This window comes from Bos taurus, chromosome 5, assembly GCF_002263795.3.
Source record: "Bos taurus isolate L1 Dominette 01449 registration number 42190680 breed Hereford chromosome 5, ARS-UCD2.0, whole genome shotgun sequence".
Taxonomy (NCBI): Eukaryota; Metazoa; Chordata; class Mammalia; order Artiodactyla; family Bovidae; genus Bos; species Bos taurus.
In genome coordinates, this window is record NC_037332.1 from 27,340,225 (window position 1) to 27,411,538 (window position 71,314).

The 71,314-nt window shown below is 46.6% G+C and overlaps 3 protein-coding genes across 3 annotated transcripts; all 3 read left to right on the plus strand.

Annotated features, from left to right (window-relative positions):
- Positions 1 to 26,853: 26,853 nt before the first annotated feature.
- KRT5 (keratin 5) lies at positions 26,854 to 32,705 on the plus strand (the record flags this gene model as incomplete). Its single annotated transcript, NM_001008663.1, is given in 9 exon segments — positions 26,854 to 27,411; positions 27,974 to 28,188; positions 28,950 to 29,010; positions 29,121 to 29,216; positions 29,826 to 29,990; positions 30,339 to 30,464; positions 30,694 to 30,914; positions 31,841 to 31,875; positions 32,348 to 32,705. Coding segments are annotated over 9 exon segments (1,794 nt in total).
- An 11,622-nt stretch (positions 32,706 to 44,327) lies between these two features.
- Positions 44,328 to 49,581, plus strand: KRT6A (keratin 6A). The gene is given in 9 exon segments (NM_001083510.1): positions 44,328 to 44,901; positions 45,822 to 46,036; positions 46,376 to 46,436; positions 46,573 to 46,668; positions 46,796 to 46,960; positions 47,406 to 47,531; positions 48,325 to 48,545; positions 48,763 to 48,797; positions 48,909 to 49,581. Coding segments are annotated over 9 exon segments (1,716 nt in total). The 5' UTR covers positions 44,328 to 44,361; the 3' UTR covers positions 49,166 to 49,581.
- Positions 49,582 to 63,261: 13,680 nt separating this feature from the next.
- On the plus strand, positions 63,262 to 68,778 carry KRT6B (keratin 6B). The gene is made up of 9 exons (NM_001257404.2): positions 63,262 to 63,871; positions 64,730 to 64,944; positions 65,286 to 65,346; positions 65,487 to 65,582; positions 65,977 to 66,141; positions 66,588 to 66,713; positions 67,536 to 67,756; positions 67,974 to 68,008; positions 68,120 to 68,778. The coding sequence occupies exons 1-9, from the start codon at positions 63,332 to 63,334 to the stop codon at positions 68,374 to 68,376; spliced, it is 1,716 nt and encodes a 571-aa protein (NP_001244333.1). The 5' UTR covers positions 63,262 to 63,331; the 3' UTR covers positions 68,377 to 68,778.
- Positions 68,779 to 71,314: the final 2,536 nt, after the last annotated feature.

The following is a 71,314-nucleotide window of genomic DNA, read 5'->3' on the forward strand; positions in this document are numbered from 1 at the left end:
AGTCAATGCCACCTTTCAGCAGGTGTGGGTAGAGGAGGGGCAAGCAGATCAAGACTCAGAAGCAAGTTTTGCTTCCCTGGTTGACAAGGTGAGGCTGGTGTGTATGTGTGCTTCCAGAACTGGGTAGAGACATTGCCATTTCCTCAGTAAAGGAGTCACACACACCTGCTATCTCTGCCACTCTCCTCCCTTTGCAGCAGTAAGGACTGAGATGAGACAGCAGAAAGAACTTTCCGGTTGAGAAGTTTAGAAGAAATGCTAGATTCTCAAATATGGGGATAGAGACTGTCTCTCTAGATGCTGCTGTTTTATCAACCAGGTTGTGGGGAGGGAGCGAAGGCTCCCTCCCCAGGGCTCATGGAGGTCTTCTGAGTGGGCAGGGTGTTTCTGGGTTCTGGGTCCATTTTCTAGAACAGCAGATCACAGTGCTGGAGAGTGAGTGAAGCTTCTTGCAGCAGGCAATCAGGAGCCACGCACTGAGGCCCCTCATCAGGACTTAAGTTATCAGCTTGGCAGGTCTGAGAGTGGGATGGCTGGGCTGAATGTGCACTGCAGACTTGGTTTGGGGAGCATGAGAGGGCTCTGGGGAAGGACTAATGACAATGACTAGCAAGTAGGGTGGCCACTATGTTACATGAGTCTACAAGGTCATTGGATTGTGGTTACTGAGAGCAATGGTTCTTGACATTGGCTGAAAAATAACCTAGGAATTTCAAAACAAATACTGTTGCCTGAGCCTCTATTACAAATCAGTTAAGTCAGGCTACTGGGGTGGGGTCCAAGTTTCACCAGTATCTTTTGAAGTTAGTGAAGGAATTCTAGGGAGCTGCTTGAGCTGAGAACCGCTGGTCTAGGATGTGGTCTTAGGGATCCAGAAAGGAAGAATGCCGTGATCGATTAGTAATGCCTGCTGTGGTGGGAGGTGAAGGGAGTCGAGGCATAGGATGCCCTCTCTCACTGGTGCTCACCTGTGGCTTCATGGTTTGCCGAGTACTTTCACGTCCATCATCTGAACAGCATTGAAAGTGAGGGAATGCCACTCTTGTAATTTTACATGCAAAAAAACTGACGATCAGATCCTTGGTCTATCAACAACCATCCTAGGCTGGAGAAGACCTCAGAGGTACCCTGTCTCTTGCCTAAAGGACTGAATGGAGAGTGAGGGCAGGGCTCTAGCTTAATGCACGAGTCTGGACTGGAGTAGGTGCTTGACAGTGCTGCCACCTGCCTGCTCCCCCATCCTGGCAGGTTCCAGGGGAGATCAACCGCAGGGTCAGTGCAGAAGAGGGCTCAGGGTTGCCCTGACACATCACAGGCCCCAATATCCTAATGTGAGGGCCCTCTGTGCTGCATAGCAGGAGCTGCTTTCTTTTTTTCACCAGTGAAGGAACTGAGACCCAGGAAGGGGCAAGGGCCTCGTCTAAGATCACCTAGGTCATCAGGGGCAGAGCCAGGCTCAGACCCCAAAGTCCTATGATCTATCTGGTCAACACACCCATGGCAGGATGTCATCAGTCTGCAACAGGGGTGAAGGCACTGTGCCCGAAGGTGGGCAGGTTAGGGACCCGAGAAGCCTTGGGAGTATAGGGGATTCTGGACGGTCAGATAGGGGAGAGCACTTTACAGCCTTCAGTGGCATCGGTGGACAGAACAGTGGAGGTGGGCCTGTGGCAAATCAGGGAGGCCGGGGGAGGAGGCAGCAGAAGGGGCAGCAGGAAGAGGCTGCTTTGGGGAGCAGATGGTGCATCATGTGTAGCCTTTTGCTTCTGCTCCTGGAAGCCCAGGAGGGGCAGAGGGAAGAAACGGGGTCCCTGGAGACAGAGGAAAAGAGGGGTGGGCTCACTGTAACAGGGATGAGGTCCAGGGTCCTTCCTACCCTCGGGGTGTGGAGGGAACTTCAGTGGAGCTGAAGGCCAGGATGGAGGTGCTGTGTAGGGGTCCCATCGGGGCTGGCTCTGGGGGTCAGAGGGGTGACTGAGTCGGTTCTGGTCTCTCCAGGATGACACCAAGCTGAGTGTGCCCTTGGAGTTGCCATGGCCTGGGTTTCCTCTGCTGCTGAACTGTTTCCATCTTCCCCACCCCCAGGGTCGGGTTTCATGTCCACTTCCCACACACATACACCAAAACTGAACCTCAGGAAGGGAAAGTGATGGAGCCTGGGCCAGGTCGTTGACTCCAAACATTCCTTCTGGAGGGTTCCTGCCTGCCAAAACAGTTCATTCTGGACCCGCAGATCCAGCTGGTGTGAGGACAAAGGCCTGGTCACGTGCACTCAGAGTACAAAGTGTGTTTCTAAGTCAGGGAGTTCCTCAGGCTACAGTGTCATAAGAGCTGGCCTGCAGGCCTGGGGCTGAGCTTTTCACAGCCTTCCAGGAGGGAACCAACAGGCCTGGGCCTCAGACATGTCCATGTTTCTGTCCACAGGCAACAAGCAGCTCCTGGGCCAGGCTGCGTCATCCCAGTAGAAGAACATGATGGCCCTGCGGAGGGAAGCCCAAGTCCTGGAAGACCAGGAGCCCTGTAGTGCTCTCTAGCTGGGTTGCCTGACTAAAGGGCCAGGTCCAGGGCCCAGGACACTTTAAATGGGTGCCCAAAGTGGGAAGGGGATGACTAGGGGGCCCGCCTAACATCTCTAAGCCAGTCTCTGAGGCTGCAGGCAGGAACTGGAGGTTAATCACTGGGGGGTGATGGAGACGTTGGGGCAGCTCATAGTCTGGAGACTGGTTTAGAGACAGCCTAGAGACTACTGGCCAGCTGCACTGTGCAGGATGGCTTGTGTCAGAGGGAGCCTGGAGTGGAGCTGAGGGGCAAGGGCCGGGCTTGGATGGATCCTGAGAGTATAGAGGCTATGGTTGGCCATATCAATGGGAGAAGAGGAGAGAGAGGAGCCATCATGATTCCTTTCCTCAGATGCAGATAGTGAAGGCCTTTGATACTTGGCAAGTGCCCCTTGCTTTCTGAGACCCTGTCTCTGCTCCCCTGCCCACCTGACTCATTTCCTCCTCCCAGACCAACGACAGGGACTGAATCGTCTTCACCTGTGTACTCCTGTGCCTGGCACACCGTTTGTGCTCAGCACAAGTGGGTGAACTAAGCCCCCCAACACCCAGCACGCTCTGACTCCAGGCTGCCATGGAGGGTCCTGACAGGAGCTGGTCCTTGGTATAACCCACTAAAGGCCCTGCAGCAGGAAAGCCAGACATATCAGTGGCCCAGCTGGGGGACTGTCGGAGTGTGTGAGTCAGGCTGGCTGTAGATTTGGACATTGGCACCCTTGGGACATCTCTGGAGAGCAAGGAGAGCAAAGGGGGTTCCAGATGGCATCCAGGGATCCTTCCAAGGGGCTGCAGCCTCTTGACTCTGACCTCTGCCCTGTTCCCTCTCTTCATCTGTGGAGCCTCAGCCCTTAGCCCCTTTCCTATACTTCAGGTCCAGAGTAGCAGGTAGGGGTCCTAGGACAGGATTTGGAAACTGATGTTTATGGAGCCCTAGCCCTGGGCTGGCACCTCTCTGAGGCAGGTGGTGCTGTTCCTAAGACTGACATGCTAAATCCAAGGCCACTGAGCAGTACCTGGAGCCAGGATTCCATGAGCTCCGTCTCCCAGAGCCCACACTCTTTCCACATTGCCACCCTGCCTGGCGTGGGAACGGCCTGCCTCTGCCCACCCAGCTGCTGTGCATTTGTTCCCACCCTACCCTGACATCCCACGGGCTCCCTGCCCATTCTCTGTTGGAACTTTCATAGTGTTCTGTCATCGGAAGCCTGATGTCTCTGAGTCCTTGGCACTGGGCTGGGTTCCCTTTTCACCTCCTGATTGCCATTAGGCCATCTCAGTTTTACATACTGCCAGCTTCCTGCAGAAGCTGTGGCCCCACAGTCACTGGTCAGTCACAGGGGCCCATCCCCTCAATGTTGGGGGTCTTTAGGGCAGTACCTTGATCAAGCTTCTCTTGATCCTGGTCTCCCATGCTAGAGGCAGCCAGGGGTGGTGGCGGCCCTGGATCAGGAGCAGGTGGGGGTGATGAAGAGGTGGTGAGTGCTTAGTCGTTCAGTCTTGTCCAAATCTGTGCAACCCCATGGACTGTAGCCTGACAGGCTCCTCCGTCCATGGAATTCTCCAGGCAAGAATACTGAAATGGGTAGCCATTTCCTTCTCCAGAGGAACTTCCTGACCCGGGGATCAAATCTGTGTCTCCTGCATTGCAGTTGGATTCTTTACCATCTGAGCCACCAGGGAAGCCCTGAAGAGGTGGTGGAGGTGGGCTAAGTGGACAGGGGTGGAAGAGGTTTTGGAAGGAATGGAACTGAAGCAGACTAGAGTGGGCAGTTTATCTTGAGAAGCTGTCTGGGCTCTGGGAGCAGAAGCATCAAAATGAAATCCTAGATCAGCAAGAAGAATCTGGAGATACAAGAAGGAGACAGCCCGGCCATGCAAGTTAGTGCTTCTGGTCCCTGTCATTTGCCTAGACATCGGTATGGTGGCCAGTCCAGCCAGCTGAGGATGGCTGCCACCTCTGCCACCACTATGACAGGGGTATCTTTAGTTTTCCTGAGCATCTTCAGAGGAGACTCAGGAGACCTCATGTCTCACCACTTGACCTTGGAAAAGTTCTGCTTCCTCTCTGACCACCACCCCTCAAGCCATCCAGGACCCTGGCTCCCTATCATGCGTGTGTCATCTTGCCCGGCAGTGAAGACTGTTTCTCCTCTGGCTTACTCACCTGCTGCCTCTCAGGGCTGGAGATCCTTGGGGCCCATGGCCTAACCCCACTGGCCCAAATCTTATCAACTGAGGGCTGATCAACACCACTTGAGAAGATGGGACATTTTCAAGTCTGAGAGTCTCTCTGCCTTAGCTATTTCTGTCCCACCATTCTAGACTGAATACAATCACTGTGCACGGCCAGTGTTTGTGGAAGAGGGAGAAAAAGCCATCCAAAAATGAAGAATAGGCCACAGAGGAGGTAAATGAGAAGCACAGAGGAGCCAAGGAGTCTTTCCTTTAGGAGAAATAGAAAATAAATTTATGCTGTATGAACTAGCTCCTCTCACTTGGTCCTGACTCTTTTGTTTGTTTGAAGAGCTCATAGATAGCCTTGGAATCCAGCCAAATCAGGAAAGAGGGGCCTCCAGGTTGTCATAGAAAATCCTCGAAGCAAATAAGAGGTGGATGAATCATGGCTTTGACTGCCCAAAGGACGGATGGGACAGGGTAGATGGTGGGAAGATTCCTGTCTGACTCCCCACCCACCCCCCCACCTCCAGTCCCCACATTTCAAGTCAGCAAATAGAGAGTCAGGGCAAGGGGTCCCATGCAGGCTAAGGCAGGTTTGCAAAGGAGGATTGGTGGGGACACTGCACCCTCTGGAGCCAGAAAGATTGGGGTGTTCTCTCTGCACATCATCAGCTGGCAGGTCAGCCCAGGCCCAGCGTTCCCTCTGACTCCCTTTCCTCCACAGTCAGAGGTGGTGGGGGTTGGGTACCACCCTTTGAGGATCCTTTGTAGTTTCTCAGAGGCCCTAAGAGCACTTGATTAATTGCCCCCTGCTTGAAAGATGTAAGTGATGACAGTGTGAACAGTTCAGAGTCCACGATCCAGCAGGATTTCAAATAAGATGCTAAGGCTGCCAGCTTCTAATTGGGCCAAAATGGGATCAATGACCATTGACTGCCTTTATTGTTTCAAAAAAGAAAAGGACCATTTAACAGTAGGAGGCACATGCTCTCAGAACAAGATCAGCCCTTGAGTTTAAACAAAGTCAGCCACACAAGAAACTTATTGCACCATACTTATCTTTCTCCCTTAGCTCCAGACCAGTGAAAACTGCTTCAGCATTTATTGTACAACCTCTTCCTATCTGAGCCCCTCATCCAAATGATGAGCGTAAAAGCACTCTGTCAATGACACGACATTGAGAAAATCATCAAAAGGAACAATAATAAAAGGGAAGTCTGTAGAAAAGGAGCATGAGCTGCAGGATGAAAGGACTGATGACAATGACGATCCTGCACAAGGAATGTGGCGAGAGGGGAAGGGAGGAGTGGGCTGCTGGTCCACCCTGCAGGGCTGCGCCCACACCAAGAAACTTGTTCCCTATGCCTGCTTCCTCTTCTGCAAAAATGAAAATAATAACCACCTCCTGTTTTTGTAGTGGCTGAGACATAAAAATGCCAGGCCCATAATAAATGTTAGCTATTATTGTTATTGTTATTAGGAACAATGATAGCTAGGAAACCACCGATAACTTTTAGAGGTTCACTGGGACTCCGATCCTAATTTGACTTCCCAGCAGCGAGTCCCTTCTTTGGCATTTCCCTTCTTTGGCATTGATGTTAGTGGTAAAGAACCCACTTGCCAATGCAGGAGACATAAGAGATGCGGGTTTGATCCCTGGGTCAAGAAGATCCCCTGGAGGAGGGCATGGAAACCCACAGTATGCTTACCTAGAGAATCCCACGGACAGAGGAGCCTGGTGGGCTACAGTCCATAGGGTCTCAAAGAGTTGGACACAACTGAAGCGACTTAGCCATGCACACGTCAGACTGATATGTTTGAGCCTGTTTCTGAAACTGCCTCCTCCAGGGAACTAATCCAGGTCTACAGAGCCCATGGCTTCTTTCTCAGTCTCACCCCACCAGAATGGAGCTTTTGCCCCTGGACTTTTTCCTGAACCAAACCCCTGGAGTTTCCTCCTAAAACTTTGCCTTTCTCCTATCATGTAGATGTTGCTAAGTTTGTGGCTTACTTGAAACAGGATTGCTACATTTCCCCCAGGGCCTCCTGGTTATTTATTAGTAGTCTCAGTGCTGGAGGTATCTTCTCCAGGGTCCCTGGTGGGCAGAGCCTGGGAGGTCCATGTCTCCCTGTGCAGTGATCAGGACAGAACTGTCTCCAGGTGAACTTGCTGTTTTTGATGATGGTGGGAAGAAGACACCCGCAGAGTCATGCTTGCAGAACTCTGAAGGCTACTCCCCCGCACCACACCCCTTGCTGCAGCTCAGCCCACCTCTCTGCCTCCCTGAAGACCTGTCTTTGACTGGACTGGGAATGGCCACCTTTCATCCCGCAGGGCCAGGTGTGCCAGAAGTCACTGCCAAAGCTGACTTCCAGTGGCGAGGGTCTCAGGGCAAGAGCAGGCAGGCAGGGCTTGGGCTAAGAACCAAGCCTGGAAATGGAAACTCCATGACACCATGATTGACTATTCAGGGCCGGTGTCTGGAAACTGGGCTATGAGCCAGGATGGGTAAGAGGAGAATAGGCTGAAAAAAGACATCCTGAGAGGAACAAAGCCTGGTGGGAGAGAGGGAGGAGGGTTTGGAGATGGGAGGGGGAGGATCCACCAGTCACATTGCTGAAGTCTGCACATTTGGAAAGTGAAGGATAGGGGGGGACAATGGGCAGGATCTGGGTGCAGGAGGGTCAGAGACAGTGGTGTGCTGGTTAAAGCTTAATCAGCTCTTCGAGAAAAAATGTGTATACGTAAATACACACACACGAATATATACACACAAATGCATATATGTACATATGTATAACACATACATGTACATAAACATTTTTATGTTTTAGTGATACATAAAGTGTTTTTATGGGGCTTCCTGGGTGGCTCAGTGGTAAAGAATCCGCCTGCCAATGCAGGAGATGCTGGTCTATGGATAAGGAAGATCGCTTGGAGAAGGATATGGCAACCCACTCCAGTATCCTTGCCTGGAAAATCCCATGGACAGAGGAGACTGACAGCCTACAGGTCATGGGATCACAAAAGAGTCGGACACCACTTAGCAACTGAACAACAGCAACGAGGTGTATAACATGCAATTTATAAATAATAAAATATTCAATACTCTTCATTATAAACTATAAAACCTCCTGAATCTCATGAAATACTTTCAATTGATTTTGCCTAAGCTCTTGGCTAACCGCCAGTCTGTTAACCACAACTTACCAACAAGTACAGTTCCGACAGGAACATTAGTCAGTTCATATTTTCATGCTAATGATTAAGATTGAAGTGGAACAAGGAACATGGCTTTAGAGCTTTTCTTGCTACCCAGTGATGTGAATGGCTGAATCAGGGAAAAGGTTTTGAATACTGGAAGATTATTTGGTTGTTGTTTTTTTTTGCTATGCATAGTGTAATGGTTATGAACATGACACACTTTTAAGTTTCATCTGCATGACATTTTTACCATCACTTCATTAAACCTAGACCAGAGCCGTCCAACAGAAGTGCAATGCAAGCCAGATACATAGTGTAAAACTTTCTGGTAGCCACACTAGAAAAATAGCTGAAATTCTTTTTAATAATGTATTTACTTAACCTGATATATGCAAAATATTATCGTTTCAATGTATAACCAATATAAGAATGATTCATGGAATATTTGATATTCTTTTTTTCATACTAAGTCTTCAAAATCCAATGTGCATTTTACATATACAACATTTTGAAATGTGAACCACCCACATTTCAAGTGCTCAGTAGTCACATGGGGCTAGAGGCAACTGTGGTAGACAGTATGCTGCTAAGTAGCTTCAGTCGTGTCCGACTCTGTGCGATCCCATAGACGGCAGCCCACCAGGCTCCCCCGTCCCGGGGTTTCTCCAGGCAAGAACACTGGACTGGGTTGCCATTTCCTTCTCCAATGCATGAAAGTGAAAAGTGAAAGTGAAGTCACTCAGTCATGTTTGACTCTTAGCGACCTCATGGACTGCAGCCTACCAGGCTCCTCTGTCCACGGGATTTTCCAGGCAAGAGTACTGGAGTGGGGTGCCATTGCCTTCTCTGACAGTATAGTTCTAGACAATTAACAAAACAATCAATTTTGTACACACATGTATTGATACATATAGGTATGTGCATATATGCACACATATATATAGTGTGTATATATAGATATATAGTCATTTTTTGTACACCTAAAACAAATATAATGTTATATGTCACATATATTTCAACTTAAAATACAAAAAAAAAAAAAAATGAAAAACAGTAGACTAAGCTCTGGTTTGCAGTGTTTGATGATTCCTTTGGTGTGACTCCTCCCACAGTAGTGGTTTCAAGCTGCCAACATGATGTCCGTGATCTCAGAGCTGCAGAAATGTGCAACAGCTCATCATTGTACAGTATAGGATTGGCCAAAAAATTCCTTTGGTTTTTAAGTAAAAATAAAAGACACATCTTTCATTTTCACCAAGAACTTTATTGAACAACATATTCATCATTTTGTTCCACTACCTTCCACCATTTTTCATTCAACTTCATAATTCCATTTCCCCAAAACTTTTTATCTTTTTGAGCGAAGAATGGTTCTGTGCCTTTTACAATCTTCCAAGGAATTGAAAATTTTTTACATTAAGAGAATTTCATAAAGACAAAAATAAATGAAAATCTGAAGGTGTGATGTCTGGTGAATACAGTGAATGAATCAGGACTTCTCAGCCAACCTGTAACAGTTTATGTCTGGCCATCAAAGAAACATACAGTCTCGCATTACCCTGATGGAAGATAATGCATTTTCTGTTGGCTAATTCCTGATGTTTTTTGTAGAGTGCTGCCTTCAATTGGTCTAATTGGGAACAGTACTTGTTGGAATTACTCATTTGGTTTTCCAGAAGGAGCTCGTAATAGAGGATTCCCTTCCAACCACACCATATACACAACATCACCTTCATTGGATGAAGACCGGCCGTTGGTGTGGTTGGTGGTGGTTCAATAGATAACTGCATGCGGAAATATGGTCAAGAAGTTTTTTTTTTTTTTTTTACCTTATGTATGTGGAACCCAAACATCAAAGAGATTAACATTCAGTTTCAGTTCAGTTCAGTCGCTCAGTCGTGTCCGACTCTTTGCGACCCCATGAATCGCAGCATGCCAGGCTTCCCTGTCCATTACCAACTCCTGGAATTCACCCAGACTCACGTCCATTGAGTCAGTCATGCCATCCAGCCATCTCATCCTCTATCGTCCCCTTCTCCTCCTGCCCCCAATCCCTCCCAGCATCAGAGTCTTTTCCAATGAGTCAATTCTTCGCATGAGGTGGCCAAAGTACTGGAGTTTCAGCTTTAGCATCATTCCTTCCAAAGAAATCCCAGGGCTGATCTCCTTCAGAATGGACTGGTTGGATCTCCTTGCAGTCCAAGGGACTCTCAAGAGTCTTCTCCAACACCACAGTTCAAAAGCATCAATTCTTCGGCACTCAGCCTTCTTCACAGTCCAGTTCTCACATCCATACATGACCACAGGAAAAACCATAGCCTTTAGCTGGTGCAAATGATTTTCAACACTTGATTTGGATATTTTGAGTATATCAGCTATCTCCCGAGTGATATAATGTTGATTGTTCTCAGTTAATGTCTTGATTTGATTGCTGTCAATTTCAGCTGGTCTACTCGACAGTGGAGCATCATCCTGTGAGAAATCTCCAGCATGAAACTTCCCAAAATACTTTTGAAATGCCCAGTCACAGCACCTTCTTCATACACTGTACAAATGTGGGTTTTTTTGTGTTTCGGTTACATTTTTACCTTTCTTGAAATAATAAGGCATAATATGCCAAAAATGTTGCTTTTGTCTTCCATCTTCAAAATTAAAATGGCTATACAAAAAAATTCACCAAGTTTGATAATCCTTTTAAGTGCACCCTGATATGACAGCTGTCACAAAACAATCTAACAAAAGTATTTTGAAAGAAGTTAAGGACAACTAAGTGTTACTTAGAGCCGTTTTATGGAAAAATTCGAACAAAATTTTTGGCTAACCCAGTATTTCCACTCTACAGATTCCACAGATGTAAATAACCTCAAGAGCTTAGAGAGTAGTAAAATAGTTAGGAAGTTATCAGTTTTAAGCCTTTTTTACTTTTCCTTTTGATTTAATTTATTTAATTCTGAGTATATATAATTTAATTTGAATTACAGCTGTGTTTGAAAACCAACTCACGAAGCTCTTGAAAATTTATCAGTTGGCTGTTATAAGCCAGTAGAACTTGGTCCAGCATAACACTAGTCAAAGATCAGAACAAAGGGAGCTTTCAAATGGGACATGTGAGTTTTCAGCAGGGATCAAAATGAGATTTTTCTTTGTTAAACAAAACAGACATTTATTGATTATTTTTATGAATCACCCTGACTGGGTCACAAAGTCCCCAGACATTGGGTCAAACATTAGTGCTGGGTTGTTGTGAGGGTGTTTCTAGATGAGATTTACCTATGAATCTTTGGTAGGCAGAATAAAGCAGATGTTCTTCCCAATGTGGGTGGGCCTCATCCAATCAGCCGAAGACCCAAATAGAAGAAAAATGCTGACTAAGAAAAAACTTGGTTATATCAGCTGGAACACTGATCTTCTTTCTAGGACTGGAATTTACGCCATGAGTTTTGCTAGATCTTAGACCTTCAAACAGAACCTGGAACTATACCACTGGCTCTCCTCAATCTCCAGCTTGGCAACTGCAGATTTTGGGACTTGTCAGTCTCTGTATTCATGTGAGCTAATGCTATTCACATATACAGATAGCTGGTGCAGGGTGGGAATGGTGGTGAGGAATAGAATGAACACAATAGGACTCTGGCCCTCAGAAGTCTTGTGATGTAAGGGATGCGTAGAGACCTACAGAAACAATAACAAGTCAAGCTATAATGGTGGCTCCAAGGGTTGTGGACTCCAGAGGTGGAGAGTTAAAAGGACATTTGCTTCTTTCTCTAGGTTGCTGCCTCATTTTGCCCTCATTGGCCTTGTCTTTAAATCAGAGGATTGGGCTGAGTGAATGGTTCCATTCCAGCTTCCAGAATGAGTCTTCTTGCAAGATGAGTGGGAGTGGTGGCTCCCTGGATGAAGTGGCATTTGTGTTACCTTGAAAAATGCTTTTCTCAGTACATAGAGATGTGGAATAAGGAAATCCTAGGTATCAGGAACAGTGAAGGCAAAAGTAGAGGGGCAGGAACAGGAAGAACCCTTTGGAAGGAAGCAAGTGCCCTGGCGTGACGGCAGAATGAGGAAGGAAGACCAAAGAGGGTAAGTACCAGGGTGTTAGGGGTGGAAGGGTTCTTAGGGTTTATCCAGAGAGCTACTAGATGAGGAACCTAAGGCTTAGAGTGGGTAAGTAACTTGCCTAAGGTCACACAGCTAGCAGATGGGAAAATCAGATCCATGTGAAAGGATATAGATAAGGATATATGTAATTAATGCATTCATGTCCATACTCACCCATTTGTATAATTATCCCACTTAGCACTTATTTCCAGATGCTTGAGTGTAGGATAATCATTGACGAAAACAAACCTAAAATCTTTCTCTTTGTACAAACATGCTTGGGTGCAGAATTCTCAAAAAGGCATCTTCAATAAAGGCCATAGAAAATGGAGATAATACTATAAAACACTTATGAAGAAACAGTGAAAACACCTGACAGAATTACTAGCTTGCATTAGCCTCTGAGAGAGGGCCCAGGTGTTTGCACACATCAGTTTTGCATCTACTGTCATGGTAGGGAGATCCCAGAAACTTCTCTTCATGTCCTAGCCCATAGCCCAGAGACCCTGAAGGATCAAGCCAAATACAGTCAACAAGTTCCACCATCTGGAGATTTCTTGAGAGCTCCAGGCAGCCTCCCCAGGCACCCAGGTAGCACTGATCACTGAGCCAAAGACTAGGTTTCCAAAATGTCTCCAGGCTGGTGACCAAGGAGCTGGCAGAGACCACCTTGCTCCTGCAAAGATATCCAGACTTTGGTCTGCAACAAATGGCAGGCCAGGCTCAAATGGAGTATTCTTGGACTCCTCAGAGTCCCAGGTCAGAATGAGGCTGCAGACAGCACTACAGCTCCTGTCTATAGTCTGCCCCTTTCCCTTCCTACCTCTGGCTCTGTCCTTACTGTAAATCCCAGCCTACACTCCCAAGCTTCAGTTGGAGCTGCAAGCAACCCGGAGGAGTGCCCACCAGCAAAGCAGTCTGTGCTCTGAGGATGGTGCTGGGAAGAGGCCCACACAGGCTGGGGTTATGGGGCAGGGAATTCCAAGGTCTTGGTTACTTAAGCTGATCTAGAAGGGGAGTGTGACTTCAGATGAACTTGTCCCTGTGGGCATGCAGACTCCTTGCTCTGTGCGGAGAGGGTGGCTGGAAGGGGCCAGAGCAGGGCCCACCAAAGTGAGTCCAGAGCAGGAGCCCTTCATGTCCAAGTGTAAGGTGCTGGACATAGGACTCACATTTGTGACACTGACTGGAGCAGAACTAGGAACCTGGGCCAAGCTCTGGATGTCGAAGGCCAGGAGACTGGAGCAGACCAGGGGGTGATGCGGAGCCCATCAAGTAGATGGGAAATAAGTACAGAGAAAACATTGAAGGTAGGAATAATGATAAGAGCTCCTGGAGGAGGGCATGGCAACCCACTCCAGTATTCTTGCCTGGAGAATCCCATGGACAGAAGAGCCTGGTGGGCTACGGTCCATAGGGTTGCAAACAGTTGGATATGACTGGGGCGACTTAGCACACAGCACACAACAATAAGAACTATTGTCTATTGAGGGCTTCTTGTGTGCCAGATGATGGGCTAGGATCTTTTAAGGGCATTTCCTTATTCAGTCCTCAATAGCAGCACCATTATCACCCCTGTTGTATATAAATAAAGAAACATAGGGCTGGAGAGATGGCTTTTGGCCACCAGCTAGAAGCAACCCCCACACTCTCTCGTACCCCGATGAGGTACAGAGTGCTCGAGTGGGGACAAGAAATTCACTGTCCCCATCTTGAGTCTGCTGCAGGGCCTGAGTCTGTTTTCAGGAGCCAGGTCTGAGACCGTGGCACTGGAGAGGTGTTTCAGAGCAGTGGAGGACCCCATATGGGACCAATGATACGGGGCTGGGAGGGCAAAGGGTGAGGTGGCAGCCAGCCCTGTGGACTGGGCAGGGCCACCAGACACAGTCAAGGCCACGCAAGGCTCGTAATGCCCATGTGATTAGGGCCGCCCTGAGGGCTGGCCAGCATGGTCATGGTTATGAGCCTGGTGCCCTGGGGAGGTGGCAGATGCCTTAAGATGAGTAGCTTTTTAGGAATTTCTTCTGAGGCCGGGCAGAGTGCTTCTCAGCATCTTCTCATGTTCTCAGCATCTCTTGATAGGCGCTACCTGTCTCAGCTGGGGATGGGCTTTGGAGCCTCAGCTACCTCCATCTTCTCTGAAAAACACCTGGGCTGACCTGCCCACAGCCCGTTGTTTTGACTGCCCGGTCAGAAGCTGCCACTTGCTACACTCACCCTCTAAGGGCTGTAATTTGGCTTTCTAAGCGCTCATTTGTGGTTTCCAGACACTCAGTGGTGTAATTACAGAAATGGACTCTCCACCTCATTGACTCTGGGTCAGGTGTACCTGTTGGCCCGTGTTCACAGCTGGATGTTCTGAGAAGGTAAAGCAGCCCAGTTATGGCTCTGGCCCTGTCTCTCCTAACTGCCCCCCAGGGAGCTCCTCACTTGGTGAGAGTTGAGCCTCAAGAGCTGAGAGCAAGGCCTGGCTATATGGCTGGAGAATGGATATAGGAAGCCAGCAAGCAGGGGGTGGGGGTCTCTTCCTGTTCCAAAGCAGAGATGGCTGGCAGCTAGCGCTGCTGGCACAGAGTCATTTCAGGCCCTTTTGTGGTTCCGGTGCTGTTTTAATGTGTATTAAAAAAGATGTCACTCATTAGTCAACAAAGTTGCCTTAAAATATAAATATATTAAACAAGCTAATTTTTAAAAAAATATTAAAGAATATAACAGTTCAAGCAGTTTGGAAACATGGGCAAAATCCTGAGGGTGGCACTTGAATGACTATAGTTTGGGAAATTTTTAAGAAATTGTATCCGTACTGTGCTCAGGCACTCAGGCATATGTGACCCCATGAACTGTAGCTCACCAGACTCCTCTGTCCATGGAATTTTCCAGGCAAGAATACTGGAGTGGGTTACCATTTCCTTTATTGAGAGGAGCAAAGAGGCACAGGCAGAAAGGCCAGAAGTCTCAACCCAGGGCTGGCTTGGCCAAGGGCGCTGAGGCCAGCTCCTGAGGCGGTGAGAAGTGCAGTCTTGCACAGGCTGCTGCAGTGCAGATAGCTTGGGAGGTAACCAGGCAATTCTTCCCGGGAGTTGGTGTCCTCTGAGTCACAGAGAGGGTGACTGAGAAATGACCTCTAATATAAAAATATTTTGCCAAAGGGAGAGAAGAATTGATCTTCTTCAGTGTAGCTCCATAGAACAGAACAGGATGTTGGAGGGAGACTGATTTCAGCTCACAGTGAGGAACAACTCTCTTCTAGTGAGACCTGTCAGAAATGGGCTGGTGGATCTGGGGAGAGGACATCGCCCTCCCTGACCTCCAGTGGGGCTGGGGAAGGGCACCTCTCTGGTCTCTCCTGGCAAGTTCAAGATGACCCTCCAACAAGGGAGGTGAAAGATCACCAAGGTTCTCAGAAGCAGGCTGAAGACCCAGTGGGCAGGGTGGCTCCTTGGCCATCCTTCCCTGGTGCCCAAGGGGAGATGCTTGGAAGGCCGACTGAAGGTGAGTTCTGGTAGCTGGGAGTAGATGAAGGAGATCAGGAAGATAGAAACTCTGCAGCCTGATAGAAGGTGCTCTCTGCCTCAGCCCTCAGGAGATTCTTTTTTTTAAACTTTTAATTTTGTACTGGGGTATAGCTGGTTAACCACATGGTGATAGTTTCAGGTGAACAGCAAGGGGACTCAGCCATACATATACACGTATTTATTCTCCCCCAACCCCCCCGCCCAAGCCCTCAGGAGATTTTTGGATGCAGATCCTGCATCAGACTCGTCAGGATTTCTGTTCATGGAAAACAACCGCAGCCTGAATCTGAGTGTGTCAACTTGAAGCATGTGGCCAACGTGCTGCCAGCCTGAGGCCCTGCTGGAATCGGGTATCAGAGCGAGGCAGGTAATTGATGGAGCTGACTCACCAGGTAGGGCCCAATGGTACCATGAACCCAAAGCATGGGAGTGAGGATATGCATACTGCGTTGGCTTCTTCAGGGAGCAAACCCAAGACAACACCTACTGTCCTGTCCACTGCTCTCAGGGCTGCCCCCATCCACAGGGAAACCGTGGCCCAGCTGCTCAGTTATCTGTGGGGATGTGGGGAGGACACCGGCTGTGGGAATACTCACCAGGGTGCAGGTCAAGGGGAGGGCATGACTCCGGAGCGCCCAGAGTTGTGTTAGCTTGCACTTCCAGCTGAGGTCATTATGAGATAGACCTATTGGTCACACCCCGGTTCTCCTGCAAGACTAGACCTCTGTCCAAATTCTAACACAAAGGTGTTCTCTGTTCTCACCAACCAGGAAGGCTATTGGGCTTTGGGCAGATGGACGGAGCCCGTGCTATTTGAGGAAAGCCCTCTGGGGACTGTCTGGGGAAAGGATGAGGCTGGTGTCCTCTCAAGGAGCTAGTGACTGCCTCCTTCTCAAGCAGCTGAACCCTAGGAAACATCAGCATCTGTCCACCAGGTCAGCATCCTCAGGGAGGCAGTGATCAAGCCCATCTACTAGGGAAGACACATTTCTTACCAGCTGGCAGAGCCTCTTCCCTAAGAACCATCATCTTCCCTTTCTTGGCCTCACCAGCATGAAGACCTGGAGCTGGCAGGTGATAAGGGGAAATCCCAAGGTGGACAAAGGGAACAATGGGCCAAGTTAACTGAGCTGCTAAGGAGCCAATCCTCTCAAAAAGACAGGAAGACAGCCTGGCAAGAAGGGGTGATCTTCACCAAGCAGCCTGTGCCCACACCAAGAGGCCAGGCCCCAGGGTGGAGCAGGCATGACTTGATGGTTCACTCGCATCAAATAGGAAGCCAAGACTGGGCCTGTTCCAGCCCTGGTTTTCTCTGCCCTCAGCCAGTGGGTGGACTCCTGCACCTGTCAGTCCACACCAGGCATGGTCCCTGCTGAGCCCTGGGCAATGGGATAAGGAGAGGTTGAAGGGAAGATCAGTCTGGAGGAAGGTGGACTTAGGGACCTAATTCCTACTAAACTCCAAGCTGAGAGCAGTGGATGAAATGTGTACAGACCCTGGGGCAGAAAAATGCACCCGCAGAGGACTGTCTATAGGTGGGGAATGTAACCTAGTCCAGGGCCAGTTGTGTATTAACACAACTAGTGGGATGGACAAGTAACTGAGGTGACCGGTGAGCCTGGGCAGTGGGCAGATTTTGGCGGGGAGCCTTGAGGAGCAGAATTCAGGAAGAGGGAGGGGCAGGCAGGGCTGGGTGGAGGAGGCAGGGAAGATGTCTTAAAGTTGGGGGAGGGTAACCTGGATGTGGAGGATACAGAGTAGAGTCCCTTGGTCAAAGCAGAATTTGGATAGCAATGGGATATCTGTTTCCTGTTGCAACTGTAACAAATTGCCAAAACCACAGATTTTTTTATTTCACGGTTCTAGAGATCAAGGTATCTGAAATGAGTATCACCAGGCCAAAATCTGAGTTAAATTCACCCATTCCAGTTCATTTTAGTTCACTGATTCCTAAAATGTCAGTGTTCACTCTTACCATCTCCTGTTTGACCACTTCCAATTTACCTTGATTCATGGACCTAACATTCCAGGTTCCTATACAATATTGTTCTTTACAGCATCAGACTTTACTTTCACCACCAGACACATCCACAACTGGGAGTTGTTTCTGCTTTGGCTCAGCCTCTTCATTCCTCCTAGAGCTATTTCTCTGCTCTTCTCCAGTAGCATATTGGGCACCTACCAACCTGGGGAGTTCATCTTTCAGTTTCATATCTTTTTGCCTTTTCATACTGTTCATGAGGTTCTCAAAGTAAGAATGCTGAAATGGTTCGCCATTCTTTTCTCCAGGGGACCACGTTTTGTCAGAACTCTCCACTATGACCTGTCTATCTTGGGCTAAAATCAGGGTATTGGCAGGGTTGCATGTCTCCTGGAGGTTTGAGGAAAGACTCTGTTTCTTTTTTTCAAAGGCAGCCACAGTCCTTGGCTCATGGCCCCCACTCCCTTCTTCAGAGTTGACAATAGTAGTCAAGTTCTCACTTGACATCACTCTGACCTCTTCCCTCTCCTGCCTCCTTCCTTCACATTTAAGGGCCTTTAGGATTACATTGGACCCACCTAGATAATTTAGGATAGTTGTTTGTCATTGTTTAGTCACTAAGTCGTGTCCGAATCTTTGTGACGCCACGAACTCCAGAACGCCAGGCTTCCCTGTCCTTCACTGTCTTCTGCAGTTTGTTCAAACTCATGTCCATTGAGTCAGTGATGCCATCCAACTATCTCATCCTCCGTCACCCTCTTCTCCTCCTGCCCTCAATCTTTCCAGCATCAGAGTCTTTTCCAGTGAGTCAGTTCTTCATCAAGTGGCCAAATATTGGAGCTTCAGCTTCAGCTTCAGTCCTTCCAGTGAATATTCAGGGTTGATTTCCTTTAGGATTGACTGGTTTGGTCTCCTTGCTCTCCAAGAGACTCTCAAGAGTCTTTTCCAGCTCCACAACTCGAAAGCATCAATTCTTTGGCACCAATTTTAAGGTCAGCTGATCAACAACCTTAATTCCTTCTGCACCTTAATTTACCTTTTCCATGTAGATCACCATATTCACAGGTTCTGGGGATTAGGGCATGGACAGCTCTGGGTGCCATTGTTCTGCCCACCATAGATGGTAGGAGGGATGATGAGGAAAGCGGACCCAGAGGAATGTGGAGGTGAGTTTAAGGCCAACAGGAAGCTACTTCATGTTCTTAAGCAAAAGAAGGCCATTCTTCAGCAAGGTACTAGGGCTAACCTTTGGTCAAAGGGTTATGCTGAGATCATTTTTCAGACTCAGAACAATGGAGTCATGTTCCGGCTGATGGCTGCAGACCATAATGTGTTATTGTTCTCTGCTTATGGCAGCATGCCAACCTGAAGGATGCCATGGCTGGCGCCAGAGTGAGGGGGCCCAGTCCTCGGGGATGCCCAGGCCAGCTGGCGGCTGGAGGCTTCCCAAGAGGCTGGATAGATCATGACATTCCAGCTGCGAGGCATGGAGAGCTGCTGAGTGTCTTCTCTACTCTGAATGGTGAGGCTGCTCCTTCTGGGCAGGCCTGGAGGGTGAGGAGGCCAACAGGTAGGACAAGTCTTTAGGGCAGTCTCAGGAACTGGCTGAGACTCCTGGGCTGCTGAGGAGGGAAGCAGGGCATGGTGGAAGCAGGGAGAGGGTCATCGTGAAAGGAGCTTTTGTTTATTCCTTGGCACATACCATGCCTGGGGAGGTGATGGATCAGTGGAGAACATGGAGGCCTATAGATCCAGACAGTTGAGAAGTTCCATCTTGCTGGGGCATTGTGGTGTTGATGGCTCTAATGGTTCCTCCAGAATTTTCTCATGGGTAGGACTTGAAGTTTAGAAGCTATGATCTAGTTAGAGAGAGGCAATGGTATGGCAGACCCGTCTTGGAGCTGGTTTGCCTGGGAGCACATGGTTTTTTATTTAGGTGGTATGTTTTTTTCTGGGGGTCCCTGTCTGGGAGTCTTGGCTATGGAGCTTCAGGGCTGGGAGAGATGAGAAAGATGAGAAAGGAAAGGAAAGGAAAAGCTGAAGGTTGAATCAAGACACCAGTCCACACATGAGGTTGTCAGACATGTCTGGGCCCTCTGGAAGAAACTCTGCTAGAGGCTTGTGAGACTTTGTCTAGTGTCTGGTGCTAGGGAAGTAGGCAGAGGAGCAGCAGTTGGTGAGAAATGTGGCCGCAGGCCAAGCTTCATCCTTAGGAGCATTGTGTAGAGTGAGCCCAATTCACTGGAACCTTGCCCCAGGGGCCCAGCTGCTTCACCCCAGGTTCTGACAGTTCAGAGAGGGCAAGGGTCTCCCCAAGGATTCACTCCCCTATTACCCCTATCACCACTCAAGGCTAGAGCTTCTCCCTCAGGGTTGCTGGAAGGTGCTGAGAAAACTGACTGCCAAGTCATCGAGCAACCATCTAAGGCCCTCTGTGATTGCTGTCCTCACAGGCTGGCTGGGGACCAGAGCCTCAGCGAAAGGCCTCCTCTTCAGGGTCAAGTCAGGGTCATGGGCCACCAACCTGAGTGTCCACAATGGTGGGGACATACACCTGTCTAGGCTCCTATCTAGGCTCTGTCGCTTACCATTTACTTAACTTCTGTGAGCCTCAGTTTCCTTATCTGAAAAATAGGGTTAATGAATAATAGTCCCATCTCCTGGGGTGAATGAGGATTAAGTAAATGGGTATCTCCAGAACCATGCCTGGCACACTGTCAGTGCTCTATAAGTGTGGCTGTTGTTACTGTCTTTTATCATGCTACAAAGTACATCCTGGGCACTGATCCAACCTATATTTTGAGCTGCTTTAGGATCATGGAGAGTTCAGACTTTCAGAGAGACAGCCCCTCTAGCAATCACCAGATATGTCTCTCCCATTTGGAAGAGACTGTCTGAGAAAGTATCTGGGTCTTTGCCTCATGTTTTGTGGGAAGTCAGGACAGAGAGAGAGACAGAGCCAGCACTCAGCATAGCTGCCCCTCTTAGCATGAAAGCAGGGGAGTGGGTAGCTCAGGAGAGAGGGTGTGGATGGATCCCCCTGGCTGGGGAACAGAGTTGAGACTGAACAGCCACGGGAGACTAGGGGTGGGTGATTGGAATGGGGAGCCCTTGAATATGCTTCAGAGGATACAATTTGTCTAGAGGCAGCGGAGAGTACGGTGGGGCTCTGAACACTGGCACACAGGAGTGACATGTGAATTCTCACTCGGCAGAAGTAGGGGGCAGGGAGAGGGACAGGAGAGAAAAGGCTTCCCATCAACCACTCCTCCTATTCTCAGGAGGTCAGAACCACAGCCTGTGGCACCTGGCAGCCTGGCACAGGCGAGGGCCCTGGGGAAGGGCTCTGGTGCTGACTTCGTCTGAGGCTGGTCTCGCCCTGGAAAGACGGGTCGATGTCAGAAGTTGTCAGGGCTCTGGATGAGACTGAGGTGGAAAGCAGTAACTGCATTACCATAAGCAGTCATTGGTCAGCACCCCCTGATACACACACACCTCCTTCCACACGGGCCGGGGGAAGTGGCTCTCTGAAGGGGGTCAAGACATGCAGCTTTGAGTGCGGCATGCGCGGGCTCTTTCTGGGGTGCTGGCGAGGCAGTGCAGGGCAGTGGAGCATGTCCTGGCTTGGCCCTTGCTCTGATGATAGTGGGATGATAGCTTCTGGATTAGGATCCCCCCTGCTCTGCACTCAGCTTTCTCGTCTAGGAATGGATCACTGGTAGACATCTGGGCATGGCTGGGCAGGGGGGGATTGGGGTAGGAATCAGAGTCACAAGATGCCTGAAGGCAAGTCTGGCCAAGGGTTCCCTGCAATGGCTTGTGGGAACTGAGTTTTCCTGAAGCCAAGTCAGGCAGGATTCCGTAACCCTGCCTTGGCATGGGCACTCCTGTCGCCAGGCAAGTGGTGTGGGTTAACCTTCCTGGGCCTGGCAGGACTCAGGCTTGTCCTCAGAGCCTGTGTGTCCTCCATGGGCCTGTCCTGTTCATGGCTGTACCCCCTTCTGTAGCCAAGTGCACAGCGCCCCCACGATTGCTCAAAACACACGTGCTGGATGAAGAAATGATCAAATGCCTGGTGCACACGTTCCTGCGCTCTTTCTTTCCTCAAGTATCTTGACACGGTGTCTCTCTTGGGAAAACTAACCTGTTTTCATGAGCCCTGAAAACAGGGCTGTTGGTCCTGTGGACAGCGAGCAAGGCCAGCAGTTTGTGTGCATAGGGGATGTGAAGGAGCTGAGAATGCGTGCAGAGAGTGTAGCTGGGCTGGGAAGGTGTCCATTTGCCCCCAGGACTGTCCAGTCTCCAGGCGTGTTTCTGAAACCAGCCCTGGAAGGGGTAACATCTCCAGCCTCTGCACTGCTTCCTTTTTTTTTTCCTTCCCCATGCCCCAGTGATGGGAGCTCAACACCTTGGAGACGGAAACAAAACTCGGTCCCTGCACCTTGGCCTCCGTCCTTAGGATGAGGAAGCCGTCCACCAAGCAGCTCTCATCTCCACCTCCATCTTTCCATCCCTGGGTGTCAAGTTGCTAGTATGCTGGGCGTGGAAAGAAGCAGGGGGAAAAAAAAGCCATGGGGGAGGTTAAGGGTGAGAAAAAGTTTTCCGGCATGACCCCATAAGGATAGAAGCCTGGTGTGAATGAATCATGTCCCCATCTCTTCACTGTAGAGAAAGTCTATAGATACCCAGAGGACTGAGTACACCCACACCCACATGTAAGGAACAAAGCAAAGGCCAAGAAAATGGTAAAAGCCCTTCTTTGCAATTTTAGACTCATTGATGCAGAGTTCATAGGACAATGTCTGGTGTACAGTAATTTTTATCAGTGTTTATTAAAAGAAAAATAAAACCTCCCTCCATGAGAAAGCAAAACCGAGGTTTTTCCTGCTTATCCCTTTTTTAGTCCCTCTGACTAATTAAAGTATTTGTTGATTTCCAGCCCATAGTTTCAATCAACCAAGGGGGATTTTCAAGACTTTGGTATGCCATTGGCAAAACACCCATCCAATGAGGGAAGAACATTCCACAGACCTGCAGGGACCTGTCGGAGGGAGGCTGAGAGCTCTCTTGTGTGGCTCTCACCCCACAAAAGCCAATCTCTCAATCAGTCTGAGAGGTGGGGGCTGAGGCTGCGCCCCACAATCCCCTGCATGTGGGCCCCACCCTTTCTGCCAACCCCGGCCAGCTTCAAATTACCATTCCTCCTCCCGTGAGCAAAGACCCTTTTCCTGCTGCTTCTCCCAACACCAGTGAGGGAAGCCGAGGTGAGATGTTGAGCTTCCTGTCCGGGGTTCCAGCAATTCAAAGGTTGGATTGAGACCAAGGCACAGCACAGGGTGAGGCCATGGGCTTTTGCACCTATGCTGAGACCCACAATTTGTGTCACGTCCAAAGGTCCCCCTTGTCACCATGCCCCAAATAATGGCAACAGAGTACTCCTCCACAGCTGCCAAGAGAGACCAGTTCCTTTTCTAGTAGACTTTTGCATTTCTACTTGGGCCTCTTCTCAGATGTGGGCTCTGGAGAGTCCTAGAGAGGCAGGGTGGCACCCGCAGCATCACAAGGCAGCCGCCACCAGAGGTGGTCATGTGGGGAGGGATGAAGGATCCTCCTCATCCTGCTGTCCACAGAGAGGCCGTCTCCTTTCTGCCCCTGCAGTTCTGAAAATTCTGAATCTAAGATCAAAGCTGGGACCCAGAGTTCCCGCCGACTTTGGGTGGAGGCAGGAGAATTCTTCCCTCAGTTCCTCCCCGAGGCTAGGGCTTTGTAAGGAGTTGTGCGGGCTGGCTCTGGGCTCTGTCCGCCCTTCCCCATCTTGCTGGATCTGGCTCCATGCACTCTCGGATGAGGCTGCCAACCGTCATCCAATGAATAGATGACTCATGCCTCAACCATTGTTTCCCACTCTTTGTGCTGAACACGCATGGTATAGAAGGTCCTCAAAAGTGGGGACACTGCCTCTTTCTTTCTCTCCTGGAGGGGGACATGGGAGCTGGGGCTGAGGGTGGGAGGTGGGGAATGAAGGGAAGTTCAAGGAATGGAGAGTCACGAACTCTGTCCTCAGAGGATACTCAGGCTAAAGGGGATAAGAGATCTACTCTCTGGATGGGAAGCCAGGGACAGAAGTGGGTGGAGAGGACCCTTGGACTCAGGATGGGGTAGGGGAAGGCCTTCCACAATGACATAGGGAAGGGAGATGACCTTACATCTGTCAATTCAATTCAAAACTGTTTGCTGAGCAGTACTGGTGTGCCCGGCTGGGCTGAGTGTGTGGCGATGCCAAGGCAAGCCAGACGTGCTCCGTAAACCTGGGGGAGTCTATTGTCTGGGAAGACCTGCGGGTCATATGCAAAACCATTGCGCATTAAATTTATCCATCACATGGTCTTCTATGAAAGGCACCCAAAGAGTGGTGGGGGCCCCTTGGAGGGAGCCCTGGGGTGGGATCATGGGATTTGCCTAGTCCTTGTTCCATTGTCACCTGGACCAATCCTACTCCCTGCCTGGTGTGTCAGATGTGTCCTTGTGGATGAAATGCTGTGCATATTCTGTGTTCTCATACCTTGTGAGGATGGACAGGGCAGTCACCCCTGTCCCCCTCTGACACGGAGACCAGCAGGACCAGCCACTGCAGTTCCCTCAGTCTTGCACTCGTCTCTTGCTGGAAAATGATGCCTGGAGAAGCTAATTACCATGTCCTGCCAAGCCTTGATAACTCTCTCTGTAGGTGCCTGCAGAGAGGCTCAGGGAGCTCTGTGTAATCTCTCTCTTCCTGCCAGGCTGAAATTCCAAGCTGGGGTGGGACTCTCCCACACTGCAGTGATGCTGGGCCCTGGTTCCCTGGGGGAGCATCTCCACTGTGGCATTGTGGGGGTGGAGGGGAAGGGGTGGCGTGGGGGCGGCCCTATCTGTTTAGGGAAGAATTCCCACAGAGAGAGGTGCTTTTCCCTCAGCGAGGCACCCAAACACGCCCGACCACATTGATTTGCCACCTACACCCCTTTGGTCCCTGGCATCTGAATCTGAGCTTGGCACACTCCAGCCCTTCTCAGAGTGGCCAGAATGCATTCCTGTTCCCCTGAGTCCTTCTCCTTCCTGGACAAGGAGGAATGGAGAGAAAAGAATGTCCCAGTGTCTTGGGAGGGTGGGGCTTCCCCAAGGGCAGTGGAGATTAGACTCAGGTCAGGTGTTGGTGGGGGGGGCGGGTAGGAGGGACCATGCCCTGATGGTGACTTCCAGGGGAGAGAGAATTCCCAGAGAGTTCCCAGATAGCTGCTTCTGTTCTGTCGGGGAATGAGGGTCCACCCCTATGTCTCAGGGACCCCAGGATAGTCTTGTCTGTTCCGTGAGAGGCAAGTGCGAAATTGGCAAGCTCTGTAAAAGTCACCTTTGAGTGCCTCAGGAATTCTCTAGGGAGGGAGGCACCAAAATCTCATTCATTGCCCAAGACTTATAAGGCCAGCTCTGGCCATTGATCTGTCTGTCTGTCTGGACTTACTTGGCCACTGCTGCTTTCTCATCACAGCCTCAGGTGAACAATCACCTCTTGGCTGATCCCCAGCGGCTCCGAGTCATTTTCCCACAGCCGTGGCTGCCTTGTGGCTGACTGCAGGCCCTGACTAGAGGTTCCTAAGCCATGGCTGGGTCCTTATTCCTTTACTCTCGAGAACATAGCCACTCAGTCCCGCGGCTTCAAACCCATCCCCACCCTACCCCTGCCTCCAGCACTAGCCTAGGGATCTCCCCTACCCCAACAACTCTTAATGACCCAAGGACTGCCTGAGATTCCTATTTCTGTTCTGACGAGGCAAATACAAGGCCCCAATCAGGTCTGCAGCCAAAAAGATGGGATGTGATTTAAGACAGAAATTTGTAAAACCCAACCAGGCCACTTTTCCTCCATCTAATACCATAGCCCACCCAGATAAGCTTTGCCGAGAGGACTAACTGGGAGCTGGGCTGAGAGTGCTTCCTAAAACAACTGGCAGGTAGTCAGGCCAGCTGCCTGGTTACCCAAACCTGCCCCTTCTAGTCTCTCTGGAGGGATGATCCATAGATTTAGAACTGCTTTTCCATCCCCCCAGCCCTGAAGGAGGGTTCAGGCTGAAGCTGAGAGAAAGCCCAGCAATTCCCGCTGCTTGGAACGGGGTGGTTTGCCGTTATAACAGGCTGGCCGACTCTCGACATGTTCCTGACGAGATTAGGAACTCCTGCAGGTATGTGTTTGTGGCGGCCTTCAGCCTGTATCAACAGATACGATGACTCATTTCTTCCTTAGTGGAATCACCAAGGGCTTGCTGGAACACACCTGGGGGGCTGGGGAGCGGGCAGAGCAGCTCCCCCTGAAGAGAGACGTGACTGCCAGGTGGAGTCACAGGATTCTGGGGGAGGGTTGATGGCAAGGGGGCCCTGGGTTTGCTAAGCCCCCTCTGGGACCTGCCTGGGCCAAAGGGCAAGGAAAAAGTTCAATGCAGCAGAAAAGGCTGAATTAGGAGGCGTTGTGGTGGGATGGGTCTGTCCCTCCAGAGAGCAAAGTGGGATAGACCAGGGGCTGAGGGTGTTCCACAGTCTCTGTTTCTGGAACTTGGTTCTTGGGGAGACTTTCTGGCCCAAATCTTGCAGGAGAATCTGCCCAGCAGGCTCTGATGTAACTGTGCCTCCTCTAAGAAATGGAGTTTTGCAGTATGTGATGGAAATCTATTTTCCCCTCTGGCACAGAGTGGAGAGATCAGGCCACAGCTGGCTTTCCAAGGGCTGAAGTCCCTGAAGCAAGCTCTCCCTAAAGGAATAAGCAGAGCAGACCACTGCCAGTGGGGGACTCGCTCTGCCCCCTGTTCATGGATAGTGTGCAATGTGCTGCAATGTTTGATGACATTCCTGGTCCTGGAAGGATCTTTCAGGATCTTGGCCAAATGCCCCCTTGCTTCCCAGCACCCTTCTTTGGGCTACTCACAGCCCTAGGCCCCGGCTGTAAAGAAAGATTTGCTGGCAGCATGGCCTATTCGCTGCCAAGACATCAGGGCTGCAAGGCAAGTTTATCCCTAGCTGAGCAGAGCCTGCCAGGAAGACAGCGTTTGCACCCCACACCGCTGCGCAGGTGTGTCGGTGAGCTCACAGCTGCCCCCCAGGCATGCCCAGCCCACTTAATCATTCACAGCTCGACAACTCTCCCGCCCAAACCAGGTCTAGAGGATAAAAGCGGGGCTTGCGGCTCCTAGATAACAGAGCCGCTTTCCGCGTCCTGTCCCGCGCTGCTCTTTCTCTCCAGCACCTCGCGACCGCTAGTTCCCGCTACTCTTACTCCACTAGGAACCAGCCATTATGTCTCGCCAGTCAACCGTGTCCTTCCGAAGCGGGGGCGGCCGCAGCTTCAGCACTGCCTCTGCCATCACCCCGTCCGTCTCCCGCACCAGTTTCACCTCCGTGTCCCGGTCCGGGGGTGGCGGCGGTGGCGGCTTCGGCAGGGTCAGCCTTGGGGGTGCTTATGGTGCCGGTGGCTTTGGCAGCCGGAGCCTCTACAACCTGGGGGGCTCCAAGAGGATTTCCATTAGCGCCAGCGGCGGTGGATTCAGGAACCGATTTGGTGCTGGTGCTGGAGGCGGCTATGGCTTTGGAGGTGGAGCCGGGAGCGGATTTGGTTTTGGCGGTGGAGCTGGCGGTGGTGGCTTTGGGCTTGGTGGTGGAGCTGGCTTCGGAGGTGGCTTCGGTGGTCCTGGCTTCCCTGTGTGCCCCCCTGGAGGCATCCAAGAGGTCACCGTCAACCAGAGTCTCCTGACTCCCCTCAACCTGCAAATCGACCCCACCATCCAGCGGGTGAGGACTGAGGAGCGGGAGCAGATCAAGACCCTCAACAACAAGTTTGCCTCTTTCATCGACAAGGTGAGAACTGATTCTTGGTGGAAAACCACCATGAGTGTGGGATATGTGCTAAAGAAGTGGGAAGAGGGGAGATTTCCTGACCTTGTACAAATATCTTCCTATGTTTTTCTCTTTGTTTCTGTGTCCTGGATTTGTGGCCCACTTTCTTAATTAGACTGGCAGCTTGGAAGAGAGGGTCGTAATTCATCCCCTTCAGAGTTGACCCCCTGAAGGCTCTTTACTGACTGTTGGGAAGAGACTGTTGCATTCTGTGCTCCATGTAACGGGGCTGATTGCATAGAAAGGTGGATCTGTTCACTGGACAGTAGCCTGAGTGCCTTTACAGCCACCCCTGCCCTGGGCCAGTCTCCGCCCAGGCTATCTGTGCCCTGAATAAGTGTCCTGTCTCCCCTAGAAGAGTGAGTTTAGATGCTTCACTCTGGACCTGTCCTCTTTGGCCCAGGTCCAAGCACTATCCATGGGAAGATTTAGGGGGACAGCATGAGAAGGGAGGAAAACTGGAAAGTTGATCACTGAAACATGAAATTCAGATGTCTCCATCTTCAAACTCTGCCCCCTCCAGGTGCGGTTCCTGGAGCAGCAGAACAAGGTCCTGGACACCAAGTGGGCCCTGCTGCAGGAGCAGGGCACCAAGACTGTGAGGCAGAACCTGGAGCCTTTGTTAGAGCAGTACATCAACAACCTCAGGAGACAGCTGGATGGTATCGTTGGGGAGAGAGGCCGCCTGGACTCAGAGCTCAGGAATATGCAGGACTTGGTGGAGGACTTCAAGAACAAGTGAGCTGGGGTAGAATGGAGACAGGGCGGGTCTCTGTACCAGATATACTTTATAACCAGACCACTGCTTATGCCTTGCCCAAGGACTGAAAACAGATACATTTTTCATGGACATCTAAAGTGCTGGGAAAACATCAAGTCCATGTTTAGAAAGTTCTAGCTGCAAGCTCAGTCCCTCTGCAAAATACTTAGCCTTCAGCCAGAGTAACAAGCTCAGTGTCCTTGGCATGGCCTGGTGAAAAGAGCAGTTGTGTAATCCTTGCTTTGGGGGACCCTCCTCCCCAATACACTCCAAGTACATGACATGGACTTTTTGATGGATTCCCCTCAAAGCAGGAACTGATGATGTAACCTAGGTTGGGCTAAGTACTAAACAATTTCTTTAGTCCTTATGAACCAGCAGCTGGTCTGCTAATTTTTTGTTTTTCAAAGGCCATGAAAGCTGAAAAATAAAGCACTAGAGAAAGGGACTAGATGTGGAATTTGAATGAAGCTGTATAGTTTTTCTACAGGAATGTTCCTGAAGCAACCGTATTACAGCATTAATAGAATAGCTATCTGCTAAGCAATTACAGAGAAAACAGTATCCTAATGGGTAGGGAGCTTGCCCAGAGGTTCTTGCTCCTGGTGTCCCTCCCTCTCTGTCCATATGATGTGAGAGGCCTCTTCCAGGGAGAAGGTAGGCTCACAGTTGACTATGTGCAGTACAGGCCCTGGGTCTCATCCTCTGATAAGCACTTCCCATTCCTTTTTACCACCAGGTATGAAGATGAAATCAACAAGCGTACCACTGCCGAGAATGAGTTTGTGATGCTGAAGAAGGTATGTGGGTAGCAGAGAAACTGTCGCCTGTGGTTATGCTCGTTTAAGGTGCTGTTCACTTAAGTCAGGGTGGGAATGGGGTACAGTGCCAACCAGCCATGTTTCTCTAGGATGTGGATGCTGCCTACATGAACAAAGTGGAACTAGAGGCCAAGGTCGATGCACTGATGGACGAGATCAACTTCATGAAGATGTTCTTCGATGCGGTAAGAAATGTCCCCTGTTCAGGAGCCAGAGAGATGGTCACCGGGACATTACCAGGGATTAGGGTCTCTGGGATTAAGTGACTTTCAGTGGTTCCTATGGCATGGACACATATTTGTCTTTTCTACTCTTTCAGCACTATTCACACTTTATTACTGAATAAAGCTAATTCTCTCTCTCTCTTTTAAGTCAAATTTAAAGCAAAAGACCTCTACAATAATCAGTCTGCAGAGTGAGATTTAGAGTGAGCTATTAGAAGCCCAGGTATACTTTTCCTGGCCATTTCCCCTTTCTGGAATACCATCCTGTCTCTGCTAACTCCTAGCATGGCAAACCACACCATCAGGTTCTTTTCAGATCAATTTTGACCTAAGAAGAGTCAAGTCTGAGAGGTTACATAGTAGGGGTTTCTTGATGTTCAGAGTTATTAAATTTAAAGTATAGATTTAGTAGTGATTTGAATTATTTATTAACTGACCTAAGTTTTTCATTAATAGGTAGGAGGTTGTTATTTTTTTCCTCAAGTTGACATAGAACAATGAATAGAAGATTTGAATGGAATGATATTAAATAAAATGGACTCTCATGATCGATTTCAAATCTCCCTGCAGGAGCTGTCCCAGATGCAGACACACGTCTCAGACACATCCGTGGTCCTGTCCATGGACAACAACCGCAGCCTGGACTTGGACAGCATCATTGCTGAGGTCAAGGCCCAGTACGAGGACATTGCCAACCGCAGCCGCACAGAAGCTGAGTCCTGGTACCAGACCAAGGTGGGTGCTGTGGCGAAGTGTCCTGAATGAGGGAAGGACACACGTCAAGGTATTCCAGGCCTTAACCAAAGGCTAAGGATGGGGCTCCTGAGACCTGCTGAGGCCTATTGGGAGGAGTTATGAGACATGCATACATCTGCCACATAAATTCAAGAATCTTAAAGAGAATCTCACCGTTTCACATGAGTGTCTACAGAAAAGCAAAGGGGCTAAAGAGGAAATTAAGACCAGCTCCAGGCTCCCAAAAACTATGCCACTTACCACCTTGAGGTAGCTGCTACCTATGAACTTGGGGAAGTGTTTCCACCCTCGTGTAATGGACTCTTTCTTCTTTTCCATTGGCATCAGTATGAGGAGCTGCAGCAGACTGCAGGTCGCCATGGCGATGATCTCCGTAACACCAAGCATGAGATCTCTGAGATGAATAGGATGATCCAGAGGCTGAGATCCGAGATCGACAACGTTAAAAAACAGGTAGGGAAAGAATGCAGGGAAGGAGCTTGAGTTCTTAAAGGAGAACCGACTTTGTTTTGCTTTCTAAACATATACACACAGAACTGGAGCAGGTACCAGCACTTCAGTGTTCCACCATCCACAATGACCAGGGCAAATGTGCTGGCTTCTCTCCGCAATCTCAGAAAGAGACCCCTTAGGCCCAGGTGAGCCTCTAAAGTGTCCCCACCCTTCCTTCCTTCCCCTCTAGTGTGCCAACCTGCAGAATGCCATTGCTGACGCTGAGCAGCGTGGGGAGCTGGCCCTCAAGGATGCCAGGAGCAAGCTGGCGGAGCTGGAGGACGCCCTGCAGAAGGCCAAGCAGGACATGGCACGTCTGCTGAGGGAGTACCAGGAGCTGATGAACACCAAGCTGGCCCTGGACGTGGAGATCGCCACCTACAGGAAGCTGCTGGAGGGCGAGGAGTGCAGGTGGGTGACAAGGCTGACATCACGAACCCACAGTGGCCTCACGTTTGATAAAGTAGAGCTTCTACTCCATTACTGGGTGTCAAAACACACACACATAGGTGGCCACTACCTTGTACCTGATGATTATCCATCATGAATCCAATGATCCGATCCAGCCCAATCTGACACGCTTCTATTAGGGAGCTTCACTAAATGACTTAGTTCTTCTGGGCTTCATCTGCAGCTGTCTAAAAGGGGCCACGTACAGTGCTAACAGCAGCAGGATCAAATAAATTAGATGCATAGGACCAATCTGCCAGACTGGTCTCACCAAGTTTTTCCCCCCTCAGACATACAGCTGACCTACACAATGAGACCTCAACTCACTTTTCTGACCTACCACCAGTATTCTTCGATGCTGCCTCTCCTTCAAACAACTAAGCAACCCCACACATGTCTTTCTCATTCTTCAAGTGCTTCTTCCTTCAGGAAGCCTTTCATGATTACTCCAGTTGAGTTAAACTCATCTGCCTTTGGATTCTCAAACTACTGCATTTTCTTCAGTCTTCTGACACTACCCATTGCCTACTTCCTCCTTGACGTATTTCTGTCCAAGCCAAGTCTTCTCACAGGATGTAGCTCCTGTAAGGCAACAACTGCTTCATACATGTGTATAGTTCCCACAGCCTCTCCTTCACATTTTCTATGTAATGGGTAGAGGAGAGTGTTAATTATAATCTTCCTTTGATAACCTGTTCCTAGATTGAGATCTATTCTTTTAGGAAGTCTCTCCAGAGAGCTATCTCTTTCTCTAATTTAAGCAGTTTTTCAGGCATGCAGTCTCCTAGCTCAGAGAACAAGCTCTAAACATGACTATTGGAGTTATCCACATAGATTACTGCTGTCTTTTGGGAGGATTTTAACTCATTTCAATTTTTCCCTTTCAGACTGAGTGGAGAAGGAGTTGGACCAGTCAACATCTGTAAGTAACTTTGAACAGACATTAACAATGATGACAATACAGGGTATTTGGTGTGACTCAGAGTCCCACTGTTTCTAGCTACCGGACATGCCCATCTCCCAAATGGTTGTTTAATATACTTAGTGAGAAGCAGGTCGTACAGGGACAAAAACACAGGTTGAGACAGGAAGCAACAGGGCTCATGTCTTACCTCCTAAAGGGTGGGCCCTGTATCTTACCCATCTTGGACTCTGTCCCCCAGCCTTGCCCTGACCCCCATTCCCTTGGGGGACTTACACCGTCCCTTGCCTACTGTGTTCACTGGTTTTCTATTAGGGAGCTTCACTAAATGACTTAGTTCTTCTGGGCTTCATCTGCAGCTGTCTAAAAGGGGTGACGTACAGTGCTAACAGTAGCAGGATCAAATAAATTAGATGCATAGGACCAATCTGCCAGACTGGTCTCACCAAGTTTTTCCCTCCTTTCTCTGCAGCTGTCGTCACAAACACCGTTTCCTCAGGCTACGGTGGTGGCAGTGGCTTTGGCAGTGGCCTGGGCGGTGGCCTGGGTGGCGGCCTCGGCGGCGGCCTGGGCGGAGGTCTGGGCAGTGGTCTTGGTGGAGGCGGCAGTAGCAGCTTCTACTCCAGCAGCAGTGGGGGTGTTGGCCTAGGCGGTGGGCTCAGTGTCGGGGGCTCTGGCTTCAGTGCAAGCAGTGGCCGAAGCTTGGGCTTTGGCAGTGGTGGGGGCAGCAGCTCCAGCGTCAAATTTGTCTCCACCACCTCCTCCTCTCGGAAGAGCTTCAAGAGCTAAGAGCCTGCAGCAAGTTACTGCCTCCCAAGCCCAGCAGCCGGCCGTGGCATCCACCTGTGGCATCCACCTCTTCTAGGTGGTGTCTCAAGCCAAGTTTTCTCCTCTTCTGGAGTCTAGTCAATGAAGCCTATCGCAGACCCACATTCTTTGGTTCCTGGAAGGCCCAACCCCCAGTCTCTAGCCTGGTGTGTCCTGATTCTATGCTCTGCTCCCAAGCAGCCTTTGAGTCTCTATAGCCTGGTCCTCGGTGACAGAAGAATCCAATGTTTTCCAGTATCTAAACCATCAAAACAGAGTCCTCACCCCAATCCCATCTGGTCTGACTATCTCCAGATTGTGTTCAATAAAATGCTTTCATAATATAAGCTGTTGGGAAGAACTGTTTTTTCAAGATCTACACCCAACCTAGAGATTCACTGAGGGTCCATCTGTCCAGATGTGGTTGGTTCCTTTGATTCATAGGGGGACAGAATGGCCTTGAAAGGAAGGTGACCGCTGTGGGTGGTATAGAGACTCCAGGAGGCACGAGGTGTGGATGCTAAAGCCTCTACGATGAAGGGGTCTCTGGGGGGCGTGAAGGGGAAGCTTCCCTGACTTGTAGCTTGTATAGATTGTAGAGCTGTTTGTTGGAGGGGGGCCCATTCAAGGTGGGCCGATTTTGCAAATTGGCTTAAGTCAAATTTGTAAATAAGGAATTTGTTGTCTTGAAGCCTCCAAAAGGCATAGAGATACCTTTTATAGATGTTAGTCCTGTTCTAATAATGTGGGTGCTTACAGGGTCAGTAGCTTATAGTTCCTTAATAGTGTCAGGGATGTAGGGGCCCTTGGATTAGCAAATAATTTCAGGAATTTAATGGAGGTGGCCAGAATTTGCACTATGTGTGGGATCACGGCCCATCCTCTTTCCATGAGCTTGTCTTAACTGATCCTGAATGAGGGTGTTTAATGAATCTCTTCGAACAGGAATTCATCGGTGCAATGTCATGCCTGTGCTTCTGGTATGCATTTAAGATCTTGCCTGCAAAGACAATGTGTGATGGCAGGGTGGCTGAGGTACCCCATCACACGTGGGGGGAGATGGATTGTGCTCCTTCAGAGATGAAAGCACTGTGACAAAGAGGCTGTTGCAATGGGCACTGAACAGAACATTTATAAGCCAAATCCTCAAGAGTGAAATATTTACCGCTTGCTGTTTGAACAGAGCCAACAATTTCAGAAATATTGGGTAGGGACCTTAACAGGTATGACAATGGCATTAGGATTTTGGTAACCCACTGTGAGGCATCTTTATTCTTTCCAGGTTTAAAAATAGGCCAAACTGAGTTGTTGAATGGAGAAACAGTGGGCATAATCACCCCTTCTCTAAATATATTCCCTATAATGGGTTTCAATTTTGAAGGCCCTGTTTTCGTTTACACTGGAGCATATTAACTATACCCAAAAGTCCATGAAGTCCTATTGTTACAAGCCAATTTTCAAGTGTCAGGACTTAATTTAATTTTAGTGTGTTGCTCATTGGATCAGAGTGTCCATGACTACTGTGAGATATATTGGGGGCGGGGGGCAACGAGTGGTAAGATCATGTGAAATCGAGGCAAGTCAGTAGTTCTGATAATTATGGTGAGGCATACTTGTTTGCTCTCACTTTGGTGTTCAATGACTTCTTCAAGATTACAGGGGAACCTTGTTTAAACTTAGTGAGATTACCACTGAGATAATTTGAGCTCCAGTATGGATTAAGGCCATGAAGATTGGCCAACTGGTGTATTTCCGCAGACATTAAAGTCAATTTAGAACCTATGTGGTAGAAGTGCAGAGCCGGTACACATCCCTTTTGATCTTTTTGATGTATAAATTCTTTTTGTAAATTTCAGATTTCCAATTGGATCAAATTGTGTGTGTGTGTGTGTCTGTTTGTTTCCTCCCCGTTTTCAGGTTTATTTCTTTCCTTGCTTCCTCACTCTGATTCTCTTCCTTCCTCCTTTCCTTCCTCCCTCTCTCCTCCCACTTCCCTCTTCCCTCCCTTGCCATGCCCCCTCTCTTTTCTAGGGTTACTAGATTTACTTATGAGAGGAATTCTTGCTACCCTGCTCATATCTATACATTTCTTCCTTCAGAAGGCCTCAAATCAGTATCACCAGGGTTTGAGACTTTTCCCGCAGTTGGTTTAACCGCTTACTTGTGCCACCAGGGTGCCCAATGTATTTTCCTTGGGAAAATACAATTTTGTATATGGGGAAATACAAATACAAGAAGAGGATTTTCTTGGCAACAGAGGCATAGGCAGCAGCAGCAAAGCATTTTGTAGGGTTCTCGTACACTATTTAAGACTTCCCTGGTGGCTCAGATGGTAAAGTGTCTGTCTACAATGTGGGAGACCCGGGTTCGATCCCTGGGTTGGGAAGATCCCCTGGAGAAGGAAATGGCAATCCACTCCAGGACTATTGCCTAGAAAATCCCATGGACAGAGGAGCCTGGTAGGCTACAGTCCATGGGGTCACAAAGAGTCGGACACGACCGAGCAGCATTTTGTAGGGTTCTCATACACTATTTTCCTTTAAGTTTGTGGTCTCAGTATGCTACAGTGTAATTGCTCTTCCACCCAATGAGTGATCACCTGATAGGATCATATATTGCACAGTCTTTCCCCTGAGTACTTCATAGAATGCGGGCCAATGCCTGCTTAAGACACTCAAAAGTCTTCACAGGACAAGAGTCATTCCCTTGAGCTTGGCGTCAGTCATTGTTTATAAAGGAATCAAGACACACAATTCAATATGAGACACACAAATAGGTCTGGGCTGAGACACGTGACACTTTAAGGAGGGCTCCAGTCCCATAATTGTCTCCAAATGACACCGACTGAAGCTTCTGATATAGGTCAGCTAAGTCTATAACAGAGGCCGTGATAGAATTCAGCAAATGTAGCACAAAGCAGAACAGCTCAAGTGCAAGCTTGACAGAAGGTGGCAACACAGCTCAGAGAGCCCACTAGCCAGAATGCAGCAGCTCAGAGTGCACACTGCCATGCTGCAAGCCAAAACAAGAAAGATCCCAGTGATAGCAGTCATCATCTAGACATCTTGCTCACAACACCAATTATTGTGAACACCCTCACTCAAAATGTAGTTCCACTCTTGAGACTGATGACTTCACACACATATACACAGATGATATGAAAATGACATTACTCACATAACAGGGTGTTCTGAAAAGAGCAGGGCAGGCTTCCCAAGCGCATTCACTATTGTTTAAAAGAGACCAGAGTGGGTTTTTTATGGTGATTAGGGATGGGGCCAGGCCAAGGAACCCCGCACATACTTCGAAATTTCCACTGGTTATAAAGAAGGGATCACCCGGGCTTTCTTACCAGTTTTCTCAGGTGTAGGTAGAAGGGGAAGGGCAATGGGTGGGGCTTAGAAGCTGTCAACATTCATCAGAGTAGAAAGAATGAAATTGTACAATATACGTTCATATCAAAAATATAAATAAATCAGAAATGAATAGCGGATAACTGGCTATACCCCCAATACAAAATAAAAAATTTAAAGGGTGAAAAAAATTAAAACCTTCTGCTCTGCCAAAGATATTGTCAAGAGAATGAGAAATCAAGCCACAAACTAGGAGAAAGTATCTGCAAAATATATATCCTTTAAAAAAGACTGTTATCTGAAATATAAAGAGCTCTTGAAACTCAACAATAAGAAAACTAATAACCCAATTAGAAAACAGGCTAAAGATCTTAGCAGATACTTCACCAAAGAAAATATACAGATGGCACATAAGCATATGAAAAAAAATGCTCACGTCATTTTCATTAGGGAAATTCAAGTTAAAGTAATGACATACTACTTCACACCACTAGAATGGTAAAAATGCAAAACTCTGAGAATACCAAATGCTGTCCAGAACGTAGAATGAGAACTCTCATTCACTGTTGGCCAGAATGCAAAATGATACAGCCACATTGGAGTCAATTTGGGCATTTCTTAAAAAACATACTCTTACCGTGCACCCCAGCAGTTGCACAGATTAGTATTTATCCAAGTGAGCTGAAGTTTTGTTCACACGAAAACCGGTTATGTGATGTTTATAGCAGTATAGATTCATTAACTGTAAAAAATGTACCACTCTGGTGTGGGATGTTGATGGTGGGGAAGGCTATGCATGTGAAGGGTCAGGGAACCTGTACTTTAAGCTCAATTTTGCTGTGAACCTAAAACAGCTCTAAAAATTGAAGTGTATTTTAAAAATGATTCAATCATTTTAGAAAACACAGACATTTACTTGTGTGTAAGTGTGTGTGTGAGAGAGAGGAATGGAATTTACTACAGTTCTGGTTATGTACGCACACCGTGTGCCTGGCTGGACTGGTTGCGCATTTCCTGCTGATGCAACTATATTCCCAAGCATTTATTTAAGCAAAATGAAAACATACGTCAACACAAAAACTCACAAGTATGCTTACAACTGTTTTATGGAAGGAAACTTCAAACTGGAAATATTTTAGGAAGCCATCAGTCAAAATGGGTAAAGAAACTGTGGTTTGTTCATACAGTGGTACTTCACTCAGTAATAAAAAAGGATGAACTACCAATATTCACAGCCATCTGGATGAATCTCAAAAACATTTTGCTGACTGAAAAAATCTAGACACACAAATATATACATGTATATTTATAAATATGTACGTATAGGCTGTATGATTCCATTTATATAAAATTCTAAAATAAATTAATTCAAGGTATAAACATCAACACAGTGATTGTTTAGGGGCAGTGGGCTTAAAGAGAAAGAGCACAAAAGAATTTTCTGGAGAAATGGAGATGTTATATATCTTGATATTGTGTGGATACTGAAGTGTGCAAATTTGTCAAAATTGATTGAATGCTACACTTGAGATCTGTGCTTTTCACTCTATATAAATTATACCTCAAGAAACAAAAAAAAGTTAAGACAAAGAATATTTCATGTTTCAAGTTTCTAAAGGGGAAATGGGAAAGAAAAAAGTAAATTGGGAATGGAATCTAGATTAGCCAAATCAACAGTTTCTGCCACAGATTCAAACTTTTCTAGCCATCTTAAGCGCTCTTCTGGGCCTATCAGAAAAACCCAAGGTATTTTCAGGGAGTGGCTGAGGGAAGAGCAGAGGAAAGGAGGTTAAATGTATCAGATCCCCCTGAGGCCTCCTGTGCAATGTTAGGTGTGCAGACTTGTGTCGGAATATCAATGATCTGTCACTAATTCCAACCCCAGGCCTAAAATGAGATTATAAAGGATTAACAAATGGAAGTAGCCACTGAATGCCAAGAAATCTTGGAAGAGATGGAGGCATGTTTGCTTTCTAGGACATTCAGATGATTTTGAGATGAATTTTTTGGGGGGGGGGGGCGGGGGAAAAATTACTCCAGATCATCCTGAATTGGTAGGAGGAATTATCCAGCACATTCATAATTAATCAATATTTTCTCTTTACTAAAATAAAGGGAGTTTAATCAGAAGACAGAGGTAGTAAGACATCAGGCATAAGGCGGCATCTCATCCGATCATGTTATTTGAGTCAAATACTCGGTGTGTCTTATTAAAGTGTTGGAGTATTTTCGCCCAACTATACTTTTCTTTTAATAACACAGTATAGTGAGGTGGCTGCTGCAGAAGTGAGGAGGTGAAAACCAGGAGCTCAAAGAGGAAATAAGAAGGGAGACAGGGATGCTAGGGAGGCAGTGGAGAGAGAAAGAAACGAGTCCACTGGGAGTTCTTGGACACTTTCTTGGTCCCCCTTGGAGCCCTGGTTTGACTGCCTTTAACCCCTGTTCTTACTGAGAACTGAGGACACATGATGAAGGAGTATCTGGCTCCTTGTCCTCTCTCCATGCTTTTTTTTGCTGCTTATCCTACCCATGCTCCACACTAGCCCTGGAGTTCAGCCTGTTCTCTCCCCATCCTTACTGCTTCTCTAAAACACTTCTCACCTCTAGCATCGCTATTGCCTCAGAGCATCAAAATGCCTCACTCACAAGATATCCATTGCTCTTCCTCCAGCTAGTTTCCCCACATTGATTAGGAAAGCCAGGGGTTGTCTCTTCATCCAAATACACCCTTCAGTCCCAGCCCAATGATGTACTTATCCGTGACTTACACTTTCAAATACAAATACCTACCCAATACCAGTATAGGGTATTGTATAGGGTGAGTTGAAAAGAAATGGACACTTTAAAAAATGTATAACTCAGTAACTAGGTTTTATAAGAACATGTACTAAAATCAGTTGAAGGGAATAATCAGGTTTTTTTTTTTCTTTCTATAACTGTACAAACACTCAATTTGTGTCCCTCAGGGCACATGACATGCCCCAATTCTGTAAGCTAATATCGCACCCCAATTTATTCCAGACCTTTTGCTGCATATTGCTTCTGGTTGTTGAAATGGCAGCCACAATGCTTCCCTTCATCTCCTCCAGGCTATGAAGAAGAGGTTGGAAAAATACAAGGTTCTTGACTTATCCCACTGGAAGTCACGTGGAATGACATCTCGGGATTTGGGACCAATACTTTGAACTAAGCAATCCACTGAGCATGGTGGAGGTGTTTTCCATCATCTCTGGACCCCAAGATCAACCTATGGTTGAGCCCCATCCTGCTGGAAGAAGGAGTTGACAGAAACTATCTGCAGCCGTGGATAAAGCCACGGAGATAATCATATCCAGATATGTGACCTTTCACTGCGTTCTCTGCCAAATACGGGTGGTCTGTCAGTGTGAAAATTGAGAAGGGGGACATTCTACCATACATGTTCATAAACAGCCTGGTTACTAAGTAATATAATTTTGAAAGTTTCAGTATTTTCTGAACCACTCTGTAAATCATAGAAGGCTGCACTTTCCACTCCAACTTTGGTGCTGAGACAGGCTGGGACCTGGGACCCTTTGTTTGCACCTGGACAAACAGCTTCCATGGCAACAAAATACAAAGAAACTAAAAGAGATTAAAAATAACTGTGCACATTGGCAGTTGAGGTAAATTATGAACAACTAGATACAAAAAAGACCAAAACACACCCCAACTGCCACTTCTGAAAACCTAGAGCAAAAGCAGAGTGTGCGTGCTCTCTGCACACAACATCACCAGTGGCGGGGGAGGCAAACCACCCAAGCCACCCCTCCAGCCGGACCCCTGGACACACCCCTTCTCTCACCCCCTTTAAGGAACCAGCTGGCCCCTGGGTTAACAAGGAAACCTATTACTTGTTTTCACTCTCCCCTGCTGCAGTAGGAGCCCCAGGAAAGCTTTGCCTGAATTTCTTGTCTGACCTCTGATCAGTTTCTACTGATTAAGAAGGCCAAGAACCCTGATCAGCAACAGAGCTCCTGTCCCCATCCTTCACACATATGGCTGCATGTTTTTCTCTTTCGATGGGTGCTCCCCAGGGACACGATTATGTCTGGGATTCCCTTGGAAAGACATCATCCCACATTGGGGTTTGTAGCATTAGGATCAGGAATCCTACTCTGGAGTTTGCAGGATTAGGGACTTAGTCTTGAGTTTTTGATGGAATGTGACAATGGCCTGTTCCTCCTTCTCATATGTCAGCTCCACCCAGGGAGGCAGAAAGACAAAGCAAATCCTCTTGATGCAGACTTGCCATGGGCTCAGGCCTCAGGGGATCCCTCTTGCCTTTCTCCATGCTGGGAAAACAATGCAAAGAGTACACACAGGTTAATCCCTGGACCATAGAACAAAAGCCTTCCTCATTCCATGGCCATCAAAGACAGCACCAGCCTGGATAGAGGCTCCCTGGGCACAGAGTAGAGCCTGGACTTGGCAGCCTGCTGGGGAGGAGGCTGGCTATTGTCAGAGTTACTCACGCTGCTTTGCTTTAGTTTCTCTCACATAGCTGCCTGAACGATCACTCTTTGTTTTAATCTTATTATGACGGTCTGGCTTCCCCACCCTGCTCCTCTGGGAAACTATAACTCCCTTAGGCTCCATTATGGGACATGATTCAGGATCACTGAAGAGATTTCATCTGGGAAGTCAATTCTCTAACCATCCAGTGGGTTCCCACTGCCTATGAATACAACCCTCTCCTGGGCACTAAAGCAGGGGAAGAGCGCAGAGGACCAGACTCGGGAAGTGGAAAGAGGTACAGTTTAGTCCAGGAGGCAGTCTGTAAATGGTTAGGGGACACAGGACACCTCCCACACCCAAAGAGAGAAAATCAGGGGCAAATGAACCAAGCTCAAACTTGACCTTATAAGGGTGGTGGGACTGGGAAAAGAAGGACAGGAATGGATCTGTCACAGGGTCTCTCCTCTCTGACTCCCCTCTCCACTGAATTTCTTGTCTGGCCTCTGATCAGTTTCTACTGATTAAGAAGGCCACCTCCACTGTCTCTGGAGCCCTCATCATCTCTCATGAGTCCTGTCAGCAGACCTCACTGAGGGTCAGGGTCCCTGGAATTGGTTCCCAGGACATCATTCCCTGGAAGGTGGTGATGGAGATTTGGGGGAAAAAGACTTTATATATGTAGTCTTATATATATATATATATTAGAACATATATATATATAGACAGAGTATATATTAGAGCATGCTGCTGCTGCTGCTGCTAAGTCGCTTCAGTCATGTCTGACTCTATGCAACCCCATAGACGGCAGCCCACCCCATAGACGGCAGCCCACCCCATAGACGGCTCCCCCATCCCTGGGATTCTCCAGACAAGAACACTGGAGTGGGTTGCCATTTCCTTCTCCAATATTAGAGCATATGTATGTTCTAATATAGTAATCTAATATGGTATATTAGAATATATATATATATCATATTAGAGAATATATATATATATATATATATATATATATATATATGACTTATACATCTACCGGCAGGAGACATACTTGTGTCAGAAAATGAAAGAAACACTATGCTTTACATTGCTGGTGCTGTCTAGTACACAGGCCAAACCGCATTGGATAATACATTGCAGTTAAATCATCCTCTGAGAGGCCCCTTACTAACATGGCACAGACCAGCAATGCTGGTTGCATTTCCTCCCCCTTCATAGACAAGTACAGGCTGCTCCTGTGTTCAGTTCTTGAAGTGAATGTGAGGTTTCTTCTGCAACTGAATTATATACTTCATTTGAGAGTGAGACACACAGTCCTAAAAGAGGAACAGATCTGATCACCTATGCCGGTTGATAGAAGCCTGTTCCGGTGTGCACAGCCCAGACAAGGACCCAGCAGAGGGTGGTGCAGGGGAACTTGACTCCACAGGAAGGAGAGGGCAGCCTGCCAGACTTCTTTCAAGGACTTGGATTCTCCCTCCCTCTGACCACCAGTTTTCTTCCAGCCCCTTGGGCAGGGAGCCTCATCTGCTCTGGAGTAGGACTCTCCTCTGACTGCTGCAGTGAGTGCCAGCAAGCTTGCAAATCATATTTCTGATCTCATGCCTCTGCATGGCCTCTGGCAACACTCAGCAAACTTTTACCTGTGGCTTTTGGTCCTTACTAATGTGGTACAAACCGGCAATGCTGGTTGCATTTTCTTCCCCTTCATAGACACTTACACATTGCTTCTGTGTTCAGTTCTTAAAGCTTCTTGTGGATTCCTGAACACACCAAGCTTCTTCATACTTCCATTATAATGACGATATTAGCTCATCTTCGTTGAGAACTTATGCACGCACAGAGTGCAGAGACCTTTACATGAATTATTTCACATAATCCTCACAGCACTGTGAGATAGGTACTATTTTCATCCCCAGTTTACAGCTCTAAAAATGAGTAATTTGCATAAAGATGCACAGGAGCCTGTGAGCCTAAGTACCTTGCTTGTCTCAAGAGCTCTTGCTCTTAGCCAGGGGTTGGCAAATTTTTCTTTAAAGGGCCATCTAATAAATCTTTTAAGTTTTGCTGGTCACACACCATTCTGTTGCAACCACTACTCAACTCTCCTATTACAATGTGAAAGCAGAAACAGACATGGGACATTGACATAGACACAGGGCATTGGAAAAACAGGATGTTGCTCCAAGTTGACTTGCTAGCCCTTCCTACCCATCCCGGCCTCATTCATGTCAAGCTTAAAGACTTTATCCCAAGAAAGTAGCTCAGAAAACCATGCCATGGGAAGGAAAACTTCTTTCTCAGAATTGGGTGGAAGAATACTTCTTGGTAAGGCATTGTGCAACCAGGGTGGAGGAAGAGGAGCTGCTTCCATGGCCTTGAGAAGGTATCTCTTTCCTGCCAGATGCCGAATAAGCACTTCTTTACGTAGGGAATGCCCTGCTCCCCTGGAAACTGCCTCCATAACACTGGAGAGATTGAATTGCTTATAAAATAGTCACAAGAGCTTTTCTCAGGCTCATCTCAGTGTGGGAGTTTGTCTTTCCTCCTCTGACTGTCCATTTAATCAAATAGTCTTATAAAGCACCCTGTCTACAATTGCTCTCAATACTCCTCCATAGTGCTTAATTTATGGACTAAAACAATCAATCTCCTTCCCCCTTAAACCAAGCACCATGATCACTTGGCAGCCTTCCCTCCCTCTAAGAATGTGTCTGGAGATTTAAGATTTCAAGCACTGAGATTAGGAATATAAATTTGAAAGTTACTTGTGACATCATCACACCTGTAAAGACACATTTTTATGATTCACTGTTTCTATATGCCCCTCAACTTTCTGTACACACCCTATTAAGGTGTCTGATCTTGACGCCTAAGAAATGTCAGAATCTATGAGAATATAAATTCAGTGAATTCCCTTAATGATTTTTGTCCTACTCATTTTAGATTCTCAAAATTAAGTTCTAAGTGAACATTCCAAAAAACTGGAGAAAAGGGTGGCTATGAATTCCATTTGGTAGGAAAAAAAAATGTCCACAGTCACCAGCTCAATGGGAAAGCAAACACTGGGGAGGAAGGTGCAGGCATGGCTAGAAACCATGAGAAGTCAGCTTTTTGGGCAGAGTGGACTTGGGTGATCTCTTATCCTATATCATGAAACTGCCAATTCCACACAAGACAAGCTTGTTCTTATGCTGTAAAAACTCATCTCCTTTGTCCCTCTTGCCTTTCAAAGGAGTGTCATGTCCCCAGAGTAGCCCCCAATTCCCAGGCCAGGCCACCAGGAAGGCAGTCAGGAGATCCAGAAGGACATGTTCAAACATGGCCCAAAACCACCGCAAGCCACTTCTTGCTCAGACCACAGGCAAATGCCTATTAACCCTCAGAGACAGTTCAACCTGATGGGAAGGGTGGTGTGAGTGGAGAAGAAAACTTGTGTGGGAAGGGGGCAAGAGAAGAGTGTCTGAGTAAGCAGAAGGAGGGGACAATTATCACAGATCAGCTCCTTGTCTCCTTTGTTTGAGAACATGACTAACCCATGACTTCAGTGAATTTACATCCAGTGGTATTGTGTTGGGATCAAGTCAAGGCTAGAAGCCAGAAGAATTTCTCCATGACTAAAGGAAACCAAAGAAGCAATATTCATACTTCATACCTTTCTAGAGGCAGGGGGTGATCTCACTATTTGTAAAGCCCAGCCCTTTCTAATCTGCAGGCTCACCTTCCAGGACTGAGCCCGGCCCATTTTTTCCATATATAAGCTGCTGCCGGGAAGCTCCTCTCATAGATCTGCTCCTTTCAGCTCTGCTTTCCACCTCTCACACCCTTCTCAACCTATTCTTCTTCAGGAACCATGTCTTACAAATCCACTGTGAAGACCCAAAGCATCAGCCGTAAAGGCTTCAGTGCCGGCTCAGCCAGAGTCCCTGGGGTGTGCCGCTCTGGCTTCAGCAGCGTGTCCCTGTCCCGCTCCAGGGGCAGTGGCGGCCTCGCTGGAGTGTGTGGAGGAGCTGGCTTTGGCAGCCGCAGCCTCTATGGCCTGGGGGGCTCCAAGAGGATCTCCATCGCAGGGGGCAGCTGTGCCATCGGTGGTGGATATGGCGGCAGAATTGGAGTTGGCTATGGCTTCGGAGGTGGAGTCGGGAGTGGATTTGGTTTTGGTGCTGGGGCTGGTAGTGGCTTTGGGCTCGGTGGTGGAGCTGGCTTCGGAGGTGGCTTCGGTGGTCCTGGCTTCCCTGTGTGCCCCCCTGGAGGCATCCAAGAGGTCACTGTCAACCAGAGTCTCCTGACTCCCCTCAACCTGCAAATCGACCCCACCATCCAGCGGGTGAGGACTGAGGAGCGGGAGCAGATCAAGACCCTCAACAACAAGTTTGCCTCCTTCATCGACAAGGTGAGCTGGGAGCATCTGCCCCAATGGGGATTGCAGAGTGCCCAAGAGAGACCCAACCAATGTCTTACCAGAGGGAGCCTTAGGATTTTCAAGAGAGAGGGGACTCAGGCTAGCTCTCCACTGGGATGCAGGGCAGGACCACATCATGTGGACCACAGGCAGAAGGTGATGGTAACCATTTACAATTACTGATCTCTTAAATGTCTTCCATAATTGTGAGGGAAGCATTCACAATTCTTGATAACCCTGAAGCAAAGAAATGAAATGAAAGAATGGAATGAGTTAGCTTGATCTGTTGAACAGTATAAGAAATAAAAAAGGGAATTACAGTGGGAAAATGTACTTCAGCCTTAGTTGAGCTGGTGGGTGTAGGGGAAGAAGGAAAGAAAATTAAAAAAAAATAGAAATTCCAGGGGAAAAAAGACTCAAAAATATGTGAATATCCATAGAAATACTCAACTTGTAGAACCAGATCATAAGCACTAAGATAGTTTATTTTAGAGGGACTCATACTCTAAATAGGAAACAGGATTAAATCCAATTATTAATAGGATTGGAATTTAATCATTAGATTATAGATATTTTAACATCTCTTTAACTGAAATATGCTCTTTAAAAACCTCTGTGCAATATATGAGAGAAATATGAGTTTTAAATTACATTTGTGATTGTGCTTATCAAAAGGAAGAACAGAAAGGTGAAAAGTCACTGACAGACGTCTCTGGAATAGAGAGGGAGGGAACATCTGACAGCTCACTGGGGAAACTCAGCCATGAGACCTGTGTGGTGTGAAGCTAAAAAGTCAGGGGAGCAGAACTGTCAGCCTCTGTACAGGCTCTGGAGCAGCCTAGCACCACCGGGACCACCAGATCAGCCTGGGGACTTGTCAACTCACAGATAACTGTCTTGTCTTCCTGCAGGTCCGATTCCTGGAGCAGCAGAACAAGGTCCTGGACACCAAGTGGACCCTGCTGCAGGAGCAGGGCACCAAGACCGTGAGGCAGAACCTGGAGCCTTTGTTCGAGCAGTATATCAACAACCTCAGGAGACAGCTGGATAGTATCCTTGGGGAGAGAGGCCGCCTGGACTCGGAGCTCAGGGGGATGCAGGACACGGTGGAGGACTTCAAGAACAAGTGAGTGACAGGAGACAGAAACGCTCAGTTTCCTGAAGCCCACATTTCAAGCTAATTATATGATCAGGTTCAAATGAGGGCATGATCTTAGTAAAACATGTCCATGAAAATGAAACCACAATTCTTACCTAAACACAAACTCTGGAAAACATAAGGGCCATGCAGGTAGATGGGGAGAGTAATGGGGTAAATAATATAGTGACCACAAAATTCACCTTTGAAGCTTACTGGCAGGAAAGTCCCATTTGCATATATCCATTCTGGGAAGTTGAAATTCCAAGCTGCTTTTTCTTCATCTTCACCCCTGACTCAATTAGATTTTATCCTTTCTAATTCCAGATATGAAGATGAAATCAACAAGCGCACAGTAGCAGAGAATGAATTTGTGAATCTGAAGAAGGTGAGATGAGTCAGATCAGGGGTTCTGGTTTCTTTGCTGAAGGGGAAGACTGAGAAAAGTGTGTCAGGGAGACTAAAAGAGGAGCAGACTGGGCAGGAGGGCTCATCTGATCTCAGCCTGTTGGCTTCTTCCCTAGGATGTAGATGCTGCTTACATGAACAAGGTTGAACTACAGGCCAAGGTAGACGCTCTCACAGATGAGATCAACTTCCTAAGAACCTTCTATGACGCAGTAAGCATCTTTTCACATTCTGCTTTATTGATTACACTGAGATTTGCAAAGGGTGGAAAATCTCTGGCTGGGTATACCTCCCTAAACATCATGACCAAAGATGATCGGATGATCTCTTGTTCTGCAGGAACTGGCTCAGATGCAAACCCACATCTCAGACACTTCTGTGGTCCTCTCCATGGACAACAACCGCAACCTGGACCTGGACAGCATCATCGCTGAAGTCAAAGCCCAATATGAGGAGATCGCTCAGAGGAGCCGGGCTGAGGCTGAGTCCTGGTACCAGTCCAAGGTGAGTGGTGAGGTGGCAGCTGATGAATCCCTGTGCCTCCTCTGTGAACATCAATGAGGCTGTAGACTTCAGTGGGGAAACTACAACTAAGAAGTGGGGGCCTCTCAGGGTAGACCTTTTGGGTAATTATGCCCGAGTCTCGTAGGTCAAAGACCCAAATGTAGGACAAAAGCTACTGTAGATAAAGGCAGAGTGATCTTTGCTTTAGATTTACCCTGATGCTGGTTCTCAGCAACAGTACAGAACATTGCTTGTCCTGAAGAGAACCAGTCAGTCAGTGGTACTACCAAGGATAGTATGTGATGGGTACACAGTGTCAATGACCTAGTAACACCAATTTTCATACAATGTCTTGTGGAGAAACCATTAGTTTTGATTTGAGAAAACCTTGATTAGTGTCCTGGGAAGCCCATGGACAGCCCCCTCGTCTCCCTCTGGTTTACAGTACGAGGAGCTGCAGGTGACGGCGGGCAGACACGGGGATGACTTGCGCAACACGAAGCAGGAGATCTCTGAGATCAACCGCGTGATCCAGAGGCTGAGATCTGAGATTGACCACGTCAAGAAGCAGGTATGGAGGGGTCCACAGAGCAGAAAAGCATAGTTTCCTTCCTATACCATCAGGTATCATCAACCATCATGTGGGAAATTTCTGGGCATCATGAGGGAAAAACAAGAAGAGCTCCCTCAGGTTAGAGATACGGAGCCCAGCTTACAAGCAGGAAACAAACTCAGGACAGACCAATTCCCACTGGTCAATGGGACAAAGATACAGTCTAGAGGCATTAAAATGAGATCCTGAAAGGGGAATGATTGATTTGGGAATACAAGACACATGTAGGCAAGGAAATTTTCAGGTCAGAAAGTGTGAAGAAGACTGCTGCAAATATGCTCAGATTCAACATGAAAAAGAAGCTGAGAAAAGGCACAGGACAAATGAGGGTTATCCAAGACTGTAAAGTGGAAGGAAGGCAAGGTCTCAAGAGTTTGAGATGAAATCGTCTTCTCAGTGAGAATGTTTGTGGTTTTGTACAAGTTATTATACATCCAAATAAACTTACCTAAACTGTCAACATTCAAAACACAGCAGTAGTTCCATTTCTTTCCATGTCCTCTGGCTATATTCTGCTGTGGCATCTCCCAACCCCATCCTCACTGATATGGTTAACACAGAGGGAAATAGGTTTTTATTAGGGACACTGAGACTAGTTAAGGTTTGTAGTTTGAAGAAAGATTGGACAACGAATCAAACCTCCTTTTCCACGAGATCTGGGCTCTAGAGCTCTTCCTCACTGGGAAAGTAGAACTATGTTTCCTCTCCCCTGGAGTCCAGATTCAGGTTCCTCTGCCCTCCTCTCCTCTAGTGTGCCAGCCTGCAATCTGCCATCGCTGACGCCGAGCAGCGTGGGGAGCTGGCCCTCAAGGATGCCAGGAGCAAGCTGGCTGACCTGGAGGACGCCCTGCAGAAGGCCAAGCAGGACATGGCCCGGCTCCTGAAGGAGTACCAGGAGCTCATGAATGTCAAGCTGGCCCTGGACGTGGAGATTGCCACCTACAGAAAGCTGCTGGAAGGCGAGGAGTGCAGGTGAGTAACTCACACAGCCTCCGCAATCATCTGGCTCCATCTCCAAGAAGTCCTGCCAATGAGCCCAAGTGGAAGGCGCTCTAGCGGTGGTCATAGTGCTACTCCCAGGACAGCACTGAGAAGGCAGGGTCCAGGGGACTCTCCTCACACGGAGGTTTCCCATGCGGAGCCAGCTGTGGCTCTGGGTCTCATCGTGGCTGTGTCTTCTCTCTCCTAGGCTGAGTGGGGAAGGCGTTGGACAAGTCAACATCTGTAAGTACCTTCACCTGCCCCCATCCCATGCCCTTGTGTCCCTCTGACTGGATGCTGTGTGGCAGAGTGAGCTCACCATCTTGTCCTGACCTTGTCCCTTTGCCTCCACAGCCGTGGTCCAGTCCACTGTCTCTGGTGGCTATGGTGGTGCTGGTGGCTATGGTGGTGCCAGCGGTCTCGGCAGTGGCTTAGGCGTGAGTGGAGGAAGTGGCTACTCCTACAGCAGCGGTCACAGCCTTGGAGGTGGCTTCAGTTCTGGCAGTGGCAGAGCCATAGGGTGTGGCTTCGGCTCCTCTGGGGGCAGCAGTTCCACCATCAAATACACCACCACCACCTCCTCCTCCAGCAGGAAGGGCTACAAGCACTGAAGTCCTGTCATGGGCTCAAGCTCCCACAATGTCTCAGGCTCCCTCTCCAGCTTCACCACCCTCTCCTCCAATTATTTCCTCTCTTCTGCTCCCTTCTTCTCTTACTCCTTGAGTTAGAACTGAAGTTACTTAGTGCCCTTATCTTCTCTCTCCCAAAACCTGTTACCCATGAGGTTCCCTTGTTCAGCATTGGAAGGTCACCTCTTGAGTCCTACTCCATAACAGGGCAATCCCACTTGCTTTCCACTGGCCCAGGAGATCCCATCTCAGAGGTGTTATGTTCCTCCCTTGCAGTGATTACTAAAGTACAAGTGACTGGTTCTTTGATGTACAGGGTTTGTATCCCTGTGGTGCTTCCTCTGCTCTTTTCTCTTTTAGCAACTTGTATTGCTAAATAAAGCAGATTTATAATATAATGTGTGGTTTCGTATAGCCTTTCTTTGTCACCAGTGGTTCTTGAGGTTTTCATCTGATAAATGCCTTCTTGGGAATGAAGCATATGCCCAGTCCCCATGTGCTTCACTCTCCTTGTTTAGATAAATTCAAGAAACAGCAGTTTAGCATCCTGATGCTCAGCAGTCCTCCCATAACACTTTGGCATGCGGAGTGGAAAGGATCTGGTTCCATCATCATAGTAAAGTCTGGTTTTACTGCTTGGATCGGGTCTCAGCAGTTTAGTTTCTCTGACTTGTCTTCGTGATTCTACCTCCTTCTGCACCTGTTGTCGTTCATCAACCTCAGAGAATCATATTACAGTTTAATTAGATCAGAAGAACACTGACTAGAGGGTAAGATGTTTGATATATTCTAAAATGCCTCATGACCAAGAAACTGTGCCTGACAACATGTATCAGGAGTAATTCAAATGCCCACATTCCTCAATTGAAAGTATGCTTCTAGCAGTGTATCCTGAGGAAACAGTACAAATACAAGAACTTGTACTTCTGGGATATGAATCCCAATAAACTTTCTACCAGGAAATATTGGAAACACTGGTTAATTTCAGGATCCACAGACTCAGAAACAAAATGCAAGTGCCAATTTTTTGAAGGGTGGAGACAAAATAGGAATGGGAAGGCCTTTTTCCTCACCCCAAAAGCCTCTCACAGAGACTCAAAGAAGTCGAGTCTTTGCTGCTCCAAAGACATGGTCTTGAAACCTCTCTCAGCTGTGTCTTGGCTTCCTTTGACTGCTATGAATGGGAAAGGAAATGTCAGGATACAGTGCAAGGTAGATCAGTCATCTTCTTCCTGAGAGCCAGTCACTGTTTTGTCCATGTCCCTAATTCCAGGTTTATACCTCTGGAGAATTCCACCTAATACCTTTAGGAATTAAAGTTCCCTTCTGAGGAATCAAGAAGATACAGGAGATTCTAGAAATCAAGGAGATTCTAGGAATGGGGTGAAATATATACTAAAAGATGATCTTGGAGCATCCTTTAGTGCCAAAAAGTGAAGAAATAGTAAAAAAAAAAAAAAAAGACACTGTAAGAACTCTTAGTAGCCAAAGTGGAACAACTTGAGCTATAAATAAATAGATAGAACATAATGCATTGGAATAAAACACAAATTGTGAAATAATTATTCGTGGAACCTACTGATGTGAATGTGGTTGACTAAATTAATTAATAAGGGATGATTGTCAAGTCTCAGGCAAAAGAATTTCCTTTAATTACGTATGTGGTTCCCATTCAAAGAAGGAGTGAACAAGTACTCCCTGCTGTGTGGGCTGGGCACAATGAACTCCTTCCAAAGAGTACAGTCTAAAAATGGGGGCAGAGAGTGACTTTACTGCAGAGAAATTAATCAAACACTTCCTCGGCCAGGTGATCAAGGCTAATACCAACAGTAATAAGTTTTTTTCATAGCATATATCCTGATATGATGTGATGAGAAGTGCAGGACACCTCTGTGGTCTTCCTCCCAAATACCATAACTCCGGTATATTCATGAGACAACATCAGAAAAATCTCAATTTTGGACATCTACAAAACACCTGGGCAGAGTTCCTCAAAGCTTTCTAGGTTGTGAAGACAAGAAAAATCTAACAAAGTGTGTTACCCAAAGAGGGTCTAAGGAGACACGTGACTAAATGAAAAGTAGCTATTATGAAAAACACTTAAGCTATGGGGCTCAAGGTATTATCTGTATTTTTTACTAAACTAATTTTCACGCAAAATCATAAAGCAAGAAAGGTAGAGAAAGAGTCACAAAGAAACAGAAAGATAGTTGGAGGGACAGAGATGCAGAGAAATTATTGAATGACTTATGTAAAAATAATATTGATAATCTCGTGTTGATTTAACTTCATTACTGTATTTTTTTAAGTTGTGTACTTTCTAAATTTTCTGATGTTGAACTTGTTATTTCAAAAAAGAAAGTGTATCCCCCACGATGTCCTCATTCTACGACATCTGAAATTAAATGTGGTTACACTTTCCGGTATTAAGGAAGAAAAGATTCAATCTCTTGATTAAGGTGCATGAGATTAAAACTTTCAGACTGATTTCTTTTGCCCATTGAGGACTGAATAAGAAGAAACATTTCTTTTGAAAGAGCAAAGACTTGTTTTTGAAGCAAGGAAGGAATCAGTAGTACCAAAAGTGGTTAGATACCGGATTTGACTCCTAAGGAGGCTAGCCAATTGCCTCCTTCAATATCAGGTCTGTACACCTGAAAAATACAGAAAGTACATCTTTTAAATAACAACCTTAAATAGAAGAATTTTTTCCAGTTAGAAGCTATATCCAAAATTCATCTTATCTGAATCCTCTGTGATCCAGGATGATCACTTGCAAGCCATACAAGGTAGATTCTAGCTATGTTGGCTAGAATCCCCAGGACAGATTAATGAATGACATCACAGCTCATGGTGGGGGCAGAGGGTTCAGCACAGCAAGAGGAGGGAACATTTCTGCAGGTCCCGATTGCCCTGCCTGCTGCATGCACCAGGAGGCATCCCTATGGATTCCCATGACAGCTAACTCTTCATTATACTTGGCCTTGAGAAAACCTAACAGTAGACCTCAGGATGAGAGGAAAAAGGTGTTAAAGAGTCCATCCCTGACAGCAGCTGGATCCCTTGGACCATGACTTTCTCTGGACCATCCTTTCTCTTCAAGGCTGTCACGTGCTGGGCTCCAAGAGTATTCCTTTAGCACTAGAAAGTGAGTAGGGCAGGAAAATCATCCTCTCTGGGTCTTGGAGGCTGGTCCACTCAGATGTGCTATTTCCCAACGCTCTTACTGTCCCCAGACTCCACATGTAACTATAGAGCCCCTTCTTGAGCCCCGCTGCTATCTGTATCTGTACTCTCTCACTTAAGAAACTCTTCTCCATCAAACTGAATAATGGAAGACCTTTCTTTCCTGCTTCTGTTTGCAACTGCAAAGCTAGAGTTTATCTGGATTCTCATGAAAGTTTCCCTTCATCCCCATTTTCTGTCTCTCCATTCCTCTTGCCTAGTCTGATTTTCTTCATAGCACATGGAGAGTGTAACCACAAAGAAATTAGAAATTGCATTTAGTAGACCTTTCTTTTGTCTTAATATTAGTACTGTGATTTTGCTACTGTCATAGGTTTGTTGTAGGATAGAGCAAATAAGTTAATATGTCATTCAGAGCTAAGCTTTTCAAAGTTAGTAAAATAAATACAGTTATAAAATCATCCTGTTTTCTTCTATTAAAACTTGAAATATAGCTACAAACTTCTGATTTAAGTATTTTCTAATAAGTTTTTACATATTTCAACCTCTGTCTTTTGAAAAAGACTTCAAATCTAGAAGAACCCAGTAATGAAGAGCACGCATAGCACGAAAATTCTAGCTTATAAATATCACTTCCCAGTAAAGACACCAGAACTACTCACAGAAATGGCTAATTCCATATCTGTTTCGAGATAAGTATAAGATAACCTTGAGACAATTGTTCCTGTCAACAAAGAAGCTTTCGGAGTCTAATGGGGCCCTGTCAAAAAGATGCAGGAGCCAATCTGAAGAACTTAAGAGGCCTAAAATGGGTTTCTAATTTGGTTTCTGCACCAAAAGGATTAACGCCTGCAGTGGATTGAAACATATAAAATATGTTTTTTCAACTGTGAGTTTATAATTATATAAAACCAAAATAACAAGCAAAACTTCCTTGACTGCATTTGGAAATTACTGTGGTCCCAAATCAGTAGTATAAAAAGTTCAAAAGTACAAGCAAGAAGCACTTATTCTGCCTTTCTTGTCTGAATAATATACATACTAGGTTATCTAAAAAATGAACACTAAAGATTCCATCTTTATAGATGACTCCCAGTTGATAAATGCAGAAGAGGGATATTAAATTCAAAATTGCGAATTTGCAATGTCTAAAGAAATAGTCAATGTGGGAATTGACCAATGAATGTTAAAACATTAGATGACAGATTTACTCGGCACTATTTAATGAAGGGATAAGGCTGGAACTACAGCTAAACTACAGATCAGTCTCAACATCACTAAACTGGACAGCTAGTATTATGTGCCTCACAATTTCATGCAATATAAAGCACACAGGACCAGCTGGGACATAATTTTTCCTGAAACAATGGAATAAATCTAATTTGCCCATAGAACTAGTACACAGGAAAAACTGGGGTTAGAAGTTATGTGACACCAACAGGCAACAATGAACCAAATCCAGAGTGTAGATATTCTAGAGAAAAAAACCAATTTGTCCACAGACGCTGCTGCTGCTGCTGCTAAGTGGCTTCAGTCGTGTCCGACTCTGTGCGACCCCATAGACGGCAGCCCATCAGGCTCCACCATCCCTGGGATTCTCCAGGCAAGAACACTGGAGTGGGTTGCCATTTCCTTCTCCAATGTGTGAAAGTCAAAAGTGAAAGTGAAGTCGCTCAGTCATGTCCGACTCTTAGCCACCCCATGGACTGCAGCCTTCCAGGCTTCTCCATCCATGGGATTTTCCAGGCAAGAGTACTGGAGTGGGGTGCCATTGCCTTGGCATTTGAAAAGGATCTATTACAGTATGAAAGAATCTTCAGATCAGATCAGTCGCTCAGTCATGTCCGACTCTTTGCGACCCCATGAATAGCAGCACACCAGGCCTCCCTGTCCATCACCAACTCCCAGAGTTCACTCAGACTCACGTTCATTGAGTCAGTGATGCCATCCAGCCATCTCATCCTCTGGCGTCCCCTTCTCCTCCTGCCCCCAATCCCTCCCAGCATCAGAGTCTTTTCCAATGAGTCAACTCTTCACATGAGGTGGCCAAAGTACTGGAGTTTCAGCTTTAGCATCATTCCTTCCAAAGAAATCCCAGGGCTGATCTCCTTCAGAATGGACTGGTTGGATCTCCTTGCAGTCCAAGGGACTCTCAAGAGTCTTCTCCAACACCACAGTTCAAAAGCATCAATTCTTCGGCACTCAGCCTTCTTCACAGTCCAACTCTCACATCCATACATGACCACAGGCAAAACCATAGCCTTGACTAGACGAACCTTTGTTGGCAAAGTAATGTCTCTGCTTTTGAATATGCTATCTAGGTTGGTCATAACTTTCCTTCCAAGGAGTAAGCGTCTTTTAATTTCATGGCTGCAGTCACCATCTGCAGTGATTTTGGAGCCCAGAAAAATAAATTCTGACACTGTTTCCACTGTTTCCCCATCTAATTCCCATGAAGTGGTGGGACCAGATGCCATGATCTTCGTTTTCTGAATGTTGAGCTTTAAGCCAACTTTTTCACTCTCCTCTTTTACTTTCATCAAGAGGCTTTTGAGTTCCTCTTCACTTTCTGCCATAAGGGTGGTGTCATCTGTATATCTGAGGTTATTGATATTTCTCCCTGCAATCTTGATTCCAGCTTGTGTTTCTTCCAGTCCAGTGTTTCTCATGATGTACTCTGCATATAAGTTAAATAAACAGGGTGACAATATACAGCCTTGACGAAATAGCTGTGAAAAGAGAAGCGAAAAGCAAAGGAGAAAAGGAAAGATATAAGCATCTGAATGCAGAGTTCCAAAGAATAGCAAGAAGAGATAAGAAAACCTTCTTTAGCAATCAATGCAAAGAAATAGAGGAAAACAACAGAATGGGAAAGACTAGAGATCTCTTCAAGAAAATCAGAGATACCAAAGGAACATTTCATGCAAAGATGGGCTCGATAAAGGACAGAAATGGTATGGACCTAACAGAAGCAGAAGATATTAAGAAGAGGTGGCAAGAATACACAGAAGAACTGTACAAAAAAGATCTTCACGACCCAGATAATCATGATGGTGTGATCACTCACCTAGAGCCAGACATCCTGGAATGTGAAGTCAAGTGGGCCTTAGGAAGCATCACTATGAACAAAGCTAGTGGAGGTGATAGAATTCCAGTTGAGCTATTCCAAATCCTGAAAGATGATGCTGTGAAAGTGCTGCACTCAATATGCCAGCAAATTTGGAAAACTCAGCAGTGGCCACAGGACTGGAAAAGGTCAGCTTTCATTCCAATCCCAAAGAAAGGCAATGCCAAAGAATGCTCAAACTACCGCACAGTTGCACTCATCTCACACGCTAGTAAAGTAATGCTCAAAATTCTTCAAGCCAGGCTTCAGCAATATGTGAACCATGAACTTCCTGATGCTCAAGCTGGTTTTAGAAAGGGCAGAGGAACCAGAGAACATCCGCTGGATCATGGAAAAAGCAAGAGAGTTCCAGAAAAACATCTATTTCTGCTTTATTGACTATGCCAAAGCCTTTGACTGTGTGGGTCACAATAAACTGTGGAAAATTCTGTAAGAGATGGGAATACCAGACCACCTGATCTGCCTCTTGAGAAATTTGTATGCAGGTCAGGAAGCAACAGTTAGAACTGGACATGGAACAAAAGACTGGTTCCAAATAGGAAAAGGAGTACGTCAAGGCTGTATATTGTCACCCTGTTTATTTAACTTATATGCAGAGTACATCATGAGAAAGAATCTTAAGAGACCCAAGAATCTAGTTAGGATGTTGGCACCAAAAGGAAACAATGAACCAAATCAAGTGTAGACATACTAGAGAAAAAAACAATTTTTCTACAAATCAGTGGTGTTAAAAAGGGATCTATTACAGTATGAAAGAATCTTAAGAGACCCAAGAATCTAGTTAGGATGTTGCTTCTAGTAAACCAGCATAAAAAGACATCTTTAAATAATCAGAGAAGTGTGGACATAAATGGACATTCAGTTTCATTATGAAGCAACTGTTGCTATTGATATAAAACTGTTATATAGTTAGATTAAAAAGTCATTCTTACTTAGGCATGTATGCAAATATTAAGTGAAGTGACTTAATGTCTTAATTTTCTTGAAGATACATCAACAAAAAAGTAGAAAATTTCAATAGGAGAAGTGGGGGAATTAGATGAGATAATACCAAGAAACATGAATCAGTATTTAATCTGGGAGATTGGTGCATGGCTGTTTACATACTATTCTCTCTCATTGTATCCACTGGACTTCCAATGATACAAATTTTGATTAAGTAGCAAAAGAGGTTGTTTCACTGAGAAGAACACTAATATATTTGGGAATGAAATTTCTGATGATGGTAAGTAAATCTGATGTATTGTACACAACTTTCAGGTGACCCCAACAGGCTCAGAAAGGTGAGGGCCCTGAGCACAATGATGTCTTCATTGAACCCAATAGTTTCCATGTAGTGCAAGAAAGGAACAGTAATATTTCTAGCAGCAATTATTGCTTAATATTTTAAATGCTATGTGTTTTAAATATAAATATAAGAATGAGAGACTTCTGAACATAACCAAATGGAGGAAACATTTCCTCCTTAGAAATTGCCTTAAACCAAACAGGGAGAACAAGAATCATAAAAGTAATCTCCACCCTCAACCACCAAAAGGAAAACATCTTAAATTCCTTCAATTAGAAAAAAAAAAGAAAGAAAGAACAGAAAACTGTTCCCACAAAAACAGAGAAATAAATCACAGATGTTGGGAAACTCAGACAGAAGATGCCCTCAATGCACATCTCAGAAAATCCAGTGAAGAATACTCTCAAAAACAGACAAATCAAAAGTAAACAATGTGGGAAACACAGAAGAACAGTACACAAAGCTAGCCCTGAGGTCTCCTGTTGGCAGGCACCTCTGACTCATGCAACTCCTACTGTGAGAATGTGAAGAACACGTCCTCAGGTGCATATCCAAGAATCGAAGAATCAGTCTTTGCAACAGTCAGAAGTGGGTGTGTGGGCTATAGGCAGAGCCTATTTGCCCTGAAGTTTCAAGACACAGGGAAGGCAGGGTTGAGTAGGGAATCGGAGGCAATGCCTATTGGCAGCTTGTCATTGGAGAAGCAAAGAAAACTGAGACTCAACTGTGGGCCACTCTGAAGACATCTTCCTTGGCTTGGATGAATTAAAATTAAAAGAACTATTTACACAACCTGTGTCCTACTGAGAATTCCTGTTATTCTGGTTGTGGCCTCTCCTCCCAGAAGACTGTCTGTAAAGGCAAGTCCAGAAGGATCTCAAATCATTCAGAGATGAGCCCTTGTTAGGAAGGAACCATTCCAAGTCCCACGAAGAACACTTTACATGAAAGCAAACAAATACATAAGCAAACAAAAAACACAAGGAAAAGGAAAAGCAAGAGGCACTTAAAAGCATTCAACAGAAAAAAGTCAGAATAAAGGATTTCCTAAAAGGGAGTGAAATAAACACCAAGATTAAATAAGAAAGCCAAGGGGCAATAGAGTGAGAAATAAATGATTAAATATTGGCAGGTAGAGCTCTGATAAACAGCAGAGAAAAAAAGATAAAGCCACAGAAGAAATGAACGCCAAACTGAAACAACACAGGACCTTGCTGATGCACAACAACGGACCACAGGTTAAAGGCGAAGAAAACAACCCGTAGGAAATAGCGCTTGAGACTGCCAATGAGAGCTGAGAAAAAACAGAGATATGGGAGAAAAAGTACGTACACTATAAGCGTAATTGCAAAAGAGAATATATATGTGTTTCATATATACATATCAGTTCAGTTGCTCAGTCGTGTCTGACTCTTTGTGACCCCATGAATCGCAGCACACCAGGCCTCCCTGTCCATCACCAACTCCCGGAGTTCATTCAAACTCATGTCCATCGAGTCGGAGATGTCATCCAGCCATCTTATTCTCTGTCGTCCCATTCTCTTCCTGCCCCCAATCCCTCCCAGCATCAGGGTCTTTTCCAATGAGTCAACTCTTTGCATGAGGTGGCCAAAGTATTGGAGTTTCAGCTTCAGCATCAGTCCTTCCAATGAACACCCAGGGCTGATCTCCTTCAGAATGGACTGGTTGGATCTCCTTGCAGTCCAAGGGACTCTCAAGAGTCTTCTCCAACACCACAGTTCAAAAGCATCAATTCTTCCGCGCTCAGCCTTCTTCACAGTCCAACTCTCACATCCATACATGACCACATATGGAAAAACCATAGCCTTGACTAGATGGACCTTTGTTGGCAAAGTAATATCTCTGCTTTTCAATATGCTATCTAGGTTGGTCATAACTTTCCTTCCAAAGAGTAAGCGTCTTTTAATTTCATGGCTGCAATCACTATATGCAGTGATTTTGGAGCCCAGAAAAATAAAGTCTGACACTGTTCCCCATCTATTTGCCATGAAGTGATGGGACCAGATGCCATGATCTTCGTTTTCTGAATGTTGAGCTTTAAGCCAACTTTTTCACTCCCCTCTTTCACTTTCATCAAGAGGCTTTTTAGTTCCTCTTCCCTTTCTGCCATAAGGGTGGTGTCATCTGCATATCTGAGGTTATTGATATTTCTCCCAGAAATCTTGATTCCAGCTTGTACTTCTTCCAGCCCAGCATTTCTCATGATGTACTCTGCATATAAGTTAAATAAGCAGGGTGACAATATACAGCCTTGACGTACTCCTATTCCTATTTGGAACCAGTCTGTTGTTCCATGTCCAGTTCGAACTGTTGCTTCTTGACCTGCATACAGACTTCTCAAGAGGTAGATCAGGTGGTCTGGTATTCCCATCTCTTTCAGAATTTTCCTCAGTTTATTGTGACCCACACAGTCAAAGGCTTTGGCATAGTCAATAAAGCAGAAATAGATGTTTTTCTGGAACTCTCTTGCTTTTTCCAAATCCAGCGAATGTTGGCAATTTGATCTCTGATTCCTCTGCCTTTTCTAAAACCAGCTTGAACATCTGGAAGTTCGCGGTTCACATACTGCTGAAGCCTGGCTTGGAGAATTTTGAGCATTACTTTACTAGCGTGTGAGATGAGTGCAACTGTGCAGTAGTTTGAGCATTCTTTGGCATTGCCTTTCTTTGGGACTGGAATGAAAGCTGACCTTTTCCAGTCCTGTGGCCACTGCTGAGTTTTCCAAATTTGCTGGCATATTGAGTGCAGCACTTTCACAGCATCATCTTTCAGGATTTGGAATAGCTCAACTGGAATTCTATCACCTCCACTAGCTTTGTTCGTAGCGATGCTTTCCAAGGCCAACTTAACTTCACATTCCAGGATGTCTGGCTCTAGGTGAGTGATCACACCATCGTGATTATCTGGGTCATGAAGATCTTTTTTGAACAGTTCTTCTGTGTATTCTTGCCACCTCTTCTTAATATCTTCTGCTTCTGTTAGATCCATACCATTCCTGCCCTTTATTGAGCCCATCTTTGCATGAAATGTTCCCTTGGGATCTCTAATTTTCTTGACGAGATCTCTAGTCTTTCCCATTCTGCTGTTTTCCTCTATTTCTTTGCACTGATCGCTGAGGAAGGCTTTCTTATCTCACCTTGCTGTTCTTTGGAATTCTGCATTCAGATGCTTATATCTTTCCTTTTCTCCTTTGCTTTTCGCTTCTCTTCTTTTCACAGCTATTTGTAAGGCCTCCTCAGACAGCCATTTTGTGTTTTTGCATTTCTTTTCCATGGGGATGGTCTTGATTCCTGTCTCTTGTACAATGTCATGAACCTCCATCCATAGTTCATCAGGCACTCTGTCTATCAGATCTAGTCCCTTAAATCTATTTGTCACTTCCACTGTATAATCATAAAGGATTTGATTTAGGTCAAACCTGAATGGTCTAGTGGTTTTCCCCACTTTCTTCAATTTAAGTCTGAATTTGGCATTAAGGAGTTCATGATCTGAGCCACAGTCAGCTCCAGGTCTTGTTTTTGCTGACTGTATAGAGTTTCTCCATCTTGGCTGCAAAGAATGTAATCAATCTGATTTTGGTGTTGACCATCTGGTGATGTCCATGTGTAGAGTCTTCTCTTGTGTTGTTGGAAGAGGGTGTTTGCTATGACCAGTGCGTTCTCTTGGCAAAACTCTATTAGTCTTTGCCCTGCTTCATTCCGTATTCCAAGGCCAAATTTGCCTGTTACTCCAGGTGTTTCTTGACTTCCTACTTTTGCATTCCAGTCCCCTGTAATGAAAAGGACATCTTTTTTGGGTGTTAGTTCTAAAAGGTCTTGTAGGTCTTCATAGAACCGTTCAAGTTCAGTTTCTTCAGCATTGCTGGTCAGGGCATAGACTTGGGTTACCGTGATATTGAATGGTTTGCCTTGGAAATGAACAGAGATCATTCTGTCGTGTTTGAGATTGCATCCAAGTACTGCATTTCAGACTCTTTTGTTGACCATAATGGCTACTCCATTTCTTCTAAGGGATTCCTGCCCACTATATCTACATAGTAGATATAATGGTCATCTGAGTTAAATTCACCCATTCCAGTCCATTTTAGTTCGCTGATTCCTAGAATGTCAACATTCACTCTTGCCATCTCCTGTTTGACCACTTCCAATTTGCCTTGATTCATGGACCTGACATTCCAGGTTCCTATGCAATACTGCTCTTTACAGCATTGGACCTTGCTTCTATCACCAGTGTCATCCACGACTGGGTATTGTTTTTCCTTTGGTTCCATCCCTTCATTCTTTCTGGAGTTATTTCTCTACTGATCTCCAGTAGCATATTGGGCACCTACTGACCCAGGGAGTTCCCCTTTCAGTATCCTATCATTGCCTTTTCATACTGTTCTTGGGGTTCTCAAGGCAAGAATACTGAAGTGGTTTGCCATTCCCTTCTCCGGTGGACCACATTCTGTCAGACCTCTCCACCATGACCTGCCCATCTTGGGTGGCCCCACGGGCATGGCTTAGTTTCATTGAGTTAGACAAGGCTGTGGTCTGTGTGATCAGATTGGCTAGTTTTCTGTGATTATGGTTTCAGTGTGTCTGCTGTCTGATGCCCTCTTGTAACACCTACCATCTTACTTGGGTTTTTCTTACCTTGGACATGGGGTATCTCTTCACGGCTGCTCCAGCAAAGCACAGCCACTGCTCCTTACCTTGGATGAGGGTTATCGCCTCACGGCCGCCCCTCCTGACCTTGAACGTGGAGTAGCTCCTCTCAGCCCTCCTTTGCATGCGCAGCCGCAGCCCCTGACCTCGGACGTGGGGTAGCTCCTCTCGGCCACTCCTGTGCCAATGCAGCCTGGCACTCTCGGTCGCCACCCCTGACCTTGGTAGCTCCTCTTGGCTGCACTTCTGTGCGGTCCATCACAGCCGGCAATGTATATATGTATGTATATATTCAAAATATATTCTCACATGCATCACATGTGCTGTACTAAGTTGCTTCAGTCATGTCCCACAGTTTGCGACCCCAGTGACTGTAACCCCTCAGGCTCCTCTGTCCCTGGAATTCTCTAGGCAAGAATACTGGAGTGAGTTGCCAAGCCCTTCTCCAGGGAATCTTCCAGACCCAGAGTTCGTACTAGCGTCTCCAGCAGCTCCTGCATTGCAATCAGATTCTTTACCACTGAGCCACTGGAAAGCCGTATGCATCACACATGCCCCAGGAAAAGCATAGAAACATTCAAATGAGGTCACTACAAGGATACGCAGGGAAGTAGCCAACACTGCATGGTCTTCCTATACAGGACTGGGGAATGGCCTTCACACATAGTTTTTTCCTCAGCCATGTATTACTTATTAAATATTTTAAATAAATAACTAGATGTTTAATATCAATATTCTGCATATAAATAGGCATTCTATGACATTTTTATATGTAATGTTTAAAGTGATAGCTTATTAAACTTCTACTTTGAATTGTCACTTCACAGGATACACGAAGGACACAAGACCACCTAAAACAAGATGACATGATTATGCAGGTTAAACACTCCAAGACTGGACAACTGCAGAAAACAAATACCCTGTTTTTTCTTTCTCACAAATAAACTGCAAGTGGAAAGGTGGAGGCAGATTTAATGACCTGCAATATTATAAAGACATATAACCCAAACACAAAATGAATGGAATTTACTAGGATCCTGATTTGGGAAAACAAAAAATAAAATACAAATAATACACAGATGTATTTCAAGGTTGAATAGATACTCCTTGATGTTAATGAACATCTAGTATTTAAGGATATATAAATGGTGGTTAGTAATTTTAGAGAGCAATTCATTTAAATTTAAATATTGAATTGTATTCTAAAGATACAACAAGATATCTGGAAATTGCTTTCCAATATATTAAGGTTAATGAGGAATTGTATGGTAGCATAGAAGAAATAAGGCTGACCATGAGATAATAATTTTTATAAAATCCACTAATAGATATTCAGAGACTCATTTACATTGCAGTTCTATGCTCCTATCTGTGGGAAATTTTTAGGGAGCAAAAAAGTCATATTTAATTTCTGTAATTAATGACAAATACTAAATTATAGGAAAAGCAATAGGTATTTTGCTTTCTGGGATCTCTGGCTAGTGAGTGAAACACCATGGGAGAAGAACTCTACATTTCACAACGAGCATTACATGGAGAACCTTTGTGTGAGTTGCTGACTAACTCCCAGCTCAGTGAGTTGAGACTAGTCTTACTATACTCAGAGCTGTCAAAGCTGGAAGGCAGGAGAAATTTTCCCTGACTAAAGGAAACCAAATATGCAATCTTCACATTTCATAACTTTTCTAATAAACCAGATGTGATCTCACTCTTTGTAAAGCCTGGCCCTTCCCAACCTGCAGGCTCACCTTCCAGGACTGAGCCCAGCCCATTTTCTCCATATATAAGCTGCTGCTGGGAAGCTCCTCTTACAGACCTGCTCCTCTCAGCTCTGCACTGCACCCCTCGCTCCTTCCTCAGTCTCTGCTTCTTCAGGAACCATGTCTTGCAAATCCACCGTGAAGACCCAAAGCATCAGCCGCAGGGGCTTCAGTGCCGGCTCAGCCAGAGTCCCTGGGGTGTGCCGCTCTGGCTTCAGCAGCGTGTCCCTGTCCCGCTCCAGGGGCAGTGGCGGCCTCGCTGGAGTGTGTGGAGGAGCTGGCTTTGGCAGCCGCAGCCTCTATGGCCTGGGGGGCTCCAAGAGGATCTCCATCGCAGGGGGCAGCTGTGTCATCGGTGGTGGCTATGGCGGCAGAATTGGAGTTGGCTATGGCTTCGGGGGTGGAGCCGGGAGTGGATTTGGTTTTGGTGCTGGGGCTGGTAGTGGCTTTGGGCTCGGTGGTGGAGCTGGCTTCGGAGGTGGCTTCGGTGGTCCTGGCTTCCCTGTGTGCCCCCCTGGAGGCATCCAAGAGGTCACCGTCAACCAGAGTCTCCTGACTCCCCTCAACCTGCAAATCGACCCCACCATCCAGCGGGTGAGGACTGAGGAGCGGGAGCAGATCAAGACCCTCAACAACAAGTTTGCCTCCTTCATCGACAAGGTGAGCTGGGAGCATCTGCCCCAGTGGGGATTGCAGAGTGCCCAAGAGAGCCAACTAAGAGACCTGTTCTACCGGAGGGGAGACTCGGGGGAGAGGAGGGTGGGACTCAGGCGAGCTCTCCAGTGGGATACAGGACAGGCTACATGTGGACCCCAAGTAGAAGGTGATGGAAATCATTTATAACTACTCATCCCTCACATGGCCACATTCCTGCCAAGGAAATAGTCACAGTTCTTGACAATCCTGAAGGAAAGAACAGAAAATAAGAGAATGCAATGAGATGGCTTGATCTTCTGGATGGTCTAAGAAAGTTAAAAGGGTATTGCAGTGGAAACTGCATTTGAGTCATAGATGGATGCTGGATGGAGGAAAGAAAGCAAAAAACAAAAGGGAGTTTGAGGAAAAACAACTCAAGTATATATCCATAAGGGACTTTGTATCAGCCGGATTCATGCACTATATGGGAAACAAGATTAAATTCAATCATTATAGAATTGGAATCTAATCATTAGATTATAAACATCTGATATCCCTTTAACTGAGGCATGTGCTTTGTAAAAGCTCTGTGCAATAGGAGAAAAATGCTATGATAAAATACATTTGTGCTTGTTCTTGTCACGAGGAAGACAGGAAGGGTTGAAAGTCACTGACTGACAGTCTCCATAAGTGAGAGGGAGGGAACATCTGACAGCTCCTTGGGGAAACTTGGCCATGAGATCTGTGTGGTGTAAAGCTAAAGAGTCAGGGGAGCAGAACTGTCAGCCTCTGTACAGGCTCTGGAGCAGCCCAGCACCACCAGACCACCAGATCAGCCTGGGGACTTGTCAACTCACAGATAACCATCTTGTTTCCCTGCAGGTCCGATTCCTGGAGCAGCAGAACAAGGTCCTGGACACCAAGTGGACCTTGCTGCAGGAGCAGGGCACCAGGACTGTGAGGCAGAACCTGGAGCCTTTGTTCGAGCAGTACATCAACAACCTCAGGAGACAGCTGGATAGTATCCTTGGGGAGAGAGGCCGCCTGGACTCGGAGCTCAGGGGGATGCAGGACACGGTGGAGGACTTCAAGAACAAGTGAGTGACAGGAGAGAAAACACCTTAGATTCCTGAAGCCCACACTTCAGTCTGTTAGATGACCAGGTCCAAATGAGGGCATGATTCTTAATAAAACATGTCAGTAGACATGACATTACAGTTGTTACTAAACACAAACCCTGAAGAACAAAAGGGCCATAAAAGTTGAATGGGAAGAGTAATGGAGTAAAGAAATTAGAAACCACAAATTACAACCTTCAGGCTTATTGACAAAAGTCTCATTTGTATATATCCATTCTGGGAAGCGGAGATCCCAGGCTGCTTTTTCTTGTATCATCTTCACCCCTGACTCAATTGGATTTTATTCCTTTTAATTCCAGATACGAAGATGAAATCAACAAACGCACAGCAGCAGAGAATGAGTTTGTGAAATTGAAGAAGGTGAGATTGAGTCAGATCAGGGGTTCATGGCCCTTTCCTGAAGGAGAGGATTCTGAGAAAAGAATCACTGAGGAGACTAAAACAGGAGCAGACTGTGTAGGGGGGCTCATCTGATCCCAGGCTGTTTGCTTCTTCCCCAGGATGTGGATATTGCCTACATGAACAAGGTTGAACTACAAGCCAAAGTAGACGCTCTCACAGATGAGATCAACTTCCTAAGAACCTTCTATGATGCTGTAAGTATCTCTCCACATTCTGTTTTATTGCCTTTAAAAAGATTTGTGAGGAGTGGAATATCTCTGGTCTGCTGCTGCTGCTGCTAAGTCGCTTCAGTCGTGTCCGACTCTGTGCGACCCCATAGACGGCAGCCCACCAGGCTCCCCCGTCCCTGGGATTCTCCAGGCAAGAACACTGGAGTGGGTTGCCATTTCCTTCTCCAGTGCATGAAAGTGAGAAGTGAAAGTGAAGTCGTTCAGTCATGTCTGACTCCTAGCGACCCCATGGACTGCAGCCCACCAGGCTCCTCTGTCCATGGGATTCTCCAGGCCAGAGTACTGGAGTGGGTTGCCTTTGCCTAGGTACCTCTAAACATCATGACCAAAGATAATCGGATGATCTCTTGTTCTGTAGGAACTGGCTCAGATGCAAACCCACATCTCAGACACTTCTGTGGTCCTCTCCATGGACAACAACCGCAACCTGGACCTGGACAGCATCATCGCTGAAGTCAAAGCCCAATATGAGGAGATTGCTCAGAGGAGCCGGGCTGAGGCTGAGTCCTGGTACCAGTCCAAGGTGAGTGGTGAGGCGGCAGCTGATGAAGAATCCCTGTGCCTCCTCTGTGAACATCAATGAGGCTGTAGACTTCAGTGCGGAACCTACAACTAAGAAGTGGGGGACCTCTCAGGGTAAACCTTTTGGGTAATTATGCCGGAGTCTCGTAGGTCAAAGAACCCAAGTTAAGATGAAAGCTAATGTAGATCAAGGTGAGTGACTTTTGTTTTAGCTTTATTTCAATGTTGACTCTCAGCAAGAGTACAGAACATTGCTTGTCCTGAAGAGAACCAGTCAGTCAGTGGTCTTACCAAGAATGATGTGTGATTAGTGAAGAGCGTCAATGACCTAGTAACACTAGTTTTCTTTAAATGTCTTATGGAAAACCATTAGATTCTATTTTGAAAACCTTGATTAGTGTCCTGTGAAGCCCATGGACAGCCGCCTTGTCTCCCTCTGGTTCACAGTACGAGGAGCTGCGGGTGACGGCGGGCAGACACGGGGATGACCTGCGCAACACCAAGCAGGAGATCTCTGAGATCAACCGCGTGATCCAGAGGCTGAGATCTGAGATTGACCACGTCAAGAAGCAGGTACAGTGGGGACCATGGAAGAGAAAAGCATTCTTTCCTTCCTAGACCATCAGGTATCATCAACCATCATGTGGGAAATTTCTGGGAACTGAGGGAAAAGCAGGGAGAGAAGGCCATGTATTTCCTCTCTGGGAGAGTTTCCCCAGGTTAGAGAGATGGAGCCCAACTCAAGAGCAGGAAACAAACTCAAGATAGGCTGAATCTCTACTGGTCACTGGGACAAAGGTACAGTCTACAGGCATTGAAATGAGATTCCACAAGGGGAGTGATTGAGTTGATAATTCAAGATGCAAGTTGACAAAGAAAAGTTTAGGACAGAAAGTGTGGAGAAGAATGCTGCATATATGCTCAGATTCATTATAAAAAGAATCTGAGAAAAGACAAAGGAAAAATGAGGGTTGTCCAAAACTGTGAAGAGGAAGGAAGGCAAAGTCTTGACAGCTTAAGATGAAATCATCTCCTCACTGAGGATGTTTGTGGCTTTCTATAAGTTAATGTACATCCATATGAACTTACCGAAACTGTCAACATTCAACACAAGTCAGTGGGTCCATTTCTTCCTTTGTTCCCTGGTCTTTGGTCTGCTGTGGTATTGTCTAGCCCCATCATCATTTGGGTGGTTAACACAGAAGGGAATAGAATTTCTCAAGGTGCTCCTAGAATAGTTAAGGTTTGCAGCACCGAGAAAAACTGGACAAAACAAATCAAACCTCCATTTCCACGAGATCTGGGCTCTAGAGCTCTTCCTCACTGGGAAAGTAGAACTATGTTTCCTCTCCCCTGGAGTCCAGATTCAGGTTCCTCTGCCCTCCTCTCCTCTAGTGTGCCAGCCTGCAATCCGCCATTGCCGATGCCGAGCAGCGTGGGGAGCTGGCCCTCAAGGATGCCAGGAGCAAGCTGGCTGACCTGGAGGACGCCCTGCAGAAGGCCAAGCAGGACATGGCCCGGCTCCTGAAGGAGTACCAGGAGCTCATGAATGTCAAGCTGGCCCTGGACGTGGAGATTGCCACCTACAGAAAGCTGCTGGAAGGCGAGGAGTGCAGGTGAGTAACTCACACAGCCTCCGCAATCATCTGGCTCCATCTCCAAGAAGTCCTGCCAATGAGCCCAAGTGGAAGGCGCTCTAGCAGTGGTCATAGTGCTACTCCCAGGACAGCACTGAGAAGGCAGGGTCCAGGGGACTCTCCTCACACGGAGGTTTCCCATGCGGGGCCAGCTGTGGCTCTGGGTCTCATTGTGGCTGTGTCTTCTCTCTCCTAGGCTGAGTGGGGAAGGCGTTGGACAAGTCAACATCTGTAAGTACCTTCACCTGCCCCCATCCCTTGCCCCTGTGTCCCTCTGACTGGACTCTGTGTGGCAGAGTGAGCTCACCATCTTGTCCTGACCTTGTCCCTTTGCCTCCACAGCCGTGGTCCAGTCCACTGTCTCTGGTGGCTATGGTGGTGCTGGTGGCTATGGTGGTGCCAGCGGTCTCGGCAGTGGCTTAGGCGTGAGTGGAGGAAGTGGCTACTCCTACAGCAGCGGTCACAGCCTTGGAGGTGGCTTCAGTTCTGGCAGTGGCAGAGCCATAGGGTGTGGCTTCGGCTCCTCTGGGGGCAGCAGTTCCACCATCAAATACACCACCACCACCTCCTCCTCCAGCAGGAAGGGCTACAAGCACTGAAGTCCTGTCATGGGCTCAAGCTCCCACAATGTCTCAGGCTCCCTCTCCAGTTTCACCACCCTCTCCTCTAGTTGCTTCCTATCTTCTACTCTCTTCATCTCTTACTTTAATTTAGAACTGAAGTTATTGAGTGCCTTCATCTCCCTCTGCCAATACCTGCTCTACCTGAGCTTCCACTGTTCACCATTGGAAATTAACTATTTGGTCCTAGTCCAGACAGGGAATCCTCCTTGCTTTCCACTGGCCCAGGAAGTCCCGTCTCAGAGGTGTTGTGATCCTCCATTTCAGTGATTGTGAAAGCAGAAGTGACTGGTTCTTTGATGTACAGGGTCTGTATCTTCGTGTTGCTTCCTCTGCTCTTTGCTCACTTGTATTGCTAAATAAAGCTGATTTATCATATAATGTGTGGTTTCACATAGCTTTTCTTTGTCGCCAATGGATCTTGAGGTTTTCATCTGATAAATGCCTTCCCAGGAGTGAAGCATACTCCCAGTCCCCGTTGTGCTTCACTCTCCTCCTTTAGAGAACTTCAACAGACAGCAATTTAACATCCTGATGCCAGGAGTCCTCCGAGAACAGCTTGGCATGTGGAATGGGAGGGATCTGGGTCCATCACAGTAAAGTCTGGTTTTACTGCTCGGATTAGGTCTCAGCAGTTTAGTTTCTCTGACTTGTCTCTATGATTCTACCTCCTTCTGCCACAGTAGTTATCCATATTCCTCAGAGAATCATATTACAGTCTAATTAGATCAGAAGAACACTGACCAGAGTGTAAGATGTCTGATTTATATTTTAAATTGCCTTATGACCATAAGCCTGACAACATGTGTCAGGTGTAATTTAAAAGTATATACTTCTGAACTGAAAGTATGCTTTTAGCAATGTATCCTGAGGAAACAGTACAAATGCAAGGACTTGTACTTCTGGGATATGAATCCCAATAAAGTTTCACCTGGGAAATAATGGAAACATTGGTTAATTTCCAGGATCTACAGACTCAGAAACAAAATGCAGGTGCTGATTTTTTTAAGTATGGAGACAAAATAGGAATGGGAAGGCCTTTTTCCTCACCCCAAAAGCCTCTCAGAGAGACTCAAAGAGGTCGAGTCTTTGCCACTCCAAAGACATGGCCTTGCATTCTCTCTCAGCTGTGTCTTGGCTTCCTTTGACTTTCTGAATGGGTAAGGAAATTCTCATGATACAGTACAAGGTTGGTCTGAGAGTCAGGCAATGTTCCTGAGATTTAGTAATTGTTTCCAGTCTGTTTTGTCTGCAGCCCTAATCTCAGATGATGTCTCTGGAGAATCCACCTAATACCATGCAAGTTCTCTTCTGAAGAATCGAGGAGATATGTCTGATTCCACAAATGGGGAGGAGTGTAAGCAAAGGCGATTCTGGAGCATCTTTCAGTGGCAAAAAGTGAAGAAATAGTCACAGAAGACACTGAAAGAGCTATTAGTAGACAAACTGAAACTTCTTGAGCCATACATAAATAGATAAATAAATAATATTTGGATTAAAGCCCAATTATGAAATAATTATTCACGATATCTATATCGAGAAAACAGACTGGCAGGGTTCCTCAAAACTTTCTAAGTCATGAAGACAAGGAAAATCTGAAAACTCTGTTAAGCCAGGAAGGGTCTAAGGAGACACAATGACTAAATGAAACATAGTTATTATGGAAAACGTTAAGGCAAGGGGTTCAAGTATCATCTGTATTTTTTACTAATTTTCATATAAAATTATAAAACAAACAAGGTAAAGAAAGAGACAGAGTCACAAAGAAACAGAAAGACAGTTGGAGGGACAGAGATACAGAGAAATCATTGAATGGCTAATGATAAAACAATAATATTGACAATCTCATGTTGGTTTTAACTCCAGTAAACTGTATTTTTTTAATCTGTGCACTTCCTAAATGTTTTGATGTTGAACCTTGTTATTGCAAAAGAGAAAGTGTGTTCCCCATGATGTCCTCACTGTATGACATCTGAAATTAAATGTGGTTACTATTTTGGTAGTAAGGAAGAAAAGGATCAATCTCTTGATTAACGTGCATGAGATTAAAGCTTTCAGATTGATTTCTTTTGCTCTTTGAGGGCTGAATAGGAAGAAACATTTTTTCTGTTGAAACAGTAAAGTCTTGCTTTTGAAGTAAGGAAGGACTTGGCAGTACCAAAGGTTGTTAGATACTAGATTTGACTCCTAAGGAGGCTAGTCAATTGCTTCCTCCAGTACGGGGTCAAGGTACCTGGAAAATACAGAAAATACATCTTTTTCATAACAATCTCAAATAGAAGAACTTTTCCTACTTAGAAGCTATATCCAAAGTTCACCTTACCTGAATCTTCTGTGATCCAGGATGATCACTTGTGAGCCATACAAGGTAGATTATAGCTATGTTGGCTAGAATCCCCAGCACAGACTAATGAATGACATCACAGTTCGTGGGGGCACAGACTGTGGCACAAGCAGAAGAGGGAACATTTCCAAAGGTCCTGAAAGCAGATTGGTCTTCTCTGCCCGCTGCATGCCCCAGGAAGCATTTCCTACAGACTCCGTGCTAACTATCTCTTCATCATACTTGTTCTTGAGAATAGCTAACAGTAGACCTCAGGATGGGAGGAAAAAGGTGTTGAGGAGTCCGTCTTTGAGAGCAACTGGATATCTTGGACCATGACTTTCTCTAGGTCATCTCTTCTCTTCAAGGCTGTCACCTTGAAGACTCCAGGGATCTCCCTTCAACACTAGAAAGGGAGTTCAGTTCAGTTCAATTCAGTCACTCAGTCATGTCCGACTCTTTGCGACCCCATGAATCGCAGCACACCAGGCCTCCCTGTCCATCACCAACTCCTGGAGTTCACTCAAACTCATCGAGTTGGTGATGCCATCCAGCAATCTCATCCTCTGTTGTCCCCTTTTCTCCCACCCCCAA

Coding starts and splice junctions, on each gene's coding strand:
- KRT6B (NM_001257404.2), top strand. CDS start 63,332: ATGTCTTGCAAATCCACCGTGAAGACCCAAAGCATCAGCCGCAGGGGC. Junction 63,872..64,729: donor TTGCCTCCTTCATCGACAAG/GTGAGCTGGGAG, acceptor GTTTCCCTGCAG/GTCCGATTCCTGGAGCAGCA. Junction 64,945..65,285: donor GTGGAGGACTTCAAGAACAA/GTGAGTGACAGG, acceptor TTTTAATTCCAG/ATACGAAGATGAAATCAACA.